A 70,729-nucleotide genomic window follows, 5' to 3' on the forward strand; every position below is an offset into this window, starting at 1 on the left:
AAAACAGAAGTGGTGCTGTGGCTCAAGTGGTAGAATGTTAGCCTTGAGCACAGAGAGGCTCAGCGACAGCACCCACGCCCTGAGTTCAAGTCCCACAACTGACCAAAAAAGTGCCCCCCACAGCTCCTCACCCAGCACACGCTCCCCCAGACCTCCCAGTTCTAAGTAGGCATTTTCGAAGGCATTCTTCATTTCATCATCAATTGGGTACTCTTGCCCATCCAGCAGGTAAGTAGAGCAGAAATCGAAGATCCTCTCAGGAGCACCCTTCATCATCAGCACGTAGGGCTCGGGTTGGCCCTCTCGGAAGTGGATGGACAGCTAGGCAGAGGAAGTAGCAATGGAACAGAATGGAAGAGCGGAGCAGGAACAGGGATCAAAACAAAGGGGAAATTTTTTTTTAATTCAAAAGACTGGACAACTTTTCTCCCCACACTTCTCCACTTTCTGGGTCAAATGAGACTCAAGGCTGGACCCAGCCCCTCTGTTTCCAGGCAATCCCAGCTTGGTATCATTTGTATGCAAAACTCTCTTCTCAGCCAGACTGGAAGCTCTCTGAGGGCAGAACTGGCACTCTCAATTCTTCCTATTCATTCGATGGTTCCAGAGCAGAAATAATGGGGTTGTAAAGACACTTCACTAGGCAGTAGGCAGGAAAGAAAACTTAGGGCCCAGAGACCTGTGATCTACTGCCAATATGAATGCTTCAGTTGCCTTATGGCTTCTTACCTCTGAAAACCTTTCATGAAAAGGTTCAGCCTTGCTTTCTTCAGTATTTTTGGTTTGTTTTTTTTCCTGGTCCTAGAGCTTGATCTCAGGGCCTGGGCACTCTTTGTACTCAAGGCTAGTACTCAGCCACTTGAGCCACAGCACTACTTCTGAGTAGTTTATTGGAGATAAGTCTCTCTCAGAGCTGGGTGCCTGTGGCTCACACCTGTAATCCTAGCTACTCAGGAGGCTGAGATCTGAGGATTGCTGTTCAAAGCCAGCCTGGGTTTATCTCCAATAAACCACTCAGAAAACCAGAAGTGGCACTGTGGCTAAAGTGGTAGAGCTCTAGCCTTGAGCACTCAGGCCCAGAGTTTAAGCCTTGTGACCGACCAAAAAAAAGAGTCTCACGGACTGCTGGGGCTGGCTTTGAACCATAATCCTCAGATCTCAGTTTCCTGAGTAGCTATGATTACCGGCATGAGCCACCAGCACCTGTCTTTTTTTGTAGGCTGATTTTTTGTTGTTGTTGTTGGTCGTGGGTCCTGGGCACTGTCCCTTAGGTCTTCAGCTCAAGGGTAGTGTGCTACAACTTGAACCATGGTGCACTTCCAGATTGCTGGTGGTTTATTAGAGATAAGAGTCTCATGGACTTCCTGCCCGGGCTGGCTTTGAACCAAGATCCTTAGAGACAGTTTTGAAAACAGTGAAGCATCACCTTAGCTCCACTCCTAAAGACAAGAGTGGTCCCTGAGAGGGGCTCAGGAGCAGTGGGAGTCCATTGAGGGTGGGTGTCCACTGAGGGTTGGTGTGGCATGGCAGGAGGGTCAAGTTCATGAAGTGAACCTGACCAGACTACAACAAACAGAGAGAAGTCAAATGACTTGGGTTTTACATTTTCTCTTATTTCTGACCCACAAAAAAAACTTTATGGCCTTCAACTTGTGGCTGGCAGAAAATGCCTATTAAGTCACTTATCTGGAACAAAATCAGTGTATTGAAAGGAACTCTGGGAGCTCAGAGGAAGCCAGACGGTTCTGCCCAAAGGACAAGCTGGGTGAGAAACCAATGCATGGAATGTGGATATGACTATTCTGTTAGAGACTGTTCAGTCATGCTTAAAATAGGCCTAAGTAGTTACTAGGAAAAACTTTAACTTGTTTAAGCAAAAAGCTGTAAAATGTTAACCAAGCTCCATTTTTTTCTGAGTGCTCAGTAAATATTTGTTGAATGAGTAAGAAGCTCATTCAGAGGTGAGAGCAAGAGGTACTTAAACTAGTGCCTTGATCACAGAAAACCACATCTTGACAGCTTACAGATAAAAAAAGATTAAGGGAAAAGAAAAGGGAAATGGCCTGGACAGAGAATTGTCTTCAATTCACTTCCATCTCAGAGAGGGAAAGAGTCCAAGTTTTGCAAACATCCAGTAGGCTAAGATGTCCCTTGCAAAGACCAATCTCTACCCTTAAGAAGAACCTAATTATTGCAGCGTGCTTAGAGCTCCCTGCTAGGGTTGGATGGCCAGTGGGCTGGCTTATGATACATGGTATACCACAGAAGCCATTTCAGTGTCATTTAGTAGCTCAGAGGCACTAGCAGTCATTTGGGGAAGAGTCATAATTTGTTGTACACCCAACAATGTTGTGAATTTGTTTTGATTTTTATTTTGAATCACAAAGAGGGAGAAGTGCCTGAATCCTTCCAAGGGCTTTAACACAGACCTTGCCAAGCCACAAAATCCTTGTGTGGCGATGGAAGCTAAGCAAATGTTAGGGGGAAAAAATGGAATTGGAATTCACAGTTTGGGCTTAGGTGACCTATTTTATTATGTAGAGTAAAACAAATTAAGACAGGAAGTGATCTATTTAACTATTACTTGTATTCAGTGTTCAATATGAAAATACAGGAACTGTGTTTTTTAAAGATCTATATAGACAGCATTGTTTTATTATGCGTCTTTTAGGACAGAAAGTACATGTGACTTAAGTCTGTCTCTTGTTTTAATACATCTGAATGTCTGGCCTTTGTGGTAGTAAAGAGAGTTGCAGGCCACTTTCCCCGGGTGATCTGGTGGAACTTCAGTCACAGTAAAGCCATTGTTCCCTACTTTCTACTGGAAACCTCTCCTCAGTTTGCCAGGATTCTTCCTTGGGAAAGAAATGCTGTCTCTCCTATTCCTCTATGGACTTTGAGACCAGCCTAACCTCAAACTATGTAGCCCCAAATGGTTTTGCATTGGTGATCTTCCTTCATTCACTTTTCCCAAGTGCCACACTGATAAGCATGTGCTGCTATGCCTGGCATCTGTGGATTTTATTGTTTGTGTTGGCACTTTACTCAGTATTTCCTTTTCTCTTGTCCATTCTATCCTGGATAATGGATCCAAATGTTCCTGGGATATGGAAAATATACCATGCTGTAAGATCCTTAATCACTTACCTGATGGCAGACACTAGAATTTCGGCACAGAGGGTAAAGAAATAATTGATGAAAAGAGTACCTTGCAGACACCACCTTATTCTGTACTGGCACCTTATTCTGATACACCTAATGGCTGCATGTGTCTCTGACAGGATTCACCAACCAGCCTCTGCTGAGTTGGTGTTTCATCATTTTCTTTCTCCATAGATGGTACAGGTCAAAATTCTGCTTGCGACTAAATGCTTCTTCTCTAATTCATCTGTTTCTCCTCTCTTGGTCTGCTTGTCACTTTTCATTGAGGCGAGTCTTCTTTTTAATTTGGGTTATTGGCTCTCCTGGTGTTCTGCTCAGAGGTGCAGTTGAAGGCAAAAGTCCTGTTCCCCATTGATGAGCTCATGCCCCACCCCCCACTATTCTCCTACCTTTGCCAGTTCTGTACCTGGTACTTGTTGGAAGAATTAAAAGGAATCTCTGCCACCTTGGGGTATTTCGCTCTCACTTCCTTCACAGAGCAGTAAGACTGTTCGATGAACTTGAGGAGCGCTGACTCGGAAGCATCCCCTGTCGTTGCCCTCTGCCAAAATGGGTTATATAATAAGTCCCAGGGGTATCCCACCTGGGAATGGGGCTTACTGTGATTTCAAGGAGAGGGGAAGGATAGAGAGGAAAGACGGTGAATGGTGGAGGGGAATCACTGAGTGCTAGGAGAGAAAAAGATGGGTCATTGGACACTGGTCTCTTTCCCCTTAGTCTCGACACCTTAGCTATGGGCAGGCTCTCCTGACGAGGTTTGAAGTCAGCCCGGTTGCAGAGGGCAGCGATTTGAGCCAAGATAATCCAGGAATCAGAGCCTTTGTCAAAATTGCTTCCTAGGGAGAGAGAAGGACATAACTGTGAGGAGAGGAGAGTTTGAAGCAGAGAATTAGTCACATCCTGTTTTGTGCCCAAATATCACACTGAGGATATATTTATTTTCCTCTCTCTCTCTCTTCTCTCTAGCTTTTTTCTTTTTCTTTTTCTTTTTTTTGTCGGTCGTGGGGCTTGAACTCTGGGCCTGGGCGCTGTCCCTCAGCTCTTCAGCTCAAGGCAAGCGCTCTACCACTTGAGCTACAGTGCCACTTCCGGTTTTCTGGTGGTTTATTGGAGATAGGAGTCTCACGGTCTCTCCTGCCCGGGCTGGCTTTGAACCGCGATCCTCAGATCTCAGCCTCCTGAGTAGCTAGGATTACAGGCGTGAGCCACCAGCGCCCGGCTCTAGCTTTTTTCATTAGGATTTTCCATTCTCTCAGTTCAATCATCACCTCCCCTCAGTCCTTCCACTAGTCACCAGACTGATGTTCACTGGTGTCAGCTTCATACACCTTCTTATCAAACCACAGGTGGGCCACTGTCATGCGGTTCTGGGTGAGAGTGCCTGTCTTGTCTGAACAGATGGTAGATGTGGAGCCCAGGGTCTCTACAGCCTCCAGATTCTTCACCAGGCAGTTCTTCCGTGCCATACGCTTGGCTGTCAGGGTCAAGGATACCTAAAGCCATCAAGAAGGGAGAAAATGGACAGAGAGGGAGATTACTCCCATCACTTTGTGTTTGGATTGATCATTTTTGTTTCCATTTTGTTTCCACCTATTCTTTTTTATTTATTTTTTATTTTTTTGGGTCCCGTCGTGGGGCCTGAACTCTGGGCCTGGGCACTGTCCCTCAGCTTTTCAGCTCAAGGCTAACAGTCTACCATTAGAGCCACAGTGCCACTTCCGGCTTTTTTCTTTTTTCTTATGTGGTGCTGAGGAATCGAACCCAGGGCCTCATGCATGCAAGGCAAGCGCTCTACCACTGAGCCACCTTCCCAGCCCCTCCACCTATTCTTTAGAAGTTCCATCTATGACCATGGTACAGAATATTGGGAAAGTAATTTTAGTATGTGATTTATGACAAGAGTTTCAGTTTGTTCCTTTATCAGGGTATCTTAAGGAGTGAACTTCTTACCCTCAGATCCTTCCTGCTTTACTACTTAACAGCCTCTTCCACATTTCACCCTCTTTCTTTCTAGGTTCAATCTTTCCAGGGATCACATAGGTGGCTAGTCAAAGGTGCTATGTGTGCAGGAGCATTGTACTGATAGTTTAAATGATGGACAAGAACAAGGATGACATAGAGAAAGAGCATCACAGTATTGAATGCACTTAAGAAATAATTTAAACAAGATTTTTAAAATTATAAATTCAACGTAAGTTAGGTATGTAGCAAGGCTATTTTAAAAACCAACAAATAGGGCTGGGAGGGTGGCTCAGTGGTAGAGTGCTAGCTTTGCATGCATGAGGCCCAGAGTTCGATTCCTCAGCACCACATAAGCAGAAAAAGCTGGAAGTGGTGCTGTGGCTCAAATGGTAGAGTGCGAGCCTTGAGCTGAAGAGCTGAGGACCAGTGCTGAGGCCCAGAGTTCAGGCCCCACAACCAAAAAACAAACAAACAAACAAAACCTAACAAATAGGTTGTGGGTTATGTACATATAGAATTCTCTGATTGAGGGGCTGGGAAGGTGGCTCAGTGGTAGAGCGCTTGCCTTGCTTGCATGAGGCCCTGGGTTCAATTCCTCAGCACCACATAAGAAAAAAGCTGGAAGTGGCACTGTGGCTCAAGTGGTAGAGTGCTAGCCTTGAACTGAAGAGTTGAGGGACAGCGCCCAGGTCCAGAGTTCAGGCCCCACGACCAGACTCAAAAAAAAAAAAAAAAGATAATACAAGTAAACAGCTGAATGAAATAGGAAAAATTATGTCAGGAATTCAATAAATATGGAAAGCTTAAGCTGAGTGCCGGTGGCTCATGCTGAGACCTGAGATCATGGTTCAAAGCCAGCCCGGGCAGGAAAAGTCCGTGAGACTCTTATCTCCAATAAACCGCTCAAAAAACCCAAAGTGGAGCTGTGGTTCAAGTGGTAGAGCTCTTGCCTTGAGCTGAAGAGCTGAAGGGCAGCACTCAGGCCCAGAGTTCAAGCCCATGACTGACAAAAAAAAAGATGGAAAGCTTGAGAAAATTCAAATTGAAATTCTGGAAGTACAAAAGCTCAACAACCCAAATATAAAACTCAGTTGAAAACTTTGTTTATAGAATATTAGAGATTGAATATAAAGTAGAAGAATTAAAATACTAAGAAAATATCTCTTAACAATGATTTCTGGAAGGTGAAAGGTTAGCAGAAGTATCTTGCCTTCCTTTTTGCTGTAGGCCTGCTGGGTTTTGTCGAAATGGGCAAGTTCATGAAACCCGGGAAAGTGGTACTGGTCCTGGCTGGATGCTACTCTGGACAGAAAGCTGTCATCGTGAAGAACATTGATGATGGTACCTTAGATTACCCCTACAGCCATGCTTTGGTGGCAGGAATTGATCGCTATCCCCGAAAAATGACAGTTAACATGGGCAAGAAGAAGTTTGCCAAGAGATCAAAGATCAAGTCTTTTGTGAAGGTTTATAACTACAATCACCTTATGCCCACAAGGTACTCTGTGAATATCCCCTTGGACAAAACTGTGGTCAACTGTGGTCAAGGATATCTTCAGAGACCCAGCTCTTAAACGCAAGGCCTGATGGGAGGCCAAAGCCAAGTTTGAGGAGAGATATAAGACCGGCAAAAACAAGTGGTTTGTCCAGAAACTTCAGTTTTAGATTTGTTTCCACCATTAAAAATAGGGGGTGCGGGTGGGGTGTGGGGGAGAATGATCTCTGGGACATCATTAAAAGACAAAACCTATGAATGATGAGTATAGAAGAAGGAAAAGTACAAGCTAAAGGCTAGATAACCTAGTCAATTAAATATAGCAGACAGCACCCAAGAAAGGGACAGAGCCCAAGCCCAAGCCAAAGAAAGGGCTATCTGTGTACAGAAAGTATTCAGAACACTAAGCAGACAAGAAGAAAGAATATTGAAGGCTGCAAGAGAAAAGTGGCAAGTCACATATAAAGCTCATCAAAATAACAGCAGATTTCTCAACATAAACTCTAAAAGCATCTCTGAATGAAAATAACTGTAGATTACTGTATCTAGCAAAGCTATCCTTCATAACTGATGGGGAAATAAAGCCTTCTATAATAAACAAGAACCAAAGGAATTCATGACCAGTAAAGCAGCATTGGAGAAAATATTTAAAGAAACTTACACCAATAAAAGGAAAATAAATATCAGAAGAATATGGGAAATAATAATGCCCTTAGCTAAGTGGATAAGCAAATATGGAGTGTGTTGGGGGGAGCAAAAAAAGCTGGGAGTATAACTCAAGAGCTAGAGCATCTATCTGCCTAGCAAGTGTGAGACCCTCAGTTCGAACCAGAATAATTTGAACTATAATGACCCTATACTTAAAAGACCCCAAATAGTTCACCAGAAATCAGATTTAGATCTGATCAACTATTTGAGCAAAGGAGCAGAAAGCAAAGTCATCATATAAAAGTCAGTAGTTTATGTACAAAGATGGCATTAGGAATCTCAATGAAAGCTGTTGATCATAGGAGACTTGGGATGGGAAAAGGTAAAACAGTAGGACTATTCTTCTTAAAATGTAATATATATACATATGAATAACATAGTGAAACCCCTTGGTACAATTAATACACATCAAAAAATGACAGGAAAGTAAAGTTGGCTCTGTTGGTGGCAGATATAGGTACTAACTGGAGGGAGGGAGGGAGGATGGAGAGTGAATGGAGTAGGTGAATGGGGATGAATGTGGTTGGACTAGTTTATTTGCATCTATGAAGACAGAACAATGAAGCCTTTTGAAATTGTTTTAGAAATGGGAAGAAAGGTAAGGCAGAGTGATAGAGGGGGTGAGTTTGCCTGTATGGAAATGTCACAAGGAACTACCTACCCACTACTCCCATCCCATACAACTAATGTAAAAAACAAAAAACAGTCAGTTGATTTTCTATGTATCAACAACAGGCTGAGAATGAAATCAGGAAAACAGTTCCATTCATAATGAATTTCTGAATTAATAATTAAAATTTTTAATACCTAGGAATAAACTTAACTAAGGAGGTGAAAGACCTCCACAACAAAAACAATGAAGCCCTAAAAATATTGAAAAAGGCACTGGAAGATGCCAAGCCCTCCCATGGTCATGGATTGGTGGAATTAATATTATAAAAATGACTGCTACTGAAATCAACCTACAGACTCAGTGCAGTTATCATCAATATTCCAATGCTATTCTTCATAGAAACACAGTAATCAAACCTAAAAGAGTAATCCTGGAGCCAGGTGATATTCAGGAAGCTGAGATCTGAGGACTTTGGTTTGAAGTCAGACCAGGCAGGAAACTCTGTGATGCTTTATATCCGGCTAACCACCAAAAACACAGCTGTGGCTCAAGTGTTAGAGCACTAGCCTTGAGCAAAAATTTAAGGGACAACACCCAGGCTATGACACACACACACACACACACACACACACACACAGTAATACAAATTACAAAAAGAACAGTGTTGGGATTATCATAATGATGGACTTCAAATTATACTACAGAACCATAGTAATAAAAGCATGGTACTGGCACAAAAACACATTGACCAATGAACTAGACTAGAAGAGCTAGAAATAAACCTACACAACTACAGCCACCTTATTATTTATTTATTTACTTTCGTTGGTCCTGGGGCTTGAAGTTGGCCTGGGTGTTGTCCTGAGCTCTTCAGCTCAAGGCAAGCACTCTACTGCTTGAGCCACAGCACCACTTCTGGTTTTCTGGTGGCTAATTGGAGATAAGATTTTCACGGACTTTCCTGCCTGGGCTAGCTTTGAACCGCAATCTTCAGATCCCAGCCTCCTGAGTAGCTAGGATTACAGGTGTAAGCCACCGGCTCCCAGCTTCTGCCACCTTACTATATGACAAAGGTGTTAAAAACATATGCTGGAGAGAAAAGTCAGCCTCTTCAACAAATGGTGCTGGGAAGACTGGATATCCATATGTAGAAGACTGAAACTAGACCGGCATCTTCCACATTAAACAAAAATAAATTCAAAATGAATTAAAGATATTAATGTAAGACCTGAAACTTTTAAACAACAGAAAATTGTAGGGGAAATACTTAAAGATACATGTCTAGGCAATTATTTTCTGAATAGGATCTCAATACCCAGAAATAACAGCAAGAATTCACAAATGGGATTATATCATAGTAAAAATTGATCCATATTGCCAGAATGAAAAGGCAACCTATAGAAGGGAGGAAACATTTGCAAGGTATTTATTGTATAAAGAAATCATACCCTGAATATACAAGAACTCAAAATTTGAACATTCAAAGAACCACCCAATTAATGAATAGGCAAATGAACTGAAGAGACAGTTCTCATAACAAAGAAGTACAAATGGCTAGTACATGCATGGAGCAATGTTCAACATCATTAGCTGTCAAGGAAATTCAAAGCAAAATAGTGCTGAGATTTCATCTCACTACTGGTGAGGTGAAGGGAAATAGGAGCTCTTATACACTGTCGGTGACAGTGTAAGTGAGTACAACCACTATGAAAATCAGTATAGCAGTTTATCAGAAAGCTAAAAGTAAATGTATGGTGTAACCCCGCTCTACCATTCTTGGGCATATACCCTGAGGAATGTTAATCAATGTAGAGAGCTATCCACAGACCCATGCTTATGGCAACACTGTTAACAACATCCACTGTGTAGAAGCAGCCTTGGTAACCAAGAACCAATGAATGGAGTATGTATTCAGCCAAAAAAAGGATGAATTATATTGTTTGCAAGAAAATGGATAAAACTGGAGATCATCATATTGAGATAAGCAAAGCTCAAAAAGCCAGTTATATGGGGTTGGGGGGGAGGGGGGAGGCTGGGAAGGGATGGGAAGGGTAAACAAAGGAGGAGGCTGCAATGCTTGGTAAGAAATGTACGCATTATCCTGCCCATGTAATTGTAACCCCTCTGTACAGTATGTTCACAAATAAAATTAAATTAAAAAAAAGCCAGTTATAACGTGCTTTGATCTATATGCAGAATTTAGACCTAGAATGATAACAATGACAACAATAATAATAATGGGCCATGGGAATGCAAGAGAGACTGTTTATGGGTGAGAATTCATGAGAGTATGGAATAGGATAGAAGAGTGTGTGGATGGGAGCAGAGAACATACTTGATGTACATTATATATACATATATGAAGATACCATAATGAAACCCATTAAATGTTATTTGAAGAATGGTGGAAAGGTGAGGAGTTAAGAGAGTACAAGGGAGGGGACAGATTTAATTGAAACACCTATACACATCTATGGAAACACTATAATGAAACCCTTATACAATTAATGTATGCTAATTTAAAATAAATGAAACGGTTAGATTGTAGGAAAAAGAGAACCTTATTTTGGTTCCTAAGGTGGTAAAACTAGGATGGAGAAACTGCTGCTCAATACAATTAAAGTTACCTGGGACAAACAGCAAGGAAATGGGCTAAGGCAACCATCCATGAATGTGTTTCCCATTACCAGAAAGTAAATCCTCTAACGTGGATTTTTATAGAGGATATTCAGTGTTGGCTCAAGTGTTGAATTTATGTAGCCTTTGACATTCTTTCCAGTAGGACTCCATAAGTCTAAATATTACTTTACAAGTAAGATAAATAACAGAGGCCTGGAGATATTAAGAGATTTGGCCAAATTCATAGCCAGTACAGGCAGGAATAGAACTCTTTTTCTATTTCCATTGGCACTTGCTTCCTCTCTCACTGGAGAAAAAGAGCAGACACCAGAAAACAGGTGGGGACAAGGTCCATGTAATATTGGGAGCTAAATTATTTCTGACACGCATGTCAGGCACGCGCTGCACTTGCAAGTTGCAACAACACAAAAAAAATACTAAGGATTTCATTTCCCTGGGTTGTTTCCTTTCTGTCCCAAGGCCACCCTTGTCTACTTACAGTGACAGTGGCCAGAAGCCCCTCAGGCACATTAGCCACGATGATGCCAATTAGAAAAATGACTGCTTCCAGCCAGTTGTAGCCCAAGCAAAGTGAGAGAATGAAAAAAGTGACACCAAGGAAGGCGGCTACTCCTGTGATCAGCTGGATGAAGTGTTCAATCTCAATCGCAATGGGAGTCTTTCCAGTCTTCAGGCCTGATGCCAGAGAAGCAATTCGGCCCATCACTGTGGCATCTCCTGTAGCAATCACAATGCCCCGGGCTGTTCCTGTGGATAAAAGTATATGGTGATGCTGTGATAGTGAAATACATAGAATTACCATTATTGTCTCCTTTTCCTGATGAAACTCTTGAAACCCATATAGATAGAGTTGCTAGGGAAAACTTTTGTCCTAATAGTAGATCTTTAAAAGACCTTTGTAATTTCCTGAGTGATACGAGTGTCTGACACAGAGCTCCTAAATCCCTTAGAAATCCACGGGTGAGAAGTACACACACACACACACACACACACACACACACACACACACACACACCTATTTGGTGCCAGTACTGGGGTGGTGTACTCAGAACCTCATGCTCACATGGCTTTTTTTTTCTTAAGGTTGAGGCTTTGCCACTTGAGCTATAGCTCCAAAAAGCTATATGCTTTTTGATGGTTAATTGTAGATAAGACTCTCATAGACTTTTTGGCCTAAGCTGGGTGAACCACGATCCTCAGGTGTGTATATATGCCTATAACCCTCCTGAGTAGCAAGGGGTATAGACACCAGCTACAGCTGAATCTTTTGTTTTGATGAAGCAGTTCTTGGTGTGCTCTTGGATAGACACATTTAAGAGCTGGTTGCCAGGGGAAACCGCCTGTGTGATTAGAGGTTTGAGTTTTCAGCTCCACTGCCTGACCTCTGAGAAAGGGACAGACACTATTATAATCTATCTGGAAGGTCTCCCAAAGATTGATGTTTTGAAGTCTTGGTCCCCAGCTGTTAGTGCTATTGGGAGGTGGTAGAAACTTTAATAGAGAACATAGCTCATTAGGAGTGTGCCCTAGAAGGGTATATTAGGACCCCTCCTCTCCTCCCATCCTTTTCCCTCTCCTCCCCGCTTCCCTCTCCTCTCCTCTAGCCACCATGAAGCGAGCAGCTTTGCCCTAACATAGTACTCCTCACAATGATGCTCTGCCTTGTCACAGGCCCAAAGCAATGGGACAAAGTGACCATAGACTGAAACTTTGGAAACTGTGCACCAAAATAAATCCTTCCTCAGAATAAATTATTTATCTCTAGTATTTTGTCCCAAGGACAGAACACTAACGGACACAGGCGCCAGTGGCCAATGATATAATCCATCAAGTCTCTGTAAAAACAATCCGCATAGACTAGATTTGGAAGCTTCTGGCTGGTGACCATGCAGAAGGGCCAGGAGGGACATGGAAGCGCCATACCCCTGCTCACTACCACACCCTATTCATGTCTTCCATCTGGCCATTTAGGTACCCTTTGCGATATCCTAATAAATAAGAAAATGCAGATCAGGTGTTTCTGTGAGTGTATGAGCTGTCCTAGCAAATGATCTGAGCCCAAGGGAAAGGTTCTAGGATCCACAGAGCCAGACTCCTCCCTGGTCGGTGAGAAGTATAGATGATGACCTACTACTTGGATTGGAGTCTGAGGTGGACACAGTCCTATGGGGCTGTTCCCTCATCTGATGGGTGGCATCTCTGGGCAGACACTATCACTTTAGGGAACTGAATTACAGGACCTCTTGTTGATGGCTGCTGGAGAATTGGTTGTTAAAGGAGATCCTCATACATTGCACACAGAAGGGCTCTGTGTGCAATGTAAAAGGCAGATAGAATTGTTTTTTCATTTTTTTGTAAGACGGTGAACCCAGATGTTGCAAGTCTGAACTAGGAAGGCCTGTTTTAGTCAGAGAGAGGAGAGAGAGAGAGAGAGAGAGAAAGAGAGCTGTCCATGGTCCAAAACCAAAGTAGAACTACTACAAGGCTCTCTGAGAAGGCATTGCATTCTATGCTTTTATTTAGTTAATAAATATGAACATATTTAGTTAATAAATAAATAAGGGTCTACAAGTTGGAAAAATCTCTGAAGATATCTCACAGTGCTTCAGAAACACCCAATTTTATTGTCTAGTTGCCTTCACTGTCAAAAAAGACCCTTAACCGGAATATGTTTAGCCTCCCGTATATTTCTTATTTTGTTAAACAGAATAGGAATAGTGTTGGGGATATGAATAGTTTTCAGAGCCATAGGAATGGTAGTTACTCTCACAGGGAAGCCCTTTGTGCCCACATCTTGTTTTCTTCCAGTGCATTCTCAGCTGGGAGAAAGTTGTGTCCTCTCCTGGGACATTTGACACTATCTGGGGACATTGTGATTGTCCCAATTAGGATGGGAGGGGTCTGCTACTGGTAGCTAATGGGTAGAAACCAGAAATGCTGCTAAATGGCCTTCACTATATAGGACAGCCGTCCTCTTTTTCTCCTATAGCAGAGATTTTTCTAAGTCCAAAGGTCAGTCGGTAGTTAGTTGAGAAGCCCTGCCTAACCTGAGCCCCCTCCCTGCTTTGCTGGCAAGAGCCAGTCTGACCTCTGCTGGGTAGCTACGGCCATGACAGCTGGGCTCCCATGCTGCTAGAGCCCCTTCTCGTCAGCAGCACTGCGCCTAGAGTCAGAAGGGCAAGTTACTTGGATATGATTTTGCCTTGACGCAAGTGTGTTTCACCAATCTGATGCTTGAAATGAGTGGATGAGGCCTTTTGTTTAAAATAATTCTTCTGCGTTATCATAATGATGGAAATTCCTACCATTGAAGTTGTAAGAATCATTCAGGAAAGGATCATATGGAAGTACTACGTTAGAAGCAGAATGACTCAGAGCTGGAAATTCAAGTTTCCAAACTGCTAGTTCTTTTTCCCTGGGGAAAATTAATTACCCTGATTTTAAATATGGCTTCCTCATATTTAAAATGGGATGAGAGCACCAACATGCTGTGAGGGTGAATGTTTTCATTTTACAAGAGCTAACAGAGTTAGGCACATAGGAAGCACTAAAAGTCCATTCTTTCATTCAGATGAACTGAGGGGTCTCCAGAAGGACAAATAAAATAATCCTACATGTGACTTAGTAGGGCTAACACTAGTCTAGCAGGTCCCAGAAGCATCACAGCACAGAGCATCTCGGGGGGTGGGGGGCAGTACGAGGGAGATGGGTCTCTATTTCCAAGGTCACCTTTAGCAATTTGCATTTGAAGATGAAGTTCTATTTATTTTGTGTTTATCTATATGGAGGGGATGTTCTGGAAAGGTTCCTAACCCTGCAGATGACCTTTAGACTGTTGACAGAAACATCTTGTTTTTGCATCTCAGGAAGATACTAAAGTAATTGAGAAATGCTAAAGGCTTCGCTTTTTTTTTTTTTTAATGGAGTGGGTGTAACAGCTATTGTGCCACCTGTGTGCATTCTATATCATGTTTAGCTTAGTTTTTCCTTTTCATTCCATCTGTTAGGAGTTTCCCATGGTTGGACAGATGAGATTCAATAACGAATCCCAGTGTGCAGGGAGGTGGGGAAGATTGAGAAGGCCAAGCATCCTAATCTCAGGCCAGACTGACTTCATATGCTTCCGTATATTTTCAACGAAATAACTTAGGCTCCCTAGAAGAAAAGGGACCTGAAGAGAAGCATTGTATCAGATCCATCAAGGGCCCTGCAGAGAAGCATTGTATCACAGATCCATCAAGGGACCTGAAGAGAAGCATTGTATCACAGATCCATCAAGGTCCGGGTGATGAAAGGAGGCACGGGTGAAGGTGACACTTGTCTACTTGTTTGTAAACTAGTCTAAGCAAATTTACTAGTGCAAGTGAAGGGGCTGGAGGCATGGCTGAAAGTGGTAGGTCGCCGGCCTTGAAAGCATGACATCTTGAGTTCAATCCCCAGGGCTGCAAAAACAAACAAAAACAATAACAAACAAACAAACAGCAACAACTAAAAGCAGTTAAGAGCTCCTCCAGTCCAGCTCAACCCTCAACTACACTTTGAGTTCTTCTAGTCTTCTATTAAATCCTACTCTACCCAGAAAGACTTTTGTTTCCCAGATAGAGGGCCACTACCTACTCCTTCCCAACCCTTTTATCTGCAGCATGCGCTTAGCCTGCTTCAGCTGGGTGCTGGTGGTTCATGCATGTAATCCTTGCTACTCAGGAGGCTGAGATTTGAGGATTGTGGTTCAAAGCTCAGGCAGAAAACCAGAAGTGGTGCTGTGGCTGAAGTGGTAGAACACTTGCCTTTAGCTGAAGAGCTGAGGGACAGTGCCCAGGCCCCAGAGTTCAAGCCCCATGATTGACAAAAACAAAAAACCTGCTTCAGAAGAACACATGTGAGCAAACTTATTTCAACGTGGTAGCAGACATTTAGTGTTTGGGGAGAAATCTTGCAAACTTGCTTTTTCTTTTTCTGTCAAATCAAGTATTTTTTGTTTTTTATTAAGTATTTTATTTTCAGATTGAATCTTCCTTATAGTCTATTCAGCCCATGTAACTCTTGGAGGTATTTTCAAATTAAATAACTTAGTTTCAAGGAAGACTATTAGCAATCTTTTAGGGCCTTGGGAAGACTCTGGAGACAGGCATGTATGAGAATCTCTGATCCTCCTCCTTTCTTTGACTTGTGTTAATGGATATGGGGAGCATGCAATTTCCTTGAATTTTACTCTTTCATGTGTGAAAAAAGATAATATGTACCTGCTGTGCAACATTGTGAGCATCAGAAAACATTTCTACCATTTGACATAGTACATCCAAGAAGATGTCTATTTGTAGATACAAAACAAAAAAGGAGCTATTTGTAGATACTAAAACATTTATTATTAAACATGAATAATGGTTTTCAAGTGTATTCATGACTCCTTAAAGGGAGAGGGCAAAGGAGAAAATGCCATGATGATTTTTTTTTTTTGGGTCCGGTCGTGGGGCCTGAACTCTGGGCCTGAGCGCTATCCCTCAGCTCTTTAGCTCAAGGTTAGCACTCTACCACTTAAGCTACAGCGTCACTTCTGGCTTTTTTTCTTTTTGTTTATGTGGTACTGAGGAATCAAACCCAGGGCCTCATGTATGCAAGGCAAGCGCTCTACCACTGAGCCACCTTCCCAGCCCCGCCATGATGATTTTTGAATCCTTTGTTACCATAGGTCAGAACTGCCTTCCTGGTTCAAGAATACTGTATATTCTAAAAGCAAAGCCCAAGTTGGGTGGTCAAAGTCTGGGTGGACCTTTGATAACTCAAATTTCTAAACCCAATATCCTTTCTTACAGAAACAGAAGTTAAGACTTACCTTAGAGAAGAATGACCCAATTAGGGATATTTTCTTCTTTTCTGAGTCACTTTTCAGCACACAGCAAACTCACAGTCCATTTACTAGCTGCAATAATAGCTGACAGTGATAGACCACTTGCAGTGTATAATATCTTGTGCTAAGCCTCTTATATATATCTTGTTTAATCCCCAAAAATCTATGAGCAAAAATCTTTGTGCAAATATAGGTGTGGCCTGCATCTCACAACAAGGGTCATAGTGCCCATGAATGATTGAAAGCTAGAATTCCAGTTCTTACTTTGGAAGACAGAGGGTCCAAAAACATTTTTTTGTTTCCATGTTTGCTTTTGAATCTATGCTACTTATGATAGAATATTCACCTTCCACACAGTTGGTGGAGAAGAAGCAGATGTTTTTGGTCTCTAGCGGGTTCTCATGAGTGAAATCAGCAGAGCGATTCTGGGGCTCGGACTCCCCAGTCAAGGATGAATTGTCCACCTGAGAAGGAAAGGAAGGAGACCACGAGGAAAAAGGCAGATTAACTTATAAAGAAAACATATATATCATTATCATCATATCCTGTCATATCCTACCTTCATCCTCATCATCCTCATCTATATTTCAGAAACAATGTATGTATCTTGACTCCAACTTCAAATTCATACTCATCACTTCTTAAGGTTCTGAGTAATAAGATCCTATTTTCTCTAGATAAGTCCATTTCTTTTTTTTTTTTTTTTGTTGGTCGTGGGGCTTGAACTCTGGGCCTGGGCGCTGTCCCTCAGCTCTTCAGCTCAAGGCGAGCGCTCTACCACTTGAGCTACAGCGCCACTTCCGGTTTTCTGGTGGTTTATTGGAGATAGGAGTCTCACGGTCTCTCCTGCCCGGGCTGGCTTTGAACCGCGATCCTCAGATCTCAGCCTCCTGAGTAGCTAGGATTACAGGCGTGAGCCACCAGCGCCTGGCAGATAAGTCCATTTCTAATACCACACCTTAAGACCATGCTTGAGCCCATTGGTGGATTTTTCTCCTTACCTTACACCCTTGTGCTAAGATAAGCCGGAGGTCAGCAGGGATTTGGTCTCCACCCTTCACGTCCACTATGTCTCCCACTACCACATCTCTTACATGGATTTGCATCTGTTCTCCTCCTCGAACTACCATAGCTTGCTGTAGGAAAACAGTGCAGAGTTGTTTCTAAAGTGTTCTCGTCTCCCATTCTGCTCCTGCCTTCCTATACCTGGCTTCTTCCTTGGGACTCCTATTTAAGCTGTGTCACCCACAATGATAGTCTTAAAGGGGGTGTTTGGTGGACTATGCATTCTTACCTTGATCATCTTGCCTATCCTTTGCAATGTGACTGGTGGTCTTCTAAGCAAGGGGTGGGGTCAACATCTCTACTCCTAAAACTAGACTTGGCCATGTGACTTGCTTTGGTTCCTAGGACATTAGTGAATGTGATGTAGACTTACAAAGCATTTTCATTTGGGGCTTGTCCTGTGGTTGCTAAGAACTCCTTAGCACTCCTATGTACGAGGCTGAGCTAATCTCTTTAGAAGAGAGACCAGAGGAGATAGGACCCAGCTGTCCCAGTCATCTCAGCTGAGACCCTCGACAAGAGCATGAGATCACCTTAGCTCATCAAGCATGCTCTGGTTCTGAGCATGGTCTGAGCACCAGCTCAGCCATAGACTTGAGACAAAGAATATGTTGTTCCACGTCAGTGAATGTTGAGATGGTTTGGGAAAGGGGTACGGGGCTGAGGGAGAGTGAGGAAAGGAGTCTGATTGAGGCATTGTGTGCATAGATGGACAATGAAATGCAAAAAACAAAAAGAAACACACAAATAAATAAACTTGGAATTGCCTGTCAGCAAAATGTCACTAGAAATCTCCAAGCTTCTACTTTAAAATTACCAAAATACTACCTTGCTAAAACTCTAACCCAAGGGAAAAAATTACATTGATTCTAAAAGGAAAAGACAATCCAAGGCTCAAATGCTAGAACATGATAATGCTCTTGAGAAATTGTGGAAGCTGTCATTTTACAAGTTTCCACACCTGTGCTCAGGAAGCACTATCTACTAGCACATTGTTTCTTTGTACCATTAAGGTTTTTTATTTGAAAATAATCTCAACATTTCAGAAAAGTTGTAATAATGGAAATAGAATAAGGAACACCTATATAACCTTTGTCTAATCACCTATAAAAATTTTACCTTGTTTGTTTTGTCCTTTGTTTTGCATGTATGTAGGAGGAGGTATGGGTATATTTTTATTCTTCCTGATCTATTTAAAGTTACATACATTACAATCATTGACCTTAAGTGTTTCAGTGTGCATTTCCCAAGAATCAGGACATTCTCTTCTGTAACCACAATACACAGATCAATTTTAGTAAGTTTCTCATGGACACAATACTTAAATTTACCTTTTTGTTTTTGTTGGTCACAGGGCTTGAACTCTGGGCCTGGGCGCTCTCTCTGAGCTCTTCAGCTCAAGGCGAGTGCTCTACCACTTGAACCACAGCCCACTTCCCGTTTTCTGGTGGTTAATTGGAGATAAGAGTCTCACGGACTTTCCTGCCTGGGCTGGCTTTTAAAATTTATCTTTGTTGGGCTGGGAAGGTGGCTCAGTGGTAGAGCGCTTGCCTTGCATGCATGAGGCCCTGGGTTCGATTCCTCAACACCACGTAAGCAAAAAGCAAAAAGCCAGAGGTGGCACTTTGGCTCAAGTGGTAGAGCGCTAGCCTTGAGCTGAAGAGCTGAGGGACAGCATCCAGGCCCAGAGTTCAGGCTCCACGACCAGACCCCCCCAAAAAAAAATTTATCTTCTATAATCTAGTTTTGTTAATTGACTCTAAAATATCTTTTGACACATATTTTTTCCTTCAGCATGGAATCAGATCTTGGGCTAAGCACTATTTCTTTAGCATGCTAAAATGAAAATTTCCCATAGATGTTTATCATTTTTAATGTCATTGGAAGAGTCCGGCCTTGGATTATTCTTGGAATATTGTCATTTGGGTTGTAAATCATGTTTCCTCATTAAATTCTGGTTGTGTCTTCTAGACTAGCTACTTTTGGGTGACATTATGTCTTTCTCAGGAAAACTTTTCCTGGTACTTTCAAGGCCAAACATAGTACCTGCCCCCCCCCGCCCTGCCCCTCATCAACAACCTCACTCAACTCACTCATTGTAAGCTATAATTCTTCAAGACCCCCAATAACTATTCGCATTCTATGCTTCCACTCACTAGATCCTCCCATATCAGTCCTACCTGTGGCAACATGTCCTTAAAGGACTCCATAATCTTGGAGCTTTTGGCCTCCTGATAATAGGAGAAGCAGCCAGTGATGATGACCACGGCAGTTAGTACGATGCCCAGGTACAGCTAGGGATGGGGAAAGGAAGGCTCATCAGGAAGGTATTTTTCTCCTCTTTGTCCTTAGAAAATGAGCTCGAAAAGAAAACAGTAAGGTAGAAGAAACTATGGGACTGAGTTGGAGGGCAGAGAAAAATCTGAAAGAGGGCTGGCACACTTGTTTCCTTGTGAATGAACCCTTAACTGTAAGTGCAGAAAAATTCCTGGTCCAAGAAGGTCTGACTCTTTCTCTTCAGAATAGCCTATTCATAGATTGGAGGCAGATAAGAAGGGGGCAAGAGGAGGGGAAATAAAGACGGGAAGTTCTGGAGAAGGGAAAGGGTTTTGATGGTCACTTGGGAAGATCATCAAGGGAGAGGACATCTCTGGGATTAATCACACCCTCTCAGAGATTTCTAGATAGAAGACTAAAGGTACCAAGATGGACTAATGACTTCCTTAGAAAGTGCAGAACTAAGGGATTTTGGTTCAGCCACTGAGCAGAAGAGTTTCAGGGTCTGAGCAGAGACTGGAATGGGCAATATTAGCTAAACAGACTCACATTATCTCTGGTCTGTTCATCCTTAAAATGGTACTGGACTATATCGGCCAAGAAGCAGAGAATGGCACCAGTCCACAGCAGGAGAGAGAAGCCACCAAACAGTTGTTTTAAGAATTTGAACCACTCTGGAGTGCTGGGGGGTGGGGTCAGTGTATTGGGTCCGTCTCGAAGGAGGATTTCTCTTGCCTTTTCTGGGCTATGGCCCTGTAGAGAGAAGAAATCGGGGTGGATGGAAAATAGCTGTGGGGAAAAAAAGATAATTACAGAAAAGAGCATCCTGCCATTTAGAACCTCAGGATAGTGCCGACTAACTCGCCTTTAGAACATTAATCTGGAAGTATTTCCTAGTTAAGATAGATTTTAAATACTTTCATTATAGAAGGATCTCATTTAGTAGTCTGTTAAGAAGAGCTTATTATTGTTTATGGATCAATATATGATCTATTTATTGTATCCATATAATATCATTGTTTATGTCTATTTTTGTGGCCAAGATTGTACTAGGTGCTGAGAATACCAACATGAAACAAGAATAATACCTGTCTTTAATTAGGGCGAGTGAGACAAATATAGAGAAATAATATGTGCAAGACCAATGTTGTAATGATCTGTAATATGTAATGTTACATATTAAAGTGACATCTATACTTTGTCCCTTAAACTTGGAAAACAAAAAATCAAGTAAACAAATGCCTAAAGGCAGGAATGCATAAATATGCATTGTAGTCTTGTATACAAGTTTATATGTTTTCCCTTCTAAATAGACATGATAATAGACTCTACCAATCTCCTTCAGCCATTTCCCAACCAACCCTCGGGGCAGGGGAACTCCCAAGGGATCCAAAAGACTCTGGTGGGGAGGCCCATAGGTCAAGGGCTATTCATAATTTTAAGTCATTGTCCTTTTCTCTTTCATTCTCAAGAATATACAGTTGGTCAGGTGTGGTGGTATTCCAACATATAATCACATACTCAGAAGGCAGAGACAAGAGGATTTCAAGTTCCAGAAGAATCTGGGCTACAGAGCAAGATCTAGGCTATACAAAACAACAAAATCAACTCAACCAAACAGAAAAGCCTGAGTGTATGGAAGATACTATGATTTGAATCTTAAATGTCCCCGCAAAGCCGCATACTAAAGGCTTGGTTCTCAGATGGGGTCCTGTCAGGAGGCGGCAGGGGGCAGCATTAGGAAGTAGGGCCTAGTTAAAGGAGTAGGTCATTTGGAGGGGGCAGTCTTGCAGGGTATATTGGGACCTTGCTTCCTTGTTCTCTCTGCCTCTCATCTGCCAGGAAGTGAGCTGCTCTGTCCTACCACATGCTCTGTTAGGATGCTCTGCCTCAACACAGGCCCATGAACAACAGAGCCAGTGACCATGGACTGAAACCTCTGAAACTGTGAACCCAAGGAAATCCTTTCTCCTTTGATACTATTACCACAGTGCTATTTGCACAGTGACAGAAAGCTACCACACAGGATTTTCTAGAGGTTGCATATCAGTAAATATAATAGAGAAAAGATATGAGATTCTTAAATGTCTTCCTTTAAAAAAAACAACCACTAGACATTAAAGAGCTTTGCAAAAACATGACACTTTTTGTTCTAAATATATATTTTGCAAAACATATTAATTTAAATCTTTTTTTGGAGGGGGGGGTCAGTGCTGGGGATTGAATTCAGGGTCTTACACTTGTGCTTTACTGCTTTAATTTTTCATTGGTTTTTCAGATAGAGTCTTATATTTTGCCTGGGCAGCCTTAGAATTAAGCTCCTCCCATTTCCACCTTCTGAGTAGCTGTGATTACAGGCATGCACTGCTATTCCCAGCCTCCTTCCCCAAATAATAGTGATACTTATTTGTAAGAAACTTACCACTTGTTTTTTTATTCACTTTTTTATTCACATTTGACAACCCTGGGGGTTCAACATAGGACCTTGCAGATACTCTTAAGAGTAGGAACTGGGGATGAAGCTCAGTGGTAGAACATGATTAAGACCTCAAGTCAGATCTTAGCATGTATGACAAGTATGTATGATTGTAATTGTTTACTGTAGTGCTGAGAATTAAACCCAGGGCTTCTTGAATTATGCCCTTAGCTCTCTTGTTTTATTTATTTATGTTTATTTTTGCTGGTCCTGGAGCTTGAACTCGGGACCTGAGCACTGTCCTTGAGCCTCTCTGTGCTCAAGGCTAGCACTCTACCACTTGAGTCACAGTGTCACTTCCGGCTTTTTCTGTTTATGTGGTACTGAGGAATTGAACCCAGGATTTCATGCATGCTAGGCAAGGACTCTACCACTGAGCCACATTCCTAGCCCACTCGTTATTTTTAAATGGGTTAGGAACCATTTTTTAAATTCATGAATTTTAATGTTTAATATGGTATCTGCAGATAAACTGTAGCACAAAGGGAAAAAAATGTCAGGGTGTTTGGATAAATGATGAGTGTAAGAGGACTTGGGATAAAACATTTGAGAGAAACAGCTCTAAACCTTTCTTACTGGGTTATATAATCCTAAACTCTCTTCAGGGTAGTTATCATTATCATGTCCTGTGGACCTAGGCTAGGCCAGGTTCAAATCCAGTGAAGCTAGGGGACTTGATTTCTCACCTTGTTTGTCGCAGCCCAAGTCAGAGCTGGAGACCTTCTATCTCCTTTCCCTACTCACCTGAGTCAGGTCCACAGAGTACTTGGCACTCAGCTCTTCCAAGGTTAGTTTGTGGTCATCCTGAGGGGACAGTAGAGTCACTGATGGGGAAGTGGTGACCACAGGTCATTTGTGGGGGGGGGGATACAAGACAGAAGAGGACATCTAGAGCCTGCATGATTTGTTCTCAAGGTAAGATGCTAAAAGGCTGTCCAGGTTAAGGGGAGCGTTTTGGGGGGGCCATTTGTTTGGGGTGTTTTTTTTTTTACCATGTCCACTTCTTTCTTTAGTTCTTCTATATCTTTCTTTTTTATTAGGCTCTTATTACTTCGAAGCCCCCATGAAGTTCTTGGGCTTGGATTCCATCCATGAGAAGAAGCCATTATTCGTGAATTAGCCATTGTTCGTGAAGCCATTGTTCGTGAAGAAGCTACTGTTCGTGAAGAAGCTACTGTTCGTGAAGAAGCTACTGTTCGTGAAGAAGCCATTGTTCGTGAAGCCATTGTTCGCTTGTTTCCCCTAAGCCCTGTGATGATCCTTAGATTGAACTGACCCAGCTCCACTGGTGGGAAGAAAGCAGAGAGTGAGGGAGTAAGGAATGAGAGAGGATGGAGAGAAAAGAGTGGCTGGGGGCAGAAGGAGGCGTGAGGGAAGAGGAGGGCAGTGTGTTAGGGAGAGCTAGTGCCCAGCAGAAGAAAGAAAAAAGGTGGTGTGAAGGAGTCAGCCCGGGGGTGAGAAAGGTCTGAGGCAAGAAGATGGAGGGAGCTGGTCAGCCTGAGAAGAGCCCACTGAGCTTGGGAGTTAGGTAGGAGGTAGAGTGCAGAGTGGTGGTGGGGTGATGGTGGGGGGGGGCGAGGAAAACCAGGTACCTTAGAGATGAAGATGCACAGCTGCTCAACAGGTCGCAAGTGCAGCAAGAGCTAGGAGGCCAGATTGAGCTTCAGGGCAGGGTGGGAGCCCCCCACCCAGCCCTAGGCCCCGTGGGTGCTGTGGCAACAGCCTAGGTCAGTTATCACAAAGGCCCATGGAAGTTCCAATCAGGAACCCATGAGTTCTTGCTTGGAACTTCTGTTGGGTTTAAGGCGGACTGAAGCAGATCCTGCCACAGACAGAGTTTGGATCTGAGGGCCAAACTAGAGCAAAGGGCTGTGTGGTGCTGTGACTTCTGGAGGCTTACAGATATCCCAAATCGCTGACTTTAAAACCTTAGCAGGTTACACGTGTGCACTCTTGTGCGCATGCCCAGCCTTTTCACTCTTGGCTAGAGCTTTATCACATGAGCCACTTCCTACGTTTTATTGGATAGTTGGAGAAAAGAGTCTCTCAGACTTTCCCTCCCTAGGCTGGCTACAAACTCAGATCCTCGGATCCGTTGCTTAATGTGCAGCTCTTCTCAGTGAGAGTAAAAGTATAATCATTCCACCATTTGTAAATGGTGGATTCTCTTTTCTGTTTACCTTTGCAGACATCTCAGTAAGTGCTTCGACTTTAAATGCTTACAGTATATGCAAATTATTTTCTCCTTCCTGCCTGCTTCGTAAAGTGGCTATATATTTATAATATCAGTCATATATACGTATATACAGACACACACATACATATAGTTCAGTAAGGTATATTACATGAACTCTCTCCACCTTTCTCTTTTGGTGGTACTGATGTCTGCATGCAGCGTCACCATGGCTGGCTTGTTTATCTGGCATGCTTCCCTTTAGCCATGCCTCCAGCCCTGCTTTTATTGTTGTTTTAGAGGTGATATACAGTAAGGTTAGCTTTACATACATCAGGTAATAACTACGTTTACTTCCTTTTGCTTAGTATCAACTGTTCCCTCATTTTCTCCCCTTCCCTCCCTCCCATCTCTGCCCCCCAATTGAGTGGTTCACTTTCACCAATGTCCAGTGCAGCCAGCGAGCTCTGCTGCTGCACTTTTTCACCCATTTTCCCACTGATTCTATGCCCTCCCTCACCTTCCATCAGCTGTGCACGTGAACACACTGTATATGAGGTAAAGAATACAGTCATCAGGAAATGAAATGACAAATTAAGAAAAGGTCCTTTGTTTCCTTATCTTTGGAGTACATTTCAGTATGTATATTATTTTATATACATATGAGGAGGTGTTTGGTTATTACAATTTGGTGATTTTCTAAGACTATATCCTCTATTGGTTTCAGTGTGTGATTTGTCATGTCCCCATACATTTTAAATCTAACGTCCGCATATCAGGAGAACAGGTGCCGTTTGTCTGTCTGATCTTGGCTTACCTCACTTAACATGATTGGTTCTGGTTCCATCCATTTCCCTGTGAATGACATTATTTTATTCTTTTAATGGCTGTGTAAGATTGCATTGTACATAGGCACCACATTTTTTAGATCCGTTCATCTACTAGCGGGCACCTGGATTGTTTCCATATCTTGACTATTGTGAGAAGTGTGGCAATGAACATGGAACTGCAGGTGTCCTTGTATCCTGATTCAGGATGTTCAGGGTAGATACCTAGGAGTGGTATGGCTGGGTTGTAGGGAAGATCTATGTTTAGTTTTCTTAAGAAACCTCCTGACTGCTTTCCAGAGTGGTTGTATTAATTTATATTCCCAGTAAGGCTCCTTTTTCTCTGATCCCTGCCAGCATTTGTTGATGTTAGAATTCAAAATATTCAGCACTGCTTTTTTGGCTGGTTATTTTGGAGATGGAATCTCAAGGACTTTTCTATCTGGGCTGGCCTAATTGAATGAAGAAGATTCCCCAGATCTCAGCTTCTTGTATAGCTAGGATTACAGACCTGAGCCAGAGGTGCCCCACTATTTTCTCTTTCCATTGTTTGATAATTACTTAATTGCATTTTGATTGGGTATGCTTTCTAAAAAGCCTCCTCCCCCTCCTCCTCCTCCTCCTCCCCCTCCCCCTCCTCATCCTCCCCCTCCTCTTCCTCTTCCTCCTCTCCTCCTCTTCTTCCTCTTCTTCTTCTTCTTCCTCCTTCTTCTTCTCCTTCTCTTCTTCTCCCTTCTCTTCCTTCTCCCCCCCTCCTTTGTACTGGGGATTAAACCCCAGAATGTTTTGCTTGTTGGGCAAATGCTTTACCACCAAGCTTCATCATCTCAGCCCCCCCCAAATCCATCTTGGTACTGATATAGTACTCCTTCCAAATCTACCAATGAAAACGTCCCTTTCCTGGCAGGGATAAAGGTTAGTCTGTTTCCTTGTTAGAGGGAATTTGTCTTCTTTATTAAAAATGTATGAAGTAAAGCAGTCTCGGCACTTGGGAGGTCAAGGCAAGAGAATCCGCCTTGGCTACATGGCAAGACCCTGCCTCCAAAAGAAAGGGATGACAGAGAACTGGAAATCCTCCTCTCCCTCCTCTCAGAAGCCCTAACCGTGGAGGGACTGTTGTTAATGTTTGACCTGTCCTTGTAATCTTCTCTCTATGCTTGTACAATGAGACCTAAAATGGGATACATTTTAATTTTTACATAACTGTTCAATTCTCCTTTAACTTATCAACTTGTCAGGCAAATAAAAGCTTATCATTTCAGCAGCTGCAAGTTATTTCATATTCCATATTGAGCATTGACTTGTTTATCGTTTGTATTGTTGATGGATTTACAGAATATTTTTCTATTTTAAATTTAACCACTAAAAGCTACCACCCAGTTAGTTGCTGGTGTGGTTCATGCCTGTAATCTTTTTTTTTTTTTTTGTCGGTCGGGGGGCTTGAACTCTGGGCCTGGGCACTGTCCCTCAGCTCTTCAGCTCAAGGCGAGCACTCTACCACTTGAGCTACAGCACCACTTCTGGTTTTCTGGTGGTTTATTGGAGATAGGAGTCTCACGGTCTCTCCTGCCTGGGCTGGCTTTGAACCGCGATCCTCAGATCTCAGCCTCCTGAGTAGCTAGGATTACAGGCGTGAGCCACCAGCGCCCGGCTACCATGCCTGTAATCTTAACTACAAAGGAGGCTGAAATGTGAGGATTGCAGTTCAAAGCCAGCCCAGGTAGGAAAAGTCCTTCAGACTGAACTCTGGGTCTGGGCCCTGTCCCTCAGCTCTTCAGCTCAAGGCTAGCGCTCTACCACTTGAGCTACCACGCCACTTCTGGCTTTTTTCTTTTTGCTTATGTGGTGCTGAGGACTCGAACCCAGTGCCTCATGCATGCAAGGCAAGCGTTCTACCACTGAACCACCTTCCCAGCCCTCCTTCAGACTCTTAACTCCAATTAACCAGCAAAAAAGTCAAAAGTACAGCTGTGGCTTAAGTGGTAATCTTGAGCTGAAAAGCTCAGGGACAGCACTCAGGCCCTGAGTTCAATCCCCAGGATCAGAGAGAAAAAAAGCAAGCATCACCACAGCCTTGTTACAGGTAGCTCTAGCCTCTATTTCTGTAGTATTGATTTTGGTTGCTGAGTCATGCTGTATACTCATTTAAAGGCCTAAAAGGGTTTTACCTGTCCAGGTCTGAACAACAATATGCAAGAACATCCATTCTCGATACTGTATGACCTTTGGTATTTTGTAGTTTTAGTGTACATTTCTTGGTTGTCTATGTGAGCATTTTCTCTTTTGCTTATTGGCTTTCAGGATGTTTCCTATTTGTAAGTTGTTATTCTTGTCATTTGCCCAATTTTCCATTGATTTCCTTTTTTAATTGATTTGTAGAAACCCTGTGTCATATACATTACTAACCTTTCCCTCTTTTGTCCACCAAAAGGTCATGAGAGCAAGGAGAGGATTAGAGTCAAAATTACTGGCTGGTGGTTCAGACATGTAATCTTAGCTACCTAGGAGGCTTAGATTTGAGGATCATGGTTCAAAGCCAGCCCTGGCAGAAAAATCCATGAGACTCATGCCCAATTAACCACCGGCAGTGGCACTGTGGCTCAAAGTGGTAGAGCGCTAACCTTGAACAAAAAGCACCCAGGCCCTGAGTACAAACCCCTTGACTACCAACACCAACAACAAATTACTGAATTCATGTATTGCATCACCTCTTGGACAATGTGTTCAACATGGGAGATTCCAGAAGCAAATTTGTGGAGGAACAATCAGTTGTAACTATTTTTGGAAGCCCTATTCTGAATTTTAGCTCAGAGATCTACCTTCTCAGAAAGACCTCCTGCAGTCAAATCCAAGTATGGCCCGCTGCCCACTCCTGTGTGCATCACTTCTGTTTTTTTTCTTTTGTCAGTGTGGGGCTTAAACTAAGGGCCTAGGCATTGTTCCTGAGCCTGTTTATACTCAAGGCGAGAGCTTTATAACTTGAGCCACAGTGCTACTTCCAGTGTTTGAGTGGTTAATTAGAGAGAAGAGTCTCATGGGAACTTTTTTGCCCAGTCTGGCTTCAAACCGAGATCTCAGATCTCTGCCTCCTGATTAGCTAGGATTACAGGCGTGAGCCACCAGTGCCCAGCTTCTTCTGGGCATTTTAAACCCTCTGAAATTACTCTATTTGTCTGTGCACTTGCTGATTGCCTCATGCTCCATGACCTCTCCTGACTTCTTCATGGCAAGAGACTGGTTCTGGCAACTGTGACCACTGCAGAGCAGCCTCTCCACAAATAGCTCTTGAATCAATGTTGAATGAATGAGTTTTAGATTTCATCTTAATGTTATAAGATTTTGATAACAAAGTCACTTTGGTCTGCAGTATTTTAAAGTCTGATTTAAGAATAATTGCCAGGTGCCAGTCACTCACACCTGTAATCCTAGCTACTCAGCAAGGAAGATCACAGTTCAAAGCCAGCCTGAGCAGGAAAGTTTATGAGATTCTTATCTCCAATAAACTATACAGAAAAAGCTGGAAGTGGTTCTGTGGCTCAAGTAGTAGAGCACTAACCTTGAGCACAGAGAGGTTCAGTGCCAGAGCCTTGGCCCCAGGACCAGCAAAAAAAAAAAAAATCTGTTGTGGTTAAGTAGACTAATTAGTATTACTGTTATTCATTTACTTTAGTATTAATACTGAAAAAAGATTCTTGCCTAATTACTCATGACAAATACATGCACATACTATTTATTTATTTATTAATTTATTTATTTATGCCAATACCAGGTTTGAACTCAGGACCCTTAGCTCTCATTCAAGGCTGGTGCACATATCCTCCATTGATCCCTAGACCTCAGCCTCTTGAGTCGCTAAGAGTACAGATATGAACCACTAGTGCCTGGCTAACAAAATGTTTTTATTTACTCTTGTCTCTTTACTTTGCCTTTTTATGTTTTTTTTTTTTGGAGGGAAGACGAGGGTATTATGATTTGAATTCAAGTACTCAACCCCTTGAGACATGCTTCTAACCCCTTGGAGTTGTACCTGATTTTGTTACCAGTTTTCATCCGAATCCACTGGGGAATGGGGCGATTTTGCTTTTGTTTCTTGGCCAGAAACCGTGTGATTCTGAAAGTCTTGTGAGAAGACATGATGAGAAGCTCCGGAAGGCACAGTAACCACCATGGCGAACAAAAGCTGAAGAGAGCACCTTGGCTGTTTTTTTCTTTTTTGGGGTCCGGTCATGGGGCCTGAACTCTGGGCCTGGGCGCTGTCCCTCAGCTCTTCAGCTCAAGGCTAGCGCTCTACCACGTGAGCCACAGCGCCACTTCCGGCTTTTTTCTTTTTTCTTATGTGGTGCTGAGGAATCAAACCCAGGGCCTCAGGCATGCAAAGCAAGCGCTCTACCACTGAGCCACCTTCCCAGCCCCGTACACCTTGGCTGTTTTTAAGATAGGGTCTCATATTATACCCTGGCTGGTCCAGACTGAGATTCTCCTACTTTTGCTTCCCTATGTCACTGGGGATGACAGGCATGCAGCACTGTGCCCAGCCATTTTGCTTCTCTTACAGAAGTCTCAGGGAAAGTCTCATGAAGTCTCTGAACTTCTTTTAGCCTAGACTGGCCTCAGACTATGATACCTCCCTGCTGCCATCTCTGCCTCCCAGGAGCTGGAAGTACAAGCTGTGCCACCACACCCAGCTGTATTCTCTGAGGAATCTGGAAAACATCCTCATTGGATTTTATGGAGCCAAGGATGTTTTTGAAAGTCTCATTTTGAATCAAATGTTTTCCTCTGATATTGATCTAATCACTTCCTATTTTATACTGCATTCTTAACATTTTGAGTAATTAGCTTATCATCTATCTCTGAAATATCACATTTCCTGTTCTGTAGATAAAACCATGGGAAATGTCATGGCCAGACTTTCTAGTATCAATCACATCTCATCTCTTTAAGAAGACCAACTAACAAATAATTGAGTCTTTTCCCATTTTTTTCCTTAACTCTGACATATTTCTTTGGTTCTAATCCTATAGGTCTTCCCAGCTCCTACTGCTTGAATGGTCACTGACCATTATTCTTGGCTTCCTGCACAGACCCACATTTTGCTAAGCTTTGGGCTGATAGGTTCTGTGCTGTCTGGAGACTTCTGTACCTGCAGGTTACCTGGAGCTGGCCCTGGAGCTAGACTGGGCCTACATTTCAATCTTGCTTCTAACTACCTTAGAGACTCTGGACGCATAATTTAACTTTCCTGAATCTCCATATCCTCATTTTTGAGTTGGAGATAGTAACAGGCTCCATAATTCTGGAAGATTCTTTCAGTCATCCAACAAATCTTATTGTCTAATGTGTGCCTCATTAGACATATGTGTTTATATTTATGTTTTATTTTATTTTAGCTGGTACCAGTGTTTGAACTCGGGCCTTCTACTTGCTAGGCAGATACTCTACCTCTTGAGCCATATTTCTAGCAGCCTGTTTTTTTTTTTTTTGTTTTCGTTTTTGTTTTTTTTGCCAGTCCTGGGGCTTGAACTTGGGGCCTGGACTGGAGGCTTGAACCATGAGCCTCTATGTGTTCAAGGCTAGTCTTCTATCACGTAAACCACAGCACCACTTCCAGCTTTTTCTGAGTAGTTGATTGGAGATAAGAGTCTCATGGACTTTCTTTCCTGGGCTGGCTTTGAACCATGATCCTCAGATCTCAGCATCCTGAGTAATTTAGATTACAGGTATGAGCCACCTGGCTTCCAATCTTCTTTCACATTAGTTATATTTCAGGTAGCAATTGAGCTTAGACCATGCTCCTTCTATTTATTCTTCCTTCCTAGCTGGAATCACAGGCATATGTCTGTTGACTGAGATGGAGTCTTGATAACTTTTCTCACAGGCTGGCCTCAAACCAAGATCTTCTCCATCTTTGCCTCTTGAGTAACTGGGATTACAGGTATGAGCCACCCTAGCCAGCCCTTATATGTATATATTTTTATACACTATATCTATTTCTTATATATTTACTTCAAAAGTTAGTGAATTAGAAAACAAAGAGGTGCTAGGAGTATTTCTTTATGAATTTGGGGGTGGGCCGAGAGAACCCTTCTGAGGAGATGATATTTAGGGGTGATTTGAATGAAGTGGAGGAGCTAGGCATATGAGGAAAAGTATTCTTGGCAGAAGGGCCATCAAGAGTAAAAGCTCTTGAGGGACAGCACCCAGGCCCAGAGTTCAGGCCCCATGACCGGACCCCCCCCCCAAAAAAAAGAGTAAAAGCTCTGAGATGAGATAAAAGAAATGTGCATAAAATTTTGACAAATAAAAATTTGAGCTGGGCACCAATGACTCATATCTGTAATCCTAGTTGCTCAGAAGGCTGAAATTTGAGAATCATAGTTCAAACCCAGCTTGGGCAATAAGTTCATGCGACTCTGATTTCCAGTTAATCACCCCAAAGCCAGAAGTGGAGCTGTAGCTCAAGTGGTAAAGTGACAGTTTTATGCCATAAGCAAGCACACAAAGTCCTGAGTTCAAGCCCCAGTTCTGGTACACACACACACACACACACACACACACACACACACACACACACACACACACACACACACACACACACACACACACACACACACACACACACACACACACACACACACACACACACACTACACCACCCAAATGGGTATCTGTATGTCACAGAGTAAGCTGGAGTCATTGCTGCTACAATCACTACACCAATAAGCATCATCATTTCAGTTGAATGTAATAAAAGGGTCAGAATATAAGTCAGCAGGAACTGGTGTAGGTTGGACTTCCTGGAGGAATGCACAAGGCCCATTCCACTCACCCCCCACCACCCTTCCTCTAGCACATGGCCTTCCTCTTGACTGGCCATCACACCTTGTCTGTGACGCTTACCAACATCTCAGATGAACTTCAAGGTTGAATCCGTATTATCCTCACATCCTAATGATGTCTGCCAGAGCAGCTCTGCTTATAGTACAGGCTGTTAACAGTGCTGTTTGTCCAACCCTGTCAGTTAAGCGCAGATTTCCTTCCCCAACCCTGTCAGGTTAAGAGTGGCCTAAATTGTGTCTGGAACAGAAGCAGAAGTGACTATGAGGTTTGGCCCTCATAATCTCACATCCCTTTGCTGTCCTGGACAAGACCTTGTGACTGTAGGGGTGAAATTAACCACAAGGAAGGAAGTTCCTATTCTATTTCCTTCTAGTTTATTTTGTGACTAACTTCTTCCCTCTAGATTTTCTACCAGCACCATCTGTTTCCAGATCATTTCACTCCTATCCCTGACACCTTTGTTCTTTTTACTCCTCTCTATAAGCCAAATCTTGCTGCAGCACACATTTCAATACCCAAATGTGGGAGGGCGGCAAATATGAAGTATAGAAGTCAATTATAGAAGAGGTGATTTTTCCCCATAAAGAAATGCAACTTTATTATTTTCAAGTACATATATAGTGCCTCAAACTAATGTCCTACAGGTCACAGTAAAGATCCTGTAGCTATTTCTTTAACAAATACATCAGGATTGATGATAATTAGCCAATGCACTTGCTATACTTCTAAATGCATATCCAGAAAGTACCTGAAAAGTATAATTTTAGAAAGACTAAAAAAGCCACCCCTAACAATACAGCTTCTGCTCTTAATTCACTAAACAAATGCCATTTTTATTGATTGCATAAAGATGAACTTTTGTCCACAGTCAATTAATCGGGCTCCAATAAATATGGTGTTGGATTTAGATTTCCATCCTAAAACAATGACTCACTTATTTCAAGGTTCTTCTGATAAAGCAAAATTCCACTGCAGGGAAATGAAAGCCACTTTGGGCTGTTTATGGGCCTGACTAAGGTTGTGTTTTGTTCTTCTTTTCTGCCTAGGCCTTCCATTTTCCTACGGTGTCTCTCACTCTTGCTTGGATTATCTAGATTTCTGTGTAGGGTTTCCCATACCTTCGGGACAGGTTTAGGGAATAGGCAGATTTGCCTACAGAGCAATTGTATTAGGTGAGGAGGGAGTAAAGAAAAGTATCTACCACAGGAACCCAAAGCCACCTCTCCTTCTCAGGGCAAGTGAGCATGGTGACCCTTAGGGTGAAGGATGCTTGTCTGTGGGAGTGGCCCTACCATGTGAGAGATGGAAGGTAGCTCTCTTAACACTGTCCCTCTTACAGCTCAAAGGATCTGATTATGACATGACCTAAGCTGATTCTACTTGTCGCTGGGAGTTAGGAATCTTCTGGGAACTATTTCACTCCAATTCCAACTAATGGCCAGGAGCTCCTTTTCCAGGGCCAGCTTGGTAGTGCCAAGAGTGACAGATTTATGAGGATCAGCATCAAGGTTCCTCCTTGGTATGGAGTGTGGGGAGACAACTGACAGCATCCAGGGGCCCAGAACAGCATGAGTGCCTAAGGACTTAGTATTCTCAAGGGTGGGATGATGCCAAGCACTGTGATTGAGACAGCTGGAGCTTCTGGGTGCTTCTAGGCCTCATGGACTAAGAGGACTGTGAACCAAGGGCCAGTGGGACACTAGGTGGCATGCAGTGTGGCATCTGTGGAACTGCTTGAATTTGCCTCCTGGTTCTATTCTGCTGCTACTCTGATGAGATATGAATTTGGTCTGCTGATGGGTTATTCTAAAAGGGAAGGATGCAGGGCCTAAACCTTTACCATCTACCTGGAGACTCAAGACAGGCTGAATGTCTGAACATAGGTGCTATTGTTGCAGTATTGGAGCAGTATTTCTTTTTTTGGGGTCTGGTCATGGGGTCTGAACTCTGGGCCTGGGCGCTGTCCCTCAGCTCTTCAGCTCAAGGCTAGCGTTGGAGCAGTATTTCTATTGCCCCAATATTACTATTGCTTTCCTACCTTTCTTCCTTTTCTGCCTCTTTCCTCTGGACAGAACACCCTACCTCCCACCTGCCTGCCCAGATCTTCTCTCTAGCCCCCAACTGAGGGAACAGGCCCAGCCTCTCCAACTAGCTTCTCTTCTTAGCCTCAGGCTCTTGAACTCATTGGAGAAGACTTTGTGATTTTAAGTTCTGAGGGGCAGCAGAGGGGAAAGACAATGAGAGGCAAGAACGGAAGAGGAATGGGACTGAAGACATGAAGTAACACTTGATGATCTAAGAGGGTTTCTTCTTCCGAATTAGGCAGATCCCTGCCTTCAGATGTTCATCTATGGGAGATGAGGTAAAGGGCTAAGGCTTGGAGAGGGCTGGCACAAACCCCACTTCCTCAACAGGGTGACAGGGTGGAATAAGATGAAAAAGAATCTGGGAGCTAGCATGCAGTCTAATCTGAGAGTTCACAATTAGGTCTATGGAGTGGTTACTCTCGTTTGTTTTCTTTTTAAACCCATTCTCCCCAACTTAGCCTGCTGAGTTGCTTCATTGTCTCTCTCCAAATCTTCCCCCTTTAATACTACCGCAGTTTTTCCATCCTGCCCCACAATCATCCTTGCAATGTCTCCAGAGCATCCCATCTCGCCCATGGCTGATTCTTCTTCCTGTGGACTCAGTAATATGTCTCCTTTTCCACCCAGCCTGTTAGAGAGATTGGGGTAAAGGTTACAGTGTGAGTTCAAAATGAGGCAAATGATCTATTTCTTGGGAGGTTGGGTAGCTAAAGCCAGGTGGAGGGAGAGGCCTGGGGAGGGATTTGAGGGAAGCAGCTTCAGGTGATGAGAGGGAGGTGGAGGAGTAGGCCAGGGGCCTACCCAGCAGGCTGTGGGTTAGAGGTAAGAAGAGGGCAAGCCTGCCTTCAGGGGAGGTCTGTGTTGCCACAGTGGAGGCTGAAGTGTAAATGTCTACAGGGATCTTCAGATTAAACACTGTCTAGAAGCACTGTCCACTGATGAAATGAAGCAGCTTAGAAATATGGTCAGAGGACTGCCAGCTCTTCTGATCTTTGAGAAGTTAGAAACAGATTTAATTGAGAGCCCCTACATTATGACTATTGGACCCTCCCTTCCTCTCTGTGTATGTGTATATATGTAAGTAGCTGGGTGCTGGTGCCTCATGTCTATAATCCTAGATACTCAGGAGGCTGCCAGCCCAGGCAGGAAAGACTGAGACTCTTATCTCCAATTAACCACCAGAAAACCCAAAGTGATGTTGTGACTCAAGTGGTAGAGTGCTAGCCTTGAGTGAAAAAGCTCAAGGACAGTACCCAGGTCCTGAGTTCAAGCCCTAGGCTATTCTCTCTCTCTGTTTCTCTGTCTCTGTCTCTATCTCTCTCTGTCTCTGTCTCTGTCTGTCTGTCTGTCTGTCTGTCTCTCTCTCTCTCTCTCTCTCACTCACACACACACACAAATACTGATCACATCAAACCAAACATGATCTATGGACTGTATTTGGTTTTTAGACCATTGCTTTTTAACCTAGTAAGTGATTTTTTAAAAAATTGTCAGGAAAAAAATAAGCCCTTGTTGGATGCCAAGGAATCAGGAGATTGAGGGTTGTAGTGCTAGTTCTGCTACTCCTTGCCTGTGACCTTGAATAAATAAATCCACCCTAGTACCTTCTCTTTCTCTGAAAAATCTGGAGGTGAGGTGACTAGATGAGTTTGAGGAGTCTCTTCTAATTTGAATGATCTGTGATGTCAGGGGAAGGAGGGATCCTTGGAGACCTGTGGTCAGTTAAGTGAGACTTAGAATCTGAGAGGTAGTGGGGAGGAAGGGTAGACTCCAGAATCAGGTTCCTGGATCTAAGGGTTGTGAGAAACAGGAGCAAAGGTGTAATAAAGAAATTGAGTGTTGGGTGTGGAGCCCAGAGGCGGATCAGGGTGGGGCTGGCCTGGGGGCCTGGTTGGGTGGAAGAGCTTACCCCCAGGATATCTCCGCAGGATGAGCTTCCGGACCTCATCATAGATGAAGATGAGGAGACTGTAGGGGAAGGCACAGAACCACCAAGTGACCCTAAAAACAAATGATGGGAGGGGCAATCAGGAACCTCAGAGGTTGGCACTGCAGCACACACACTGGGATTCAAATGTCTAAGAGCCTGAATCCTGGGGGGAGGGGCGGCCGGATACCTCTGTGCCATGCACATGGCCACCCAAAGGGACACTCACTTGAGTGGGTACATACGGAGGGCTACTCCCATGCCTGGGCAGTAAGACAGAAAGGCAGCTAATGCCGTCTCCTCCAGGAGTCCAAAAATCAAGATCTTGTTCCTGGAAAGGCAGAGAACAAGAGGTTTGAGATGGAGTGGGAAGGAAGAGATTCAAGGGCACCCTTGGGGGTGGAGAGGACAGGGGAGGGAAAAATATGAAGGAAAGGCTATAAATGATACCTTCCTATGTCCTCTTCAAACATCTTCTTTTACTTTATGTAACCATAGAAACCTTTTCTTTTTCTGCCTACTGAGTTTAGCTCCAATTATTGTCTATCACACATATGTTCATAATTGTTTCTTACATATTGGGTGATCTGCTCAGAGCTGGAGATGCAGTGGTCAGCAGAGCCCTGCCCCCAGGCAGCTTACAATCTTGCTATTGCTTCAGATGCATCTCTCCAATGAGATGCTTTGAAGAGCTGGGTAATCCCAGTACTCACGACGTTGAAGCAAGACAATCAGGACCAGCCTGTGCTACCTATCAAGCCCATCTCCAAAAACAAATTACAAGCAGACAAAAAAGATTCCTTGAGAACTCTTCCAGTGAAGAGCCCATGCATGTCTTATACTTCTCAGTATCTCCTACAGAGTCTATTGGTGGTTCATCAAAGATATGAATGAAGAAGAGGGTGTTTGGAAGGCTGAGGGAGCTCTGGGAAGTCTGTGTACAGGAAGTGGTTAATACTTATTTACTATGGCAGAATTGAAAAGAAGCATAGACAGAGGTTTGGGGGGAGGATTCTGGAGTCAGATAAGGAGTCTATTTCCAGCTCTGTCAAATTTGTGGCTTTGCTCAAGTTTTCCTTTTCTTCCCATTGGCCTGTAGGTGAGCTGGATTTAGCAGCCTGACCATTGTCCCTAGCTTCTTTTGTCATCCATGTGCTGCACAGAAGTCCCAGGCCTTAGGTCTGTCCCCAATTTCTTAGATTCTCTGGGACATGAATGGCCATTGTTTAAGGTAGAAGAAAAGAAAGGGAACTAGCTTGGTACCTTCCGCACTCAACCTCCATTCCATGCTAGAATCCTGATAGGTGCCAGACTCTGAGATGTATGAACCAGTAGGATTAGAGTGTAAGCCAGGAACTTGGGCTTTAGAGATAAACCTGGTAGACCCTTACTAAACAGCAAGCTTAGGCACAACATTTAACCTTTTGGGGGCCTTTTGTTCACTTGAATACCAATATTTACTTTCTACTGCAATTGTAAGGATTTAATACTATCTGTGAGAGACTTGGCCCAGTGCTGGGCACTTGGTACCGTGCTGTGAGAAGGCCCAAGGCTGACTACAGGCAGCACCACAGGGTAGGTGCAGTACTCTAGACTATCTGTTGAGTGGTAGTGAGGAACAAAGAATGGGGGTAGATGCCACTGGAGTGATAGATGGGGAATGAAAGGAGGCGGGAAAGGAGGAAGGGAGAAAGGAAGGATGAAGAGAGAAGATAAAAAGGAAGGAGGAAGGAGACCACAACAAAGTATATTTTAGGAACAAAATTAGAATCAGTGGAAAGGGTTCTATCATTCCTTCCTATTTCAAATCTAGCTATGGATAAACAGCTGGGTAATAAAAACTAGATGCCCTGTTGTGGGCTGGGACTCAGGGAAATGAGGTGAGCTTCTGTTGGGATTCTGGACTGGGAGAATTGGTGGTCTTGCCCCAGAGCACTCTGCCTGGGTGGATGGGAAAGTGTTGGGTCCTCACTTCATGCCCTGCTGGAAGACTGAGTTGCGGCGAGTCTTGCAGATGATGAGGTCAGCCCACTGCACCACCACAATGCTGGCAAAGAAGGCCGTGTGGCACGTGAACTCCACCACCTTCCGCTGCTCATAGGTCTGGGGAGGGCGGGCAGAGAGAGGTGAAGTGTTAGAGGAAAAAGTGGGACCAGAGTACAGCATGGTTTTAGAGTAGTAGTTAAACCTGGTAACCAATCCATCCTTTGGCTCCTGGACCCTCCTGCCAAGCATTACAGACCAAACCCTCAAATGTGTGCATGGCGCTTCTGTTGTCCCACTCACCCACTCCTGTCCATAGCTGTCCTCCAGGTCATTTGTGGTCCGATCATCCCAGTCCAGGCGGATTCCCAGCAGCCTTGATGGCAGGAAACCATTCTCTGCCAGGATCACAAAGTAGGTGAAGAAGCCACCCAGTGCCTGGATCATCCCTGTGAGTGGTGGACAACAGGCAGGACTTGGGTCAGGGAAGGAATCAATTACAGAAGCCTTTGGGGGTTCCCTCCTAGTCCCTGGGCCTGGCGCACCGATCTGTCCATAAGCCATGCTGATAAGTCTCTCGTTCACCAGCTTGTCAGTCTGGGAGTTTCGTGGCTGCCGCTTCATGATGTCACTCTCAGCTGCTTCGTAGGCCAAGGAGATGGCAGGGACCTGTGTGCATAGGATGTGGGGACAGGGGAGGAAATTAGAAGGGATGTGGGAGACCATGGGTATAACACTGAAGAATCTCCAACACAATTCAACACACATACATATACTAAGATACTATTCTCCTCCCGGCCCGAGTGTGTCTTAACAGTCAGGACCCAATTGGCTGCCCTGGTGCAGTTCCTTCATATGCTATCTAGCTCAGTCATCCAGGCTTCATGGCTGCCTTGCCTGCTCCCGGCCTCACCCTCGGGGCTCACCATGTCAGTGCCCAGGTCGATGCAGAGAATGGTCACAGTGCCCAGAGGGAGGGGAATGTTGGCGATGATGAACAGCAGGAAGGGGGTGATCTCAGGGATGTTGCTAGTTAGGGTGTACGCGATGGACTTCTTCAGGTTGTCAAAGATGAGGCGCCCTGTGGGGAGATTCTGAGAGCATCAGGGAGATTGGAGGGACTATCCCCACCCCCAGCCCATGAAGAGTGGCCTCCCATTTTCCTGAGACAGGAAAGGTAGTATAGTATATTTGAGAGACACTAAAGCAGGCTGGGGTGCCTGGAATCATGGGTTGACATTTCTATTAGGGTAGAACACACACAGGAGGCAGAGGGACTGGCTTTAGACATCCTGGATGCCACCCCAGCCCACGCCGCCTCCTCACCCTCCTCCACGCCCGTGACGATGGAGGCAAAGTTGTCATCCAGCAGGATCATGTCAGCCGCCTGCTTAGAGACGTCAGAGCCAGAGATGCCCATGGCAATGCCAATGTCCGCCTTCTTCAGGGCAGGGGAGTCGTTCACCCCATCACCCGTCACGGCCACAATGGCTCCCTGAGGAGAAGATGTCATCGTGAGGATAAAGCACCTCTCCAGGTGGCCACTGACCTTCCACCCGACTCCCATCTCACAGCTTACCTGCCTCTGACACCCTTCCACGATGATCAGCTTCTGCTGGGGAGAGGTGCGGGCAAACACGATCTCTGTGTGGTCCCTGAGAATCTCGTCCAGCTGCTCCGATGTCATGTCCTTCAGGTCTGAGCCATGTACCACACACGCCTTGGCTTCTCTGGAGGGTAGGAGCAGCTGTGACTGACTACCTGTGCCCGGGTCTCTCCTCGCCTTCTCTGGGCCTGGGCTCCTCTGTCACTTTTACATCCCTCTCCCTTGGTGTTCAGTCCCTCCACTTCTCTCTATATCCTGGCCATGTGACGTCATCACAGGCTGTAGGTAGAGTTTTCTAGCCGTGTGCTACTTCCTTCTTGGCTATCTCATACCCACAGCCACCCCACCATGTGGATACATCCTAATTTTGTAGTGGAGCAATGGAAGTTCAGCAAGGCAGAGTGACTACCACCAAAGTCACACAGCTCATTGGTGGTAGAGTCTGGACAGAAATTAAGGCCTAAGGAAGTAATCACAGAAGTTCTGAAGTATGCTGTTTGCGTATCCCCCAGGAGACAGTGAAGCTCTCATTGTAGGAGATGACATGTTGCTCAGGGATAGGATTCTGTTTGTTTGTTTGTTTTGTTGTTGTTGGTGGTGGTGGGCCTGAACTCTGGGCCTGGGCCCTGTCCCCCAGCTAGAGCTCTACCACTTGAGCCACAGCACCACTTCTGGCTTTTTATGCTTATGTGGTGCTGAGGAATCAAACCCAGGGCCTCATGCATGCAAGGCAAGCACTCTTCCACTGAGCCACCCACCAGGGATAGGATTCTGAAAAGGTCTCACCTGGGGTTGACTTGACTCACAGGAATGTTGAGCCGGGCTGCAATGTCTTCCACTGTCTCATTACCCTCTGATATGATGCCCACGCCTTTGGCAATGGCCTTGGCTGTGATAGGGTGATCCCCAGTCACCATGATCACCTGGTGGAAAGGAGAAAAGGAACACAATGTTAAGAGATTGTTCCCATTCCTTCCCCCAAAGCTAGTGAAGCATCTAGGTCACGAGATGTCTGAAGCTGGTAAATCCCAACCTAAATAATGGAAGTATGTTCACGTGTATGTGTAGTTTGGAGCTGAAAAATAGCTATCTTAAGCAGAAGACATCTATGACAGTGACAAGTTAATGAAGGTCCCTTGGAAGAGAAGCTTGGGTTGGGTTGGTTCTGAAGCTTAGATTTCATGGATATGAGGCAGTCAGAGCTGGAAGGTCATTTCCTTTAACAGCTCCCCTTATTACATGGATGAGGGAGGATTCACAATTGGCTCTGGGTCCCAGAACAAATGAATGAGTGTGAGTGCTGCAAGTCTGTGGATGGACACAGTGCCCTGTGCCTGGCATCTTGCTCCTTTGCCTCAGCAGCCCTACACAGTGTTGGAAGAAGAGTTCTGCCTTAGCCAGGAAAATGACTACTGCTGCTGCAACGTGGATGGAGTGGGATGAGAAGATGGTCAGCGGGTAAGGTAAAAGGCTATTAGCATAAAGTATTCAAAGTTAGGTGAGGGCAGCATCTGCCTGTATGGTTTGTGGGGAAACTCGCACAGATCCTGAGAAGTAAATTGCTTCAGATCTCACTCTTTCTCTCCAACCCCATATCACTCCACTAAAACTGCCCTCAAATGGGCCACCAAATAGAAAAACAAAAGCAAAAACAAAAGGCGAAATCTTTAAATCTCACCTTCCTTGACCCTCTGAGGCATTGACAATGTTGAGCACTCCTCCTGAAACCCTATGCTCTCTTGGCGCCCACATCTTCTTTTGTCCTCGTTCCCCTCACCCTGCACCCTTCTGCTTGCTCATTCCAGCCTAGTAGAATGGAGCAAGCACTGCCTTAGAGTTGGATAGGAGAACAAAACCTACATGCTTTCCAGAGTCTTGGAACAACGGAGATGATTCCCAGCTTTCCAGGTTGTCTTGAAGACCACATGACATTATGTGGATGCCAAGTGTTAGCTGTGGCCTTCTATCCTCCCTCTCCTCACTAGGTATTCTTTGTCCACTTTCCCGTACATATTAGTATAGCCCACGGTTTCCTTCTCTTTCTCTTTTCTAATGTGTACTTCCACATCAATATTATAAAACATACTAGTTTGTACCTGTGTGCTAATGAGATTCAAATTTCCAATCCTGATCCTCTTTCTTGAGTTTTAACATATATTCCAACTCTGGAATCCCTCTTTGAGTTTCTTACAGGTGCTTCAAACTTACTGTCCAAACTTTACTCTTTTGTTCAGTTATTGTTTTGTTGGTGGTGGTTGTGGGGCTTGAACTCAGGGTGCTGTCCTTGAGCTTTTTCCGTTCAAGGCTAGCACTCTAACGACTTTGAGCTACAGTGCTACTTTTGTTTTTCTGGTGGTTAACTGAAGATAAAAGTTTCACAGACTTTCCTGACCTGGCTGGCTTCGAACTGCGATCCTCAGATTTCAGCCTTTTGAGTAGCTAGAATTACAGGCTTGAGCTACCAGCACCTGGCTCCAGGTTTGGAAAGGCCAAACCTGCTCCTCTCTACATGAGATATCATCTGCTCTATTCATTCTGTCCCTTTCTCTTTCATATTCTCTACAACTCCTATACCCACTTGATCGCCAAGTTTTCAAAACATTTCTCATAAGCAACTATCTCTCAATCCCTTTGTTGCTGTCCTGGTTCAGGTCATCATCATCCTTTCCCTTATCTATCATGTAGCCTCTTCACCTGTCTCTTGATTTCCAGTTGTTTCCCAAATCCTGTCCACCTTGCGTCCAGCTAGCCTTTAAGCATGGTAGCCCTGATGGGCTATGAGATAAACCCTGAGTCTGGCAGTTAAACAAAGTCCTTTCAAATGGCCTTGACTCAATGTTCCAGTCTCAATCCCTGGTGATCTCTTGCCATCTCTCCTCTACCAACTCCATCCCCCACACAGTGTAGGCATGTCAGAGCACGCAGTGTTCTTTGCTCCTACCAAGCCTCGCCCCCCCCTTCTGCCTACAGAATCCTCTTTAGCCTTCAAGGCCCAGATCAGATATCATCCTTCTATGTTAAACATTGTCCCGTTCCCTGAGGTAGAATTAACTGCTCAGGCTGACTTCCCTGCGATCCCTTGCCCAGGTCTCTGTGGTAACCTCCACCATTGCAAGAGGCACTTAACCTGGCAAGAGATTCTCGGGCTTCCAGCTGACTGTGCTTCATATTCCTGATCCACCTCTTAGCAGTGGTTCTATTTTGGGAAAGCTATTTACTGACTCTGAGTTTCCATTTGTTTTGTCTTTAAATGAGGACAGTGAAGCCTGCCTTACAATTTGAGTGGTTATGGGTTCAGAATTCACACATATACACAGCACCAAGTCTTCTGATGTAATGGTGAAGAAATAGATGCTCTGCTTCAACCTCTGTTTTAGCAACTTGCTATTTGGCCTCTGGAACATTACTCTGTACCTCAGTTTCCCTCTCTATAAAACAGAGCAAATAGTGCTTACTCAGAGAGCTGTTGTGAAGATTAAATATCATATAGGTCTAATGCTTAGAACAGTGCTTAATTCATGTGAAAGTTAAGCAAAAATGACCACAGTAGATACTCAATGACTCTAACTATCATTGACTATTTTGTCATGGGCTGTAAAGTCATCTGTGCCTGAGAGACCATGAAAAATGGGGGCCAGGACCTGTGTTTTGTTCGTCTTTGCAGCTCCAGGGCCTATCTGGCCCTCAGTGAATAGGTTGAGTTGCACTGATTTGGGAATTGGTGAGATGTTGAAAACAGGATAGCAAGTGATGGCCTTAGAACTGGTGATCAGAAAAAGAGGACAGCAAAGAACTGTTTTGGTAACAGGAAAGTGAGCTCCAAGATGGAGATTTGTGTGTTAGCCTCAGTGCCTTGCACAATGTCTGATGCCTAGTTGCTAAACAATGTTTATGCGCAGTTGGTAAACAATATTTGTTGAATAAAGAACACCAAGAGGAGAAAATGGAAAGTGAGAAGTGACTGCAGTTGGAGAAAGTCTGTGAGAGGCGTATTTGAATTGCAGCAGGGAAGGAGAGGGTGAAGGGAAAGAATGGGAGCAGACAAGAGTTTGTTAAGTCCATTCCAAATAGATAAAATGAGCAGCAGTGGGAAGGCTCAGATAACTAGGTCTACAAAATGGGAAGGTGTGTTGTTATGGAATTAGAAGGGAAAGGTTGGGCAATGAACTATGCCAGGGAGACAAGTGCGCAGGAAATTGACTACTCTGAGCAAAAGGGAGAGGCGAGAGTGTTGGGCTGGGGTGATCTTTGCCTGCAGAGAGACAATGTCTCCTCTGAGTCAGAAGGAAAGAAGCCACCGGGAACCAGTGTCTCCAGGGCAGCAGCTGCTACAGCCCCTTGACTTTGGCATGGGGCTGACAAACATGGGAGGGAGGAAAGGAAACCAGTACCTTGATGCCTGCACTCCGGCACTTGCCCACAGCATCTGGCACAGCTGCGCGGGGTGGGTCAATCATAGACATGAGCCCCACAAAGCACAGCTTCTCTGTGGGAAAGTTGAGCTCATCGGTGTCAAATTTGAAGCCTCGGGGAAACTTTCCAGAGGGCAGGTTCAGTTGACAGAACCCTGAGGAAGGGCAGAATGGAAGCGTGAGAGCAGCACAGAGGCTGCTTGGGTGCCCCCTGGGATGCCACAGCGGGCGAAGGATCCCTCTCTCAGCCAACCTCTGTTGCTGTCTCTCACCCAGCACACGCTCCCCTAGTCCTCCCAGCTCCATGTAGGCATTTTGAAAGGCATCTTGCATCTCCTTGTCAAGAGGGATCTCCTTGCCCTGCACCAAAATGGTGGAGCACCGGTCCAGGATGCGTTCTGGGGCCCCCTTCATCACCAGCACGTGGCTCTGGGGGCTGTCTTCACGCTCATGGATAGACAGCTGGAGAGGGAAAGGCAGTTACAGAGGGACTGTATTTGTCTTAGTGGCTCCAGTGCCCAGCATGGGGTCTGATACAGAACAGCTGTTGTAAGGAAATGTTTAATAAAAATAACTCAAATGCATCAAAGCCTGTCAGCAAAGGGAGACTCATTGTGCATGGAGGGGTGTTTGTTCAACTCTTCCAACCCAAGAGTCACTGCCATAAGACATTATTATGATCAGACAAGACAGAATATTTGAAGGGATGAATGGTTCTCCTCAACATTTCCACTTCAGCCCAACAGGCTTTACCTTCCTGGCTCATATAGAGTGTAGCCAAGATTGTTCTTGGCACTTAACGGGCTGCTATACAGCCTTGGTCAGGTATATCATAAGGGAATGACTAAAGTGGGCTTCAATTAAGTAGGATGGCAGAGTTGAAGGACCATGTAGTAGGGACTGTAGTAAGGGTTCAGGAGGTAGGGAGTAATTACAACCAGACATGCTGTCAGACAAATTGTCCTAGGGTAGGCAGGGGTGAGACATTGCTGTCTGCAGATGGCCTTGGATGGCCCTTTTATGGAGTTTTCCCACTCCTCCCCATTCTTGTCCCCCATTTTGTCCTGTTTCTTCCTCTGACCTAGCAGCCCAGCAGACCTGGTACTTGTTGGTAGAGTTGAAGGGAATCTCTGCCACCTTGGGATTCCTGTCCCTCATCTTCCTCACTGAGCCACAGGACAGCTCAATGCACTTGAGCAGAGCTGACTCGGAAGCATCACCGGCTGTGTCCCGCTGCCAGAAGACAAGAGAATTCAGTGTCAGGGCTGGGAAGGGAAGAGAGTAGAGGACCAGGCAAGGATGATCTTGAGGCTCCCAAGGCAGTCACAGGGCGTGAGAGGGAAAGCCCATCTTTGGGACACATCCTCCAAACACACCTATGTGTACACATGTGCACACGCATGCATGCACATGTGCGTGTGCTGGCTGAACCCCTACCTTAGACACAGAAATGTTCTCCTGCCCAGCCTTGAACACAGCACGGTTGCAGAGACCAGCAATCCGAGACAGGGCTGTCCACGTAGGGGATCGCTTGTCAAAAGTGGCCCCTGAGAGACAATAAGGGAGAGACAAACAGGAACTCGGCCTCCCTTTAGAGGCTTACCTCCCCTCCAGCCACTGTGTCTTGCCAGTGGCCTACTCAATCTCTGCCCCCTGCACCCACTCTAGAGCACCCAATCACCAGACTGGTCTTCAGTAGTATCAGCCTCATGGATCTGGTTGTCAAACCACATGTGGGCGACCGTCATGCGGTTCTGGGTGAGGGTGCCTGTCTTGTCTGAACAGATGGTAGATGTGGAGCCCAGGGTCTCTACAGCCTCCAGATTCTTCACCAGGCAGTTCTTCCGTGCCATACGCTTGGCTGTCAGCGTCAAGCACACCTGGTAGAGAGAAAGAACCAAAAAGGGTTAAGTAGAGAGCCCAGACACCTGTGACCTTCCCCTTGACTGTAGCTCTCTCCCTTCTACCTTAGTCTTATTGCAAAAATATGAAGGAGAGCTAGCAGTAAATAGTGATGTGTTCAACTTTAGGCATGCCAAATAGGACCATAGGTGGGTATTAGAATAAATGCCCAGCTGAGACTTGACTAAAACTCTGAGGATATGTGAACCCAGAAGAGACACTGTGGGAGGAAATGGACTTGCTTTGGGACTATAAAAAGAGGTGCAGATAGCAGGAACCTGAGAAGTCATGTCAGGAGGAGAAGGAGAGGATACTGTAGGGGACCAAGGGCAATAGAACTGGGATAGTGACACATCACTGGAGTTAATGAAAGATGGAACTCTAAGAGGATGGGCACAGTATCCATTTCAGCATCAGAGTGAAGGATGGGGGCTGAGAAATGTCACTGGATTTGCTAGTTAGTCACTGTTGACCTTTGAGAGAGCTTTTACAGGCAAGTTGGCCAAGAAGAGCCGGGGAATCCAGAGGGAGGAGGGGTGAGATGAGCACATGGATGGTGAGAAAAGGTGACCATGACAAGAGCAGGAGAAATTGAGGGTCTGGACGTGGCCCAACCTGAGGTTTTGTGTTGTTGTTGTTGTTGTTTTCCAGACTTAAACTCTGAGCCACGTATTACGTGATCTCTGAGTACAAGTAACAAGTGACTTTAGGAATTCCAAGAGGGAAAAGTCACCAAAAGGCAATAAGCTAAGCCACTGCACCTCTCCCATTCTGAGGAGAGTGTAGTGAGCTGTCCTCATTCCAGCCTGAGTGGCACTCACAGTGACAGTTGCCAGAAGCCCTTCAGGCACATTGGCCACGATGATGCCGATGAGGAAGATCACTGCCTCCAACCAGCTGTAGCCCAGGATGAGAGAGAGCACAAAGAAGGAGACTCCCAAGAACACAGCCACCCCTGTGATCAGCTGGATGAAGTGTTCAATCTCCATGGCTATGGGTGTCTGCCCAACCTCTAGGCCTGAAGCCAGAGTGGCTATGCGGCCCATCACTGTCCGGTCACCGGTGGCAATCACAATGCCCCTGGCAGTGCCTGAAACAGGAAGAAGCGCGGGAATGGGTGACTTAGGGTTGCCAGGACTGAAGTCTCCTTGTACTCTGTGAACAAAGAAAATGATCGCAGACTAGAAAGGCCGAAGACTCAGCTCCTAGAGCCCCCTTTCAGTAAGTTATACCTGACACAGGCTCCCCCTCCCTTCACAGATGACCACTTCCACACTCAAGACAGCAGCATACTATTCTCTCTTATACTTGGGCTTGAGGAGAAGCCTTGCAAAGTAATGCTAAAGTTCAAATGGGGGAGAGTCAATAAGTGAAATAAAAATTGCCTATACTATTATAGCAAAATCAATCTTATATTCAACAATATCACAAAGCATATTATTAACAGAAACAAAGCACTTGCGGATTTTTTTATATTGCCTTAATATTTTCTTTCTCAATGTTGGGCACGAATATAAAGAAGTTAGGCAATCATTAATTCTTGTGTGACAGTACAGGAGTGTGGTACAGCAGAAAGGTCTTGGAGTCTGCCAAATCTGGGTTTGAATCCCTGCTTGAATTCCTACTCAGGGGTTGTTTTAATAATTAAATGAAGTAATAATGTGCTTTACCTAGACCAGCACCTGGCACACGGTAAACATTTGACAAATGTTAGTTACATTCATTTCCTCTCCACTCCCCTCTTCAAGTCTAATTGCACAATGAGCAGGAAGAGTATCTTATCAGGCATTTCTGAACAAATCAATTGTGGGAAATGTTGGGTAAATTTCAGAACCTCAGTACATTAAAAATTTAGGACATTTAATATGAAGTGATATTTACTGTAATTCCAACTTGCTGAGGAGGAAAACAACCCCAAAGAAACATAATATCCTGAGAAGAAAGGAGTGATAGGAAGGGAAAGGTAAGGAGTTGGGGTACAAAGCCTCCTTTGCCGTCTCTCAGCCGCCTTTGGGCTAGTCAGAGCTTCCCTCTCCCACTATCTCTGCCCTCTGCTCCTCCTCTGAGTCATCCCTGACTCAGCTCCCTGGCCTGATCATAGAATGCACAGGCTTTGGTTGCATCTAGACCCTTGCTCTTAGGTAACGGCAACATTGGGAGTTCTTGTTAACAATTATGTTCCATCTCCAGGACCCAGAACAGAGATGGAGCAAACCTGTCTATTATGGATCTTTTCTTTTGGCACAGGTCTGGATGAGGACTGAAGGACTCACGCGTTCACCTGGCCTGAAACTTTCCGACCCTTCCCAGCTTGGGGCCGCGGTAAAAGTGGAGAAGCAAGTAAATTAGCCCCAAATGACAAGCAATAGAAGGCATCAGATGCATTTACAAGCCTCCTAAGAATCATGCTTGATCTGTGAGGGGTGTGTGTGTGTGTGTGTGTGTGTGTGTGTGTGTGTACATTTGTGTCCATATGTGCATGTCTACTCAGTGTGTGGGGAGATCTCAGCCCACTATTCTGAAGACTGAAATCCGCACAGTCTAGAGTTAGAGCTCTTCTGGTAGGGAGGTGACTTTTACATGGAGTTATTTTGCCTCTGGTCATGCTCTGCTCTGTGGCAGTGATTCTTCAGAACCCTCCATCTCTTAATGTCCCTCTTTGTAGAAGGGCTTTGGCCAAGCAAACCCTCAATCCAACTCCTCAGGACCAGGACACTACCCACTCTTTTTTTTTTTCTTTTGGTCAGTCGTGGGGCTTGAACTCTGGGCCTGGGCTGTCCCTCAGCTCTTCAGCTCAAGGCGAGCACTCTACCACTTGAGCTACAGCACCACTTCTGGTTTCCTGGTGGTTTATTGGAGATAGGAGTCTCCCGGTCTCTCCTGCCCGGGCTGGCTTTGAACCGTGATCCTCAGATCTTAGCCTCCTGAGTAGCTAGGATTACAGGCGTGAGCCACCAGCGCCCAGCAACTTCCCTCTCTTGTACTGGGATGGCAGCATAGTTTCTCACCTTCCACACAGTTAGTAGAGAAGAAACAGATATTGCGGGTCTCCAGGGGGTTCTCATGGGTGAACTCAGGGGAGCGGGTCTGGGGCTCTGACTCTCCTGTTAAGGATGAGTTATCCACCTGCAGGGGAACGAGTATGCAGTCATTCTAGCAGTAGCACATGCGCGTACACAGCTGTGTCCTGAGCTGAGCCAGCTTGAATCACCCTCAATTTTCGTGACATGGACAAAATTATACTTGCTCACATCACATATTTATGGCATTAGTCAGCTATTGTTCCTGCTCTGCTTTGGCATCCTGGCTCTTACTGATTGTATGTGACTTTGGGTTATTTACGTAACTACGAAGCTTCCATTTGCTCATCTGTAAAATGGGGAATATAAACAAAATCACTGCATTGCACAACTCCAGAGGTGTCCCTAACCCTGTAGTCTGTGAAAATGTTTTTATTCCTCCAGGAATTGTTCAGGGCATAGCCTGTGTGGCCATATGCAGTAGCTCTACACAATTAGGTCATTAGTGACCCTAGGCTGGCCTTAACCTCAATGAATCCTTCTGTCTCTTGAGATTGGGATTATAGGTGTGTGCTCCCACACTCAACTACACCATTCTTCCATAGTGAAACAGATAGTCTATGTGAACCGTCTGACACCTACTTGGTATGCAGTACACATTAACTAGAAAGGGGCTATCAGGAAATAGAGCATTCCTCATAAGCAGCTACATGAAGGTAACAATAACCTTCTATATGCTAAGAGAAGATTCAGCTATGAGGTATGAAGAGAGGTTGGCATTTGAAACTGAGTTTCCTTTTAAACTTCAGATAGGACCCTCTCAGCTCTATGCAGTCTGCTTCTTAGACCCAACCACCTCTAGATCTGGTGTGACGCCCTCACCTTGCAGCCGTGAGAAGAGATAATCCGGAGATCAGCAGGGACACGGTCTCCACCCTTCACCTCCACCAGATCTCCCACCACCACCTCCTCCGCATTGATCTGCATCTTCTCTCCCTCTCGGACAACAAGAGCTTGCTGTGGACAGGCCATGGGCAGCTCATGAAATGCTTGTCTCTATCCCTTCCCCCTTCTCCAACTCTAAGGGGAAAGAGAAATACTCCACACCGTTAGTGACAAAACTAGGTCTCAGTGTGGAAAACTGGAAGATCTTTTCTGTCCATTTCCATCTCTGAGCACACAAGGAGGTGAGGGCAGGGGAACTGGGCCATCCCATTATACCTGAATGAGGAGCCCAGCCCCATCTACCTGAGGCACCATGTTCTTGAAGGAATCCATGATCTTGGAGCTCTTGGCTTCCTGGTAGTAGGAGAAGCAGCCTGTGACAATGACTACGGCTGCCAGCACCACACCCAGATAGAGCTGGTAAGAAGAGACAGTTAAAGGGACTTAGCATGCCCCACTTTACAGGGACTGTGCTACTCAGGATGAGCACTCAAATGCCATCCTATAGGAGAGCCCTGGCATTCATATGTGCTTAGGAGTGAGAGCGGGAGAGCAAGTCCTCTCTAACGTCCCTCTATCTTCCAAACCTCAGTCTCCTAGGATGGAGGGGGCAAGGAACATTCTAGAACTAGGACTTCTCCAGAGGTGAAAACCCAGAGATTCAGACCTCCCTGCTTAAGTGGGAAGGAACAGGGAGGAGCTGTCTCACTCATCATGTGTGTGTGTGTGTGTGTGTGTGTGTATGGGGAGGTGCTTTGTAGATAGGGCACAGGCCTTTCCCATTCGGGCCCGAGAAACTAGGACATGAGGATCTTGTTCCTTGCACCTTCCCCACCACTACACTGGGGGACTTAAGAGTTGGAAGACAGAGCCATGGGGGGGAGGGGGGCAAAAGGCCAGGTGTGTTGCTCACATTGTCATTGGATGGTTCATCCTCCATAGCAGCCTGGATACCATAGGCTAGGAAGCAGAGGATGGCCCCAATCCAGAGCAGGATGGAGAAACCCCCGAAAAGTTGACGACAGAACTTGACCCACTCTGGTGTTGTGGGGGGTGGAGTGAGAGCATTGGGCCCATCCCGAGCCAGAATGTCCTGAGCCCGCTGGTTGGTGAGGCCCTAGGGAACAAAGAAAAGTATGGAAAACATACACATGGAGCCAACTTAGTCCCCACCATACCCCTGCAACTCCTTGGCAAGGAATGGTGACCATCTAGAGAAGATGTAGAGGCCTCGAAGCCTGAAGAGGATCCCAGCCTTTTGAAGTTCTGGAGCCACGTCTGACTGTGGCTCCACCTCTGAAAGTTCTTCTATTGAGATGTGTGTTTTGGTTAAGGACACAACATCTCCCGTGGGAAGCCTGGATAAACATCTTGGAAAAATACCTCTAGAGTCTTCCTCCTGTCTCTTTTTCTTTAGGTTCTCTTCTTTTACCTGAACTTCATAAAGAGACCTACAGCATTGACCAGCAGGGTGATCTTTGGCAGTCACCTGTCATTTTCCACAGGAAAGCCAGGCCAGGCTGTTTCTCTGGCCCCAAGCTGGCTCAGAGGTCTTTTTTTTTATTTTTGTCCCCATAGTGTCTCATGCACCGTTAGTGTCCACCGTTAGTGTCACTAGATCGCTTTGGGACTCTGAGGACAATATCAACAAAATCCCTAGTCTCATGGAGCTCATGCTCTGTATTAGTCATAAGCACAATAAATAAATGAAGAAATGGAACATAGAATTTCAGGAAAGATGGAAGGAAAGGAGTATGTGAGAAGGTATCAACTCACTAAAATTTTTGGTTAACAAAGTTTTATTTGCTTGTTTTTAGATGAGGACTTTCTTTTATTTTTCTTTTTTTTTGGGGGGGGGTCCGGTCGTGGGGCCTGAACTCTGGGCCTGGGCACTGTCCCTCAGCTCTTCAGCTCAAGGCTAGCGCTCTACCACTTGAGCCACAGCGCCACTTCCGGCTTTTTTCTTTTTGCTTATGTAACCCTCCTAGCTCAGCCTTCAAAATTGCTAGAACAATAACTATAGTACAGCTATTGCACTGGTAAGATTAATAAACTTGTTTTCCATATTGGGTATTGAATCAATATAGAGCCTCACACAAGCTAGATTAAGACTCAGCCTCATTCCCAGCATTCTTTTATGTTTTGTTTTGAGACAGAGTCTTACTAAGGTCTTATTAGTCTGGCATCAAACTAACAGTCCTCCTTTCTCAACCTCCTCAGTAGCTGGGATTACAAGCATGTGCCACTATGTTCAGTTTAGGCTAACATTTTTTTTTCAGTATTGGGGCTTGGACTCAGGAGTTCTTACAGGTTAATATTTTTCAAATGTTTTGATGAGGTGGGCTCGGCAATCTGACTATGCTACTTGCTTGTATGACCTGGGAAATTTGCACTTGAATCTCCTTGCTCTAATCAACAGTCTAACAGTACCTGACAAGGTTATTGTAAGGATTAGAGAAACCACATCATGGATGGATGCAGAGATGGATGGATGGATGTATACATGGATGGATGGGTATAGCAGGAGCTCATCAGATTACCATAACAATAGGATGGATTACCTTGTTAGGTCATGTGGGTCAGCTCGTGAGTGGTTATATATATCACTGGTTTACTAGGGGTAGAGGGCAGATCCTTTCTCAGAGTCCTCTAAAAACTGAGTTCTAAGGACTCATGGCTTCCAGAGCATTAAGAGAAAATACTTTGTACTAAGAAACAGGAATCCACATTTTAGTTGTAGGTCTGCCACCCTCTAGCCACATGATTGGGCAAGTTCGTTGTCTCTAGGATGGATCCCTCATCTGTGAGGGCTCTACTATGGTTTCTGTGCTCTCCCACTTGATGGCGTGTTGTTCTCTTACCTCTTAGGCTTCAGCTGTAGAAACCTGTTCCCTTACCTTGGACAGGTCCACTTGGTATTTGCGCCCTAGCTCATCCAAGGACAGCTTGTGATCATCCTGAGGAGGGAAAGTGGAGTTACTTTGGGGAAGGATGCTGAGTGCACTTGGAGCACAAGGGTAACGTGAGGAGCCTGGCAGGGGGATCTCTCTGGTTGCACAGGGCTGCCAGCTCGAGACCCTGCTGGGTGAGTCATGTCCTCACCATGTCCACCTCCTTCTTCAGCTCATCCAGCTCTTTCTCTTTTTGTTTCTTCTTGCCACCCCCATTCTCCGCAGTGGTGGCGGCAGGTGAGTACTCTCGGCCGGCCTGAGGGGGGAAGAGAGCGCAGAATCAGGGGTCAAGCTGAATCCCCTCTTCCTACCATCCAGCCAGGCTGGGAAGTGAGCAGTGGACTTGAAGGCACTGACTGTGCTGGGGGAGGAGAAAGTTGGAGGGGTCTAGGCTCTCACAGGTAGATGACTGATGGAGCCGTGAGACCTCCACATGTAAACTGCAGGGAAGACCAAGGGACTCAGGATGAGAGAAATGCATTTTGTCTATTCAGTATATGATACATGAGTTTCTGCTAGATAAAAAACAACACATACACACACACAGAAATCTTGTAAAACACAATTCTATGCTGTTTAGAATTCTGAAAGCAAGTGGACAGGGCAGGTAAGGGAGGAGAGTGAAAGAAAGGCATCTGAGGAAATGCCTTTGCTCAACACTGGTTATTGTGCTTAGGAATAACTATGACTAAGATTGTGAGGGGAGGAAGAATCTTGGAGCATCCAGGAAGAAAAGAAGGTTTGGTGGTAGACTAGTGGAAATTGAGGGTGCAAGGCTGATGGGCTGAGAAATGTCAGTAATGGAAGATCCAAGAAATGGGAATCTGGGATGTGCTAGGAAGACCTACCCAAAACTGGAAGGAGGTAACTTGAAGGACTTAACATACCAAAGCCCAACTGGGCAAGAAGGAAACTGGGCTCAATTTGTCCCCAAAAATAAAAGAAATTATATCTAAGAGCAAATCTAAAGCTAAAATTGTTAGGTCTAGCCAGTCCCAGATGATATTTCAACTGTAGCCTCATGGAAGCTTGTTTGGAGGTTCTAGCAGGGAAGCGCAGCTACTCGTATACCCTTGACCGAAGACCGGTCCTCCTCTATCGGGGATGGTCGTCCTCTTGGACCTAGCGCGCAGCTTCGGGAGGGACACACATGGAGCAGTGAGGGAGGAAAGGGACACCTGCCTAGCCAGCCAGATCAGCCGAATCAACCCTGGCGATCAATGGGGTGACAGATGTCGCAGCCAGATCGCCCTCACATCCTGTAGCCTCATGAAATTCCCCATTTCTACTGCTTTTCAGGGCTGCCATCAGCTTCCAGTCGTCTCAAAGAAAGCTCTAGGAAGAGAATGGTAACTTTCTCCCTCCTAGAGGAGGCCATCTTGGCATGGTGGGTGAGGGTTGGGGAAAGGCCTGGGTTCCATGGTTCGAGTCCACTACTATCCTTCTTCAACCCTCTACCTTCTCCCCCTCATGGGCTCAGATATAAGGTGCTTGTTTTAGAGAGGCTGCTCAGTTTCTACCTGGTGTCTTTGACTCTTCATTGGACATAAAAGCTACACAAAGTGGGTTGTGTTTGAACTTACAGACGGGACTTTCTGGAATTATTTGTCTATTTTCCATGAAGAACGAATAACTGGGAGGATTCACAGCTGAAGTGTTGTGCTTTTTTTCCTTCAAGATTATGCCTGGGGAGGTATTTGTTTGTTCATAAATAATAGACAATTTCTTCAGCAAATGTTTTGGTTCTGTGCAAATTTGGAATGGAAAGTAGAGAAAGTTCCCAGATATCTCCTGACCCTCCTCCTTATCCCCCACACATGGACAACCTTCTCCACTATCAGCATCCAGGCCCAGAACAGTACATTGTTATAGCTGATGAGCCCACATGGACACATTACTATCACTCAACCAATGTCCATGCCTAGGCATGCCTTGAGGAGAAGCTGGGGCTGAGAGCAAGGGATAAAGCCCAGAGGAATTAGATGTGAAGAAAAGTACATAAAAATTAGGATCAAATGCATACTTCTAGACCTGGGTACAGTGGCATAAACCTGTAACCCCAGCACTCAGGAGGCAAAAGCAGGAGAATCTGGAGTTTCAAACCAGCTTGGCCCTACATAGCAAGCAAGACCCTGACCCAAATAAACAAAAATGCATGCATATATATATATATATATATATGCAAACTAGTTGGCCCATGCACATTGACATGTTAGATTGTGACTGAGCTAAAGCAGCTCTGTTCAGTGCCTTCTGTCCCTAAGCTCCCACCCTGTTCTCCTGGCCCAGAGCTTGGGGCATATGGCCCCTCCCCCTTCTGCCCTGGCAAGGATCTCAGGCTCTGCAGCCAGATCCTGCAGAGATTTGAGGCCAGTGGCTGCCCAGGCAAGAAAGAAAGAGGAAGCAAGGACCCCCCCTTCCTCACTCTGTGTCTCCCTCCCCCACTACGAGTCCCTCTCCCCGGGTCTTGAATGCTGAAGGAGAACAGAGAGTTCTTTCTGAGAAAGCCAGAGGCTGGGACAGAGTGGGGGCAGCTGGACATCAGCCAATGCTCCCCCCACCTCTGCCTCTGGAGAAGGCTGGGCTTCCTCCCACCAGATATGTCCCTTCCCCCAACTCCCACGCTGCCCTCATGCACACCGTAAAGGGCTGAGGGTTGGGCCTTGCTCTGAAGTGAAGCAGCTGGGAAGAAGGAACCAGAGGTAAAAGGAACATGGGGACAGAGGGTAGGCAGTAGAGGCATTTTCTCTTCAGAGGCTTAGAATCCTGTCTAACAGACAAGCCTCTGATCCCAGATATTGCTGTCATTCATACCAGACAGACCAGATCAGCCTCCTTTGAATCTTGCTATTAATTCTCCCCGAGGTAGATGAGGGGCTGCAATGGTTCAAGGGAAGAAGAAAGACTGGTAAAGTCAAGGTCAAATTGCTTCCCAGGCAGGACTACTTATCTAAACTAGTCCACCTTGCTCTAAGGAAGAGTTTGTGTGTGTGTGTGCGCGCGCGCGCGCGCGTGTGTGTGTGTGTGTGTGTGTGTGTGTGTGTGCCTATACTCCTTTTTTCTACTTGAGTTGGGGTTGGAGGACTTGCCTTGGGGTCGGAGGGCTTGCCTGGCCCACCAACCCTGGCCTCTTAGGCGCCTTGCACATGAATTGGAGACTCCTTTTTCCATGAGTAAGAGATGTCAAGGTAAGGCTAAAGGTCCCAGGTCATCCACAGTGCTAAACATCTTCCTCTGTGAAACCCCTACCCCATAGGCCTATCCTAAGGGCAGGCCAAGAGTCCCTCACACTGCCTCCCAGTGACATCTAGGCTCATGCATGCTCCAAGTCTTGGGCATTTGCAAATTTACCTGCTGAGTCACAATTCAGGTGAGTGAGTATTCATGAGTACTTCCAGTGTATAGGCAACATGTGGTCATGGACAGACAGACGGACAGACAGACAGATAGACAGACAGACAGACAGACAGACACACACACACACACACACACACACAAACACACACACACACATATACATTCTATTTCTAGCTCCTACCCTAGCTCAGGAACCCTGGTGTCCAGGCTCAGAGTTTTTTCAGCTGCTCAACTTTGTGCAATAACAACGCGTCCTTGCCTGTCTCCTACTGGGTCCAGAAATTAGCCCACTGTGCCCCCTGATCCTGTCTTTCTTGCACTCTGCTGGGTTCTCCATGCCCTTTCCCTTCATGCTCTCTTTCACCATCATTCCACAAAAGGAAGGCAGCCAGGCACAGTATGCGAAGGGATTGGGTCACTTTTCTCCATATGGGAATTTCATTTCCAAGAATTGGAAGCCTTGTCCCTGCCTGCCCCGACGTGGCTGTTAATCTTCCCCTTGGCAAAACCACTGCTGCAGAATGCCATAGGCAGAGGGGTGGGGGCAGAAGAGTGGGGGCACCCCTCACCAGCTTCAGGGCAAGTCCTTTAAGCCCATGGCCTGGAGCCGAGGACAGAGCTTCTGGGGACATCCGGGAGGTGCTGGGGTGGGGGCTGAGGGCACATCACTGTTCCTCCCCCACGCTTCCCAGCTGTCCAGGGCACACTTGGTCCCTGAACTGGTGTTGGGAACTGCCTGGTGACCTTGGGACAGGATGCTCTGTTGCACCTATCCAACTTCAAATTCAGAAGACAATCCCCTCCCCCCCCCCATTCTCTCAGGCTGTGACTCCCAGAAGGATAGAGATTTTCAGTGGGCAGAAAGGATGGAGAGAACTCACAATGCCAAACATCCCTTTAGCCCAGAGGCCAGGAAATGTGTTGAGAGAGGGACAGGCCCGGCAAGAGGTGCATAGCAATGTGAGGATGCGGGCAGGGACGGCCTTGCGGGGAGAGGTGCAGGGGGGTGGCGGGTGGCTTTGGAGCTCGTTGTTAGAAGGGCTAGGAGGAGGGCAAGGATAGGTACAGAAGAGGAGAGCACTGGGGCTCATGGGTGCCATGGGACACGTACAGGGGAGCTTGTTAGCTCCGAGTTCAAACTATCCCATTCAGTTTCTCTCTCCCCCTCCCTTCCCAGCTCATTCCTCCCTCTCCCTCCACAAAGTGTCCCCTACTCTTAGGGGATACTTACCCCACGACCCATCTTGGGCCAGAGTTGGCCTAGGGGGACCTAGGCTGGAGAGGTCACCAGGAGGATCTCAAGCTCACACCGGTTGACTGGGGCAGCTGGAGACCCTGGCAGACAGACAGAGACAGCCGGAGCAACAGGGTAGCTTTAAATAGGTCCCTCTCCCCCTTACCCCGCCTTCCCCTCCTCGGGAAAGAAACAGTTTGTTGAAACTGGATCCCTGAGGACTCCTCCCCTCCCACCCCTTTAGCAACTGGCCTGTTGGCCAGTCTGTTTTGTCCTGTGGCTGCTCCTCACACCACCCCAGCTCTTCTCCATTTCCCCCCAGGCCTCTGGCAGTAGCAGTTGGGGGTGGCAAGGGGAAGGGGCTGTGGTGTGTGTGTGTGGGGGGGGAATCCAGGGAATGTGGCCCTTAGGGAGCAGTCAGTTCAGGATCCCAGGATGTCTGAGGCCATCCCTTCTAACCCTTCTTATATTTCCAGGTGGGAAAATGATGCTCAGAGGGATTTCAACAATTTGAGCTAAAAACCAAACCAGAATTCAGGTCCTCTGAAAGCCAGGTGCTGGTGGTTCATGCCTGTCATCCCAAGTACTTAGGAGGCTGAGATCTGAGGATCATGGTTCGAAGCCAGCTCCAGCAGGAAAGTCCATGAGAATCTTATCTACAATTAACGACCATAAAAGTACTTAGACATCAATATCCAGGCTCTGTGCAGTCTGGAGGTTTGATGGAGAAGTCTCCTGCAAGCTGTGCCTAGGGAAAGAAGAGGGAAGCTTGCCTTGGGCTGGAGGCTCATCTTCAGCCCCATACCATCTAGGAAGAGGGACAGAGGAGATGACCAGGCGGGGTCATCCACTGTTCATTTGATGAGAAAGCCAAAAGGTGAGTGTGGGGGGTAAAGCAGGAAAGGAGAGAGGACAAGTTCCTGTTCCCATTGTCTCCTCCCAGCACTCAGAGGACAGGACTGTCCAAAAGTGTTCCCATTCCTCTCGGCTCAGAGCTGGAAAGAAGGGAAGCCAGCTGGGTAGGGGCAATTCTGAGAGGCCTGGAAGGAGGACAAAAGGAGAGAGGAAATGGGGCTTTGGCTGGAGGCCTACGGTACCTGCTGGCTGGGCTGGGTCCCTTGTCTCCCAGAGGGAACTCCCTGCAGAGAGTTATGGACCTTGCTTCCAATGAATCTACTGTGGGGGCATGGGACACACTTCTAAATTCCCTAAATAACTGCTCCCCTCTGGGCCTGCAGCTGAGATTTTCCATTACAGGGATCTGGAAGGTCACATACCATTTGCACCCCCCTTCTTCCTCCTGGGTCCAGGAAGGAGGGGGACCTTCTCATGTCTCTCCATGGTCCCCTCTGGAGTTGGATGATTTGAGCCTGGAGTAGAATAGGCAGGGAAACAATGAGGGTTTCTGTGCAGTCCCTATAGAGCAGAATGTGTAGAACCGAGAGAAAGGAGGGTAGCGGAAGATGTAACAGGAAGGCGCATTGCCCAGAGACTGGTAGGCAGAACAGACTTGCTGTAGGCCTAGGGGTGAACAAGATGAAAACTCGGGGTTTAGAAGGTACCTGTACCCTAGCTTCCTAGTTTAGAATTATCTCTGGGTTGTCTTCTGCACAACATTCTCCAGGATACAAAGTTCACAAAAGAGAGACTTGGTGGGTCCAGACTGGCAGGTATACAAACTTCAGGCCCTGGGCTTGAACCCTTTTCATTACACACCACCCCCATCTCTGCTGGCACCTCCCAGTACTGCTCAGTCCTTCCCACACTCTGGCTCTGGTCCCTGTCACCAGGCTCAATACTGGAAAGCATTGTGCGCGTTCTCTGCCCATACAGCCTGCTGGGGCTCCTTGCCATGCCCTGCACCGTCCAAGGGCACTTCTGCTCACATGCTTGGGGCCCTAAGTGATGGGTGGACAGGGCGATCAGGGCCTGCTTTTTACCCATGCCTTACTAATCCTGCCAGTAAATGGTACTTCCTTGTACACGGTGAACCTCAGAAAGAAGAGGTGTAATACCTGCTCCTTTGATCTAGAGTGCCTGGGTTGGGCTTCCTGTGAGTCCGGTCAATGCTGCCCATTTGGCCTTGTAGCAAGAAAACAGAAAGACTTGCAAACCGGAGGTAGGAAGGCCAAGATGACTCTACCCCGAGTGAGCTTGAGACAAAGTCACAGATCAGAAAGGGAGTCACAGGGGTAGGATGGAGAGGTTCTGAGCCAACTGATTGTTGGTATGGAAAGACCTGGGAAGAAGTGGGAATGAGTGTGTGTGTGTGTGTGTGTGTGTGTGTGTGTGTAAGGGAGAGATAGAAACAGAGACAGACGACTGTGTACTTGCCTGTGCCTATATGCTAGTTAAGGCCGAAGGGGTCATGAGTGTGTGGGATCCTGCGGATGGGTATGAGACCGTGGGAATGTGTCTGGTGGACGGCTCAGAAGCACTGACTTAGATGTGTGGATAATCTGTTACGAATTGCTTGTCTGCATGGCACGCACTGTGCGTGTGCACGTGTGCACAGTGTGTGGGCCACAGGGAAGGCAGCGCTGGGGCTGTGGGTGTACGTGAGAGTCCATGGGAGAATGAGTGTGTGCACGGGGCGGGTGGGTGTGCTCAGCTGCAGATGGGCTCCGGAGGTCTCCAGGAAACTGTTTTGTTTCCTAAGTGACTGGCCTCCTGGGGCCTTCAGCCCAGACTTGAAGGTTGTTTCAAGATCATGAAAGAGAGAGTGGGAGGGACAGAGAGAGGGAACAACTGGGAGACTGGATCACCCCCATAGTCCCTCCTCCCGCCCCCTCACCCCACTTCTCTGTCCCAGTCCCAACTGTTCTCCAACCCTGCTTGCTCATCCTCCTCTCTTCGCTGCCAGCCCTCTGGGCAATGTCTGCTGCTCTCCTTTTCCATTCCCTTTCTTCTTTGGGGCCTGTGATCTTGTTACTACTGCCAGGCTTCTCGGGCCTTTTCTAGGGGGGAGGGAGAATTTTTACTTCCAAAGGGGAGCTATCTTAGGGTGATAGATTAGGTGGGAGTTCAGGAAAGACTCTTGTGGCTTTGACTTGTGTCCAGAAAAGGTACTTTCTCACTTCTCCTTTTGTCCCCAGCCCTCTCTCCTGCCAGTCCCTTAGGCTGTGGGGACCTTGGGGTGGGGAGGTTGGGCTCAGAGCCACACGTAAGCTGTCCAAGGCCAGTTGCTGCCTCAGTTCCCCATTGTACTATAAAGATGGAGTCAATTTTCTTTCCACCTCTTTCCTAACATCTGATCCTGCATTTTCTTCCTGGTCTTCTCAGTCTACTCAGAAGTAAAGTCGTGTGTGTGTGTGTGTGTGTGTGTGTGTATGTGTGTGTGTCAGTGTTTCATGATTCTAATCTTAGTGACTCAGGAGATCTGAGATCTGAGGAACTGAGATCTTAGGATCAAGATTTGAAACCAGCTCAGGCTGAAAAGTCTATGAAACTCTTACCTCCAACGAACCATCAGAAAGGTAAAAGTGAAGGTATAGCTCAAGTGGTAGAATACCAGCCTTGAGTAAAAAAGCTAAGAGACAGCACTCAGGCCCTGAATTCAAGTCCCAGTACCAAAACAAAACCAAAAAAAAAGAATTAAAAAATTATGTCCCTTCATTTTTTTTTAATTCTGTCATCTTTACTCTCTTCCCTGGTTTTTATTTACCTTTATTTTAAAATATATATAGAGAATTCGGAAAACAGTGAGGGGGACACTCAAAAGTGCTTTTCCCTGCTGCGTGCCCACCTTTATTTTTCTGCACTGCTGGGGGAAGAACTCTGGGCCTCATGAATGCTAGAAAAGGGCTCCACCACAGAGCCACACTCTCAGCGTTCCCATCTTTCCTACCTCTCCTTCCTTCTCTCTGGCCTTGGATAGTTTCATGCTATGTTCTTCACCTAGACACCCAAGTGGAGGTGTGAGAAAGCAAAAGGAAAGGACTCACCTCTTAGCCCTTCTCCGGAGCACCAAGGCTGCTCTGTGCCTACTTCCCATATCTCTGAGTTTTCCCATTGTTTGTGTCTGGTGCAAGGGGCATTTGCTTGTAAGTCAGGTCAGCTGAGGTCAGTCTAAGAGGAGCCAAGTTGTCACCTAAGTGACCTTGAACAAGAAGTTGCTCTATGGTGGCTTTGTTGTCCTCATGACCAAGAAAACCTCTGAGGTCTCCTTTCGCCATGGCTTATCTCGGGATTCTGCACTTCCTCCTTCTCAGCTAATGGCTCAGCTCAGGGGAGAAGCAGAAGTTACCTTCAGTCCCATCCGTATGAAGACCTTTGTCTGGCAACCTGGGTATAGAGGGAAATGAGGACAGGTGCTCTTGTTCTATCTCCTAGCATAGATGCAGATGCTCCTACTTTGTTTAGTATGAGCTTAGCCTCTTTAACTGTAGGCATTAAATAAGAGCCCAGGGTTTGCATAGACTGTGAGAAGTGGGACAGGGTCCTGGTATGCATCAGGCAGAAGAGCCAGGCTAGGGTGAGGCTGGGGAAACTGACATCTTTTGACTGGTTGATACCAGGTAGAACATTTTCCAGAGTTTCTTTGAACCAGGAAAAGCATGCCGGGGCAATGGGGAGGATAGGGTTAATGGGTCTTGCTGAGTTTGGGGGCAAGGGTCACAGCTGGGCCCTGCTGGGTTCCTGTTTGCCTTTGATTCCATCTGTGCAGTGGGAATGGCCCCCAGCCCTCCTGAGGCAGGTTTGCTTTGGCCAAAGATCTGACCCAGCCACTGGCCCAGAGCACCCCACCTCCCTGCTCTTCCTATCAAGAGGCAGCCTGGCTTGGCCTCAAGCCTCCTCTTTCCTACCTCCTTCTTCCCTTACCAGGCCCCTTCTTCTTGGCTCAGAATACAGTACCATGTGTCTGCCTGACCCCTTTGGTGTCCTGGATGCCTGTAAACATCTAGTACCCAGAGCCATAGCCTCTCCCCCCCACACTGGATTTTCCTTGGAACTCCGTGGAGCTCAGCCTCCTCTGTGCCTCTCTTCAAGTGCAGGATCTTTTCATACTTGTGCCCCTTTCTGGATGCCATCACCACCCATGAGGAATGTGGCTTAATCAACAGCATACTTTGTTGTTGCCTTTGCATCATTTAGACATTTGGCACTTATTGAGTATTTACTGTATACTGTATCCTGTGCTAGTCCAGTCTCACGATCAGGATCACAGTGTCATTTAATGTCCAAATCTCTACACTTGGGGACTCTTCATCTCCATTCATCAACTCCCGCCCCCTCCTCTGCTTCCCCCCCCCCATCTCTATTTCTTCTCCAGGAGACTGAGTGGCCTTGGAGTCCGACTTCCACTCAGATGATTCTCCCATCTACAATGCAGGACAAAGACTGGGCCACAGCATCCTCCAGGACTGGACTGGAAGACAGACAGAGGCTTTCAGTACAGGACATGTTTTACCATTAACTTGCTGTGTGCATCTGAGTAAGTCCTTTCCCTCTGAACAATTAAGTGAGGGGATTGGACTGTGTTGAGTTCTCTATTTAGCTGCATGGGCCTTTTCTACGATCATATTTTAAGTGGTCTGAGGTATGGTCTAAGCCTCAGTATTTCTCAAGGTTGCCCAGATAATCCAATGGACAAGCCAGCGTTGAAGTACTGAGCTATAGTGCCCCCAAATCTCTTGCTAGGTACATATTGAAACTTGAGCCTCCAGTGTGAGAGTTTTGGGAGGTGGGGCCTTTAAGGGGTAATTAGGTAATGAGGGTGGAGCCCACAAGATAAGATTAGTGCCCTTATATTAAAGTTGTGTGTGTGTGTAGACAGTCTTTCTATATAGCCAAATCTGGCCTCAAATACCCAATCTCCCTGCCTCAGCCTCCCCAGTGCTAAGATAATAGATGTACACCACCACACCTTGCAGATCAGTGTCCTTGTAAGAACAGACTTGAGAAGTTGCTTCCTTTCTGCTCTCTGTCATGTGATGATACAGCAGGAAGATGACCATGTGCAAACTAGGAGGTGGTCACTGGCACCTTGATACTGTATTTTCCAGCCTCTTGAATGAACAAAGAGAGTATGCATGCATTCCTTAATTTAGTCCTCATATTTTGCTCTTATTTTACAGATGGGGAAACTGAGGCACACAGATCCTACATAGCCAAGCTAAGTAGGGGAGCTGGGTTTCACACCCAGTTCGGTTCCAGAGGCTGCACAGTTAACCTCCAGGCTATGAAGAAGGATTGCTTTGGGTCCTTGTTTCCAGGAACAGATGATCAAGAAGTTCTAGCTACAATGGAGACCGGGAGGGGTGCACCAGAAAATAAAGAAGAAAGGAAAAGTGCCAACAGCAAGCATTTGTGAGCCAGGCACTGCTAGCTGCTGTTCACACACCAAGAAGGAGAATGATTCTCAGCTAGAAGAATCTGGAAGACCTTCATGGAAGAAGTTGCCTTACAGTTGGGCCTTGAGAGCTAGAAGGGATCTAGCTCAGAGACAGGGACAGTTTGAATGTGGGCACAGAGGGCTAAGCACCCAGAGCACAAAGGGGAGACACAGTAGAAGTAGATGCTGGGCCTTGAATGCCAGGCTCAGTGTCATTCCAAATGCCAGTGTTTCCTAAAAAGCTCTGATGACAAGTCACCTGGATGCTCGTTAAAAATACATAACAGGAGGTCTGTCTCTTAGAGACTCTGATTCATGAGGGTGGAGGTGGGGAGTGGGAGTCTGTATTTTTACCACCAAGCAAGTTGGAGAAAAATTGCTATCAACAATATGGATCCGTTAAGAGTTTTTGAGCAGAGGAGTAATTGTATTCCATTTGTGCCCTGGCAAGGCTCGTCTGATTGCAGGGTGTGTGTGCACACAGGTGGGAGTCCTGGTCTGGAAGGAAGAGACAGGTAGGGGATGTGCATGGGGAGGGTCTGAAGCAGGACTGTGGTGATGATCGTGAGGAGACGGGGTTGTGAGAGGTAGAGAGTCCAGGACCTGGTTAAATGGTTAGACACTAAAGGAAGGGGGAAGGACTTAGGAATGGACGTGATGGTGCACAGCTAACTGAAATAAGGTAGGGAAGAAAGAGATTGGGAGAGAAGCCACAGCTTTACTTTGGGGTACATTCAGGTGTTATTGGCAAGGCTGCAGTGAAGGAACCCTACGTATGCTGGACATTGGAGCATGACAGAGCGCATAGTTGCAGGTAGCAGAGACCCCTGAACCAGAGGAGATTGCCAAGGAGGACAAAGGCTCCAGGTAGATCCATGGACAATAGGGCAAAGAAGAAGACTCTAAGAAGATATAATCGGAGAAGCCAGAGAGATGGGAGAAGGAGACAAAACCAAGAGATCTGGAGACTGAGAGAGGAAAAAATTTAAGGGGAAAACAAGACAAAACAAAACAAATTCACCTGACAGTTTTAGATTTTACATGGCAAGAGTAAGTGCCAACAGTCAGAGATGATTGCTGTGAGCTTTGAGAAATCCATTTCCAGCACTGGTCAGGTTTGAACATAAACCCGTGCAGAGCTGAGGAGTGCGTGGTGAGGAAGTGAGCTGGGGTGGATGGGGCTGTGGAAGAGGCAGGTAACTCTAGTCCAAGATGAAAAGAGAAAAGAGTCAGTGGGTAACAGAGCTAGGGAATGGGTGCGACCCTCTTAGAAATCTCTCCCCTAGTTGGCTATGTATCTTCCCCTGTCCATATGCCTCTTATTTGATCATAATTAATCTTCACAATAATTCTCAGAAAACAATGAGATCATTGCTATAATAATTCTCATTTTGACATGTGAAACGAAGGCTAGAAAAAGTCAGAAATGGGATCCAGGCTACACAGATGGTAAATCTAGCTGTCCAAAACTTTGCTGTTTAGCCCTGCCCTACAGTGTTTTTTCCACTTAGTTTAGGACAGAGACTCTATTTCTTGTTGGTAACTAACGAGCCTCATCCTTTAGTTTTTAACTTTGTTGTATTTGCACCCATTCTCCCAGGGACGTCTAATTCAGAGACTCAAATACCCTGTGCCAATGCTTAGCATTTTAGTACCCACCTCACAGTGCCAGTCCTATCACTGGGATTTCCCAACCCCCTGGCCAGCAGCTAGCTGACCGCGCATCCTTGTCCATCCCCAGAACCAGCTCCTTGTCCACAGGATAATGTGAACCACAAAGATTCAGCTCATCTTCAGTCTGGTTAAGAACAGAGTTAGAATGCTTGGGAAATAAATTTTAGATTGATCATGAATTGGACTGTTTTTTCTTCTCTGAACCTGTTTCCTGGATTTGTTGTTTTGTTTTTGTGCCAGTAATGGGGCTTGTACTCAGGACCTGGCTGCTATTCCTTATCTTCTCTTTCCTTCCTTCCTTCTTCCCTCCCTCCCTCCCTTTCTTCTTTTTTCCTTTTTCCTCTTTTGTTCTCTCTTTCTCCCTTTCTTTTCCTTTCCTTTCCTTTCCTCAAGGCTAGCATTCTACCATGAGCCACAAATTTTGCCTCTGACTTTTTGGTGATTAATAGGAGATAAGAATTTCACGGGTTTTTCTGCCTGGGCTGACTTTGAACTTTGATCTTCAGATTTCAACCTCCTGAGTTGCTAGGATTTCAGGTATGAGCCACCTGCACCTGCCCTCAATTTTCTTAATAGCTCCAATTTAGAGAGTTGTGTTGAGAATTAAAACGTTCAATGAATGCTAGCTATTATATTCTGCCCACGATCTCCCTGGCCTTTGAACTACAATTTCTTTTTCAGCTGGATCTGATTTCCAGCACCTTCCCTCCCCAGAGGACAGAGCTGGATCCTTTCTAAACTGCTCAGGAAGGAGCATAGGTTGCTTATTGAAGGGTGGAAAGGTTTGAATTCTGAAACAGAAGAAACTTTCAGCCATGGATGAGAGTAGGCAGTGGATGGACTCTGGGAATAACAGTGGCCACTGGAGAGATCAGATGGCCACAGGAGAGAAGGGACAAGATCTCCTCTCAGGACACCCACGCACCCCTTGCTCACTCCGCCTTTCTGCAGATGTCTATTGAGCTTCTAGTCCTTGCCAAGCAACTGTTCAAAGCAGAAAGCAAAGCAAAGCAGAAGAGAGCTGACTGCGGCCTTGAGAAATTCACAGACAAGATGGAGAGGTAGACAGAAGCAAGCCCTGTAATTACACTAGGGTGACAAATGCCAGCCAAGGGCCAAGGCCAGGCTGCTGTGTGCATGCATGCATGCATGTTTGTGTACCTGTGTGTGTGTGTGTGTGTGTGAGAGAGAGAGAGAGAGAGAGAGCAATGCTAGCATCAGACTTTTCTCACACTCACTCCCATGGCCAGTGTATTCATCCTCCACTGTTCCATCTGTTTCTTTGTTTTTGCAGTTTTTATTTCTGGCTTTGTTTTCCCTTTTGCTTTCCTAATAGAGAGTCTTTGGAAAAATTCCATGCTTGTTTCAGTTGGATTAGAGAAAAAGAGAAACATCCACTCCTCAGCCGGAATAGCCAAGGGGTGCTGGCTTCCTGCAGTGTCCAGGTGGACAAGTGGAGGAGGCTGGGACTGGCAAGAGGGGAGCCCAAGGAGGAGCCAGGGAGACCAGGAGCAGGGAGGGGAAAAACACAGGAAGAGCTGAACTTGGCTGAGGAGGCTGGGATGGCACCTTCCAGCCCTCTCCTTATGCCCCCTGCCCTTTCTGAGTGGAGGGGAGAGCCAAGAACCCCTGCTACCTCAGAGAATCACGTGAAGCTGAGCACCATTATTCTCTCTCACCCAGAGAGCTTTGAGGGGCTGGGATTCCAGAGTCACAAGGGAGTGTGTACCCAAGTCTCCAGGGTCCCTCTCTCTTTTTCAAAACCATCACACACACAACTCATTATTTCCTCTTGTCCCGGGCCTCTGATACATTGCATTTATTCATTCAACATACTTGGCTGATTAATTGGTTGACTGATTGACTGATTGATTACGCCATTACTGGAACTTGAACTCAGGGCTTGGCTTTTCCCACTCATGACTGGCGCTTTGCCATTTGAGCTATAGCTCCATCTACTTCAGACATTTTGCTGGTTAATTGGAAATGAGTCTCTTGAATTTGTCTATCTAGCTTTGAACCAAAGTCCTAAGATCTCAAGTTCCAGAGTAGCTAGGATTACAGGTGAGAGTTACCACATTTGGCTTTTAACACACATTTCTTGAACACTCACTGTATGGTAGAAACTAGAGCTACATTAGTGTGGAAAGACAGCTATTTCAGAAGGTTGTATACAGCCGAAGGGGGGGGGAGAGCACATGTATATATACATAAATAAATATGTAGAGACTAGAAAAAGAAGAAGGAAGGAAGAAGACTATTCAGAAGATTTAAGTTTGGGTACTATGTTAGCTCTGTGACCTTGTAACTTACATGATGTCTCTGTGCCTCTTTTCCCCATCTTTGTTGGATACCAGCACAGGTTCTGGCTCCTGGAATGGTGGAGAGGACGAGTAGAGTGAATGTGCTATGTGTGCAGCTCTCAGCACAAAGCAGACTTCTTACCTCCCTCACAGCTGGGGCACACAAACCTGTGAATGACCTGTTGTCTAAATCCACCTCTTGCTCAACCTGTTGACTCAGACAGAGGCAGCCACCTGATGCTAACCATCTCTTATGCCCTGAGGCTCAACTACAACACTCAGCCCACAGATCTTCATCTACCCAAACAGCTACCCCCTCCCACCCTTGCTCATCTGCTCCTTAGGGCTTCCAGGGGTGAGGGGGAGAAGACATGCTGCCCAATGGGGTTACCTCAGCCCTTTGTTACCTTCTCAGCTGGCTGGGGGTTGGAGGGTAATCACAAGGCCACCCCATGAGGGCTAGGGAACAGACTTGTCAGAGGAGGGAGGCCAATGTGTATAGACCCCTGCTTCCTGGAGAGCTAAGACTCTCACACAAGAATGTTCTGGCCTTGTATGTGTTTATTTATAAAGCCCTGACCCACACTACAGCCTTCCAAAAGGAAAAGTTCTCACTGCTGAATTGTTGAGAAACTTCAAGCAGAGAGCCAGAGATATAGCAAAACTCTTCCCTCACCTAGATACCAAACTAAAACAGGAGCGAAGACAAACCACAGACATCAGGAATATCCAGACAACTCAGAGAACCACAAAGCCATCTTCCCACTCTACCCTCCACGAGCCACACCCCACTTCCCCCCCTCCCACCTTCCCTGGGCCAGGCATTTGTTCATATCCGCATGGTGGCTCTGTGTGTGTGTGTGTGTGCGCGTGCGCATGCGTGTGCACACGTGCACATGTGTGCATGAGTGTGTGTTTCCTGAACTGATGCAGGCTGAGCCCACACTCCTGCCCCTGTCTCTAGCCCTATGCCAAGGGGGTGGCATGGCTGTTCAGTAATAGAGGAACCACAGTATCACTGGGCCCTTCGTACCACCTGACCCTGACCATTGAGAGGGTCCTGTCATTTCTGTACTCACAAGATTGGTGCCAACTGCCACCCACTGTTGGAATGCCACACAAGGATGCTTCTGAGCAGGCATCCTCTGGGAGAGTGTGCCTACATGTCTCCATGGATCTTAATGGCTGCGGTGTTTGTCACGTTCTCTCAGTAGTTAAATCTGTGTCTATACGTGTGTTTGTGTGTTCTGGGCTGGATATTTTGCCTTTAAGAAACCATCTTAGCTTCTCAAGAGGCTGATATCTGAAACCTGAAATCTGAAGTCTTATCTCCAATTAACCACCAAAAATCCAGAGGTAGAGGTATGACTCAAGTGGTAGAGCATTAGCCTTAAGCAAAAAAGCCAAGCAAGAGTACAAGCCCCAGCATGGACACCAAAAGACAAAACAAAAGGAACAAGGGTTAGACAATCCTAGGTTCAAATTCAAATCTGGACAGTAATCCATTAACCCTGCCTCCCTTTCTGAGAGGGATACAGAAGATAAATAAGATCATATTCTGTTGATGTTAGGGAAATGAACCCTAAGATATGTATTCAAATGGTTTTTTTCTTTCATGTGTTTGTTTCTAACATATTTATAAGATTATGTCTTTGTTGCTTTGTATGACCCTCCCCCACGGTATAACCCCTGCTTTCACTGTATTTGATGTCGGTATAATTTGTGGAGGGGAAGGGAAAAAACAAATTGTTTCAATAGGGATACAGGTGGACCCATTGCAACAATGAGATGTACAAGTCATTACGTCGAAAAGGAACTTTACAACTTTGGGGGGGGGCGGGGAGGAAGATTGAGGGAGATGGGGGGAGGATGGGAAGAGGAAACAAAGGAGGAGGCTACAATGCTTGATAAGAAATGTACTCATTATCTTGCCCATGTAATTGTAACCCCTCTGTACAATATTTTCACAATAAAAAAAAAGAAAAGAAAAGTAAGATCATATTCTGCATCCAGGTCAGAATAGTTAAATGGTCCTCCTTTGTATTCTTTGCTGAGAGCAGTGTCTCTTCAGTTGTGACTGAAGTGTAACACATCACAGCCAGATTAAAAACTGCTTAAGGGCAGAACATAGGTCTTAATTATTTTTAATGATACTCATAACACCTCGGGGCCACCTAGGAGCTTGTACGTATGTCATCTGGAGGCTAAATGAATTAAATAAGCATGTGGATGGAACAAGTCTGGCGTCTGATGTAGATCCACACCTGGTAGTACACAGAAGGTGTGTGGGAAGCCAGTGATGGTCTGGTGACAGTCCAGCTTGGTGCCAGGGTCCTGATGGGCACTACTGTATCCACAGCTCCTCCAAATCTCTCCACATCCCAAGGTGACCTTGAGGCTCACGGACAGGCTCCCTTTCTCCGTTCACTGCCTGCTCCATCCCAAGGGACCAGCCTCGGTGCTAGAGGAGCCTATTTTCTTGTGGGTGTGGTAAGCGTGTACTAGCATGTCTTCCAGGCTTCATGATTGATACAGTCCTTCTCTGCAGCAAGCTGGTGAGGATTGGGTGTGAGGGTGTCTTTCTCTGTGACACCTCTCTCCATTCCATGGGGCACATGTGTCTGTGTGTGACAAGCCACGTTCCTCCTCCCCTAATTTTTCCTAATTACATAAGCTGAGTCAGTTCTGTACTTTCAGTGCCCTCTGCTGGCCATTTTGGGAATCCACAGTTTGGGGAGGGGCTTGTTGAAGAAATTATATTTTTCTATGATCTCAACCCTTCTGGAGACACCAACCTAGTCCTCAAACTCTATCTGCCATCTGCTTGTTTTCAATACAAGACATAGAGTAAGGTAGGGTCCCTCATAATGATCATATTGAGGACTGGGAATTACTTAGTTACCATCTG

General features: G+C 45.7%; 2 protein-coding genes and 1 pseudogene across 2 annotated transcripts in view; 1 reads left to right on the top strand and 2 right to left on the bottom strand.

Annotated features, from left to right (window-relative positions):
* Window positions 1–23,370, bottom strand: part of LOC105996415 (sodium/potassium-transporting ATPase subunit alpha-4-like) — a 38,695-nt gene extending 15,325 nt beyond the window's left edge. Inside the window, exons 1-11 of the mRNA XM_013030493.1 lie at window positions 23,239–23,370; window positions 22,991–23,050; window positions 20,320–20,523; window positions 19,674–19,787; window positions 17,430–17,564; window positions 16,775–16,892; window positions 11,059–11,327; window positions 4,457–4,655; window positions 3,889–3,998; window positions 3,569–3,703; window positions 132–321 (exon numbers count right to left, since the gene is read on the bottom strand). Coding sequence (XP_012885947.1) covers window positions 132–321; window positions 3,569–3,703; window positions 3,889–3,998; window positions 4,457–4,655; window positions 11,059–11,327; window positions 16,775–16,892; window positions 17,430–17,564; window positions 19,674–19,787; window positions 20,320–20,523; window positions 22,991–23,050; window positions 23,239–23,370 — 1,666 coding nt within the window. The remainder of the gene's footprint in view (window positions 1–131; window positions 322–3,568; window positions 3,704–3,888; window positions 3,999–4,456; window positions 4,656–11,058; window positions 11,328–16,774; window positions 16,893–17,429; window positions 17,565–19,673; window positions 19,788–20,319; window positions 20,524–22,990; window positions 23,051–23,238) is intronic.
* Window positions 6,346–6,789, top strand: LOC105996448 (annotated as a pseudogene).
* A 9,299-nt stretch (window positions 23,371–32,669) lies between the features above and the next one.
* Atp1a2 (ATPase, Na+/K+ transporting, alpha 2 polypeptide) lies at window positions 32,670–57,692 on the bottom strand. Its single transcript, XM_013030681.1, has 23 exons — window positions 57,508–57,692; window positions 53,071–53,175; window positions 52,866–52,925; window positions 50,882–51,085; window positions 50,272–50,385; window positions 49,906–50,040; window positions 49,012–49,129; window positions 46,825–47,093; window positions 45,783–45,981; window positions 45,539–45,648; window positions 45,200–45,334; window positions 44,374–44,563; window positions 44,081–44,256; window positions 40,476–40,612; window positions 39,663–39,813; window positions 39,410–39,578; window positions 39,010–39,164; window positions 38,629–38,752; window positions 38,387–38,532; window positions 38,073–38,203; window positions 36,330–36,431; window positions 36,083–36,174; window positions 32,670–34,801 (listed from the first exon to the last, which is right to left on the bottom strand). Exons 1-23 carry the CDS (start codon window positions 57,517–57,519, stop codon window positions 34,773–34,775), a joined length of 3,063 nt encoding a protein of 1,020 aa, XP_012886135.1. The 5' UTR covers window positions 57,520–57,692; the 3' UTR covers window positions 32,670–34,772.
* Between the last annotated feature and the right edge of the window lie 13,037 nt (window positions 57,693–70,729).

The sequence above is a fragment of the Dipodomys ordii genome, unplaced genomic scaffold, assembly GCF_000151885.1.
Source record: "Dipodomys ordii isolate 6190 unplaced genomic scaffold, Dord_2.0 Scaffold131, whole genome shotgun sequence".
Taxonomy (NCBI): domain Eukaryota; kingdom Metazoa; phylum Chordata; class Mammalia; order Rodentia; family Heteromyidae; genus Dipodomys; species Dipodomys ordii.

Bases quoted from the DNA above. Each gene is read 5' to 3' on its own strand.
- Atp1a2 (XM_013030681.1), bottom strand. The intron at 50,041-50,271 runs GTAGATGGGGCT...GCCTGTCCACAG, and splicing joins TCAAGAACATGGTGCCTCAG to CAAGCTCTTGTTGTCCGAGA. The intron at 36,432-38,072 runs GTGAGGACCCAA...CTGCCTTTCCAG, and splicing joins GTCTTCCAGCAGGGCATGAA to GAACAAGATCTTGATTTTTG.